The 63,767-nt window shown below is 26.5% G+C and overlaps 3 protein-coding genes across 3 annotated transcripts; 1 reads left to right on the top strand and 2 right to left on the bottom strand.

Moving 5' to 3' along the window:
- The first annotated feature begins 13,304 nt into the window (after window positions 1-13,304).
- LOC145836304 (sperm-specific sodium:proton exchanger-like) lies at window positions 13,305-31,861 on the top strand. The gene is made up of 29 exons (XM_082944121.1): window positions 13,305-13,309; window positions 13,979-14,175; window positions 14,371-14,505; window positions 14,717-14,886; window positions 14,947-15,038; window positions 15,938-16,084; window positions 16,150-16,228; window positions 17,060-17,141; window positions 17,400-17,582; window positions 17,772-17,881; window positions 18,542-18,613; window positions 18,901-18,998; window positions 19,258-19,383; window positions 19,572-19,740; window positions 20,968-21,086; window positions 21,196-21,309; window positions 21,368-21,519; window positions 21,652-21,759; window positions 21,969-22,106; window positions 23,543-23,670; window positions 24,885-24,949; window positions 25,147-25,303; window positions 25,511-25,639; window positions 25,871-25,910; window positions 26,177-26,331; window positions 26,838-27,009; window positions 29,541-29,636; window positions 29,762-29,864; window positions 31,651-31,861. The coding sequence occupies exons 1-29, from the start codon at window positions 13,305-13,307 to the stop codon at window positions 31,859-31,861; spliced, it is 3,552 nt and encodes a 1,183-aa protein (XP_082800247.1).
- Window positions 31,862-38,678: 6,817 nt separating this feature from the next.
- On the bottom strand, window positions 38,679-48,339 carry LOC145834115 (phosphorylated adapter RNA export protein-like). Its single transcript, XM_082941471.1, has 7 exons — window positions 48,050-48,339; window positions 46,579-46,654; window positions 44,374-44,497; window positions 42,779-42,923; window positions 41,379-41,502; window positions 40,796-40,876; window positions 38,679-40,052 (listed from the first exon to the last, which is right to left on the bottom strand). Exons 1-7 carry the CDS (start codon window positions 48,331-48,333, stop codon window positions 39,843-39,845), a joined length of 1,044 nt encoding a protein of 347 aa, XP_082797597.1. The 5' UTR covers window positions 48,334-48,339; the 3' UTR covers window positions 38,679-39,842.
- Window positions 48,340-48,619: 280 nt separating this feature from the next.
- Window positions 48,620-49,802, bottom strand: LOC145828625 (oxygen-dependent coproporphyrinogen-III oxidase, mitochondrial-like). The gene has a single exon (XM_082936383.1). It carries the CDS (start codon window positions 49,780-49,782, stop codon window positions 48,778-48,780), a length of 1,005 nt encoding a protein of 334 aa, XP_082792509.1. The 5' UTR covers window positions 49,783-49,802; the 3' UTR covers window positions 48,620-48,777.
- Between the last annotated feature and the right edge of the window lie 13,965 nt (window positions 49,803-63,767).

Genomic DNA, 63,767 nt, shown 5'->3' with positions numbered 1-63,767 from the left:
AATTTCTGTTAACATTTGAACAAGTACCCTACTTGAACAAGCAGATTTTGTAAGCTTTTTAGTATTGATGACAGGGTTCGTGCGCGTCAGGCTAAATCAGTTTTTTTGAAAAAAGTTGAAAAACGTCAGGCTAAATCAGTTTTTATGTTTAAAAATTTGAGAATCTCAGTTTTTGTCAGTTCAAATGCATGAAATTTTTTAAATTAAGATTAAATTGAGATGTGAATTTATTTCTAAATAAAGATTTAGTTATTAAAGACAAAATCAGTCAGTATTTGTAAAAATAAGTGCTTTAAACCTTTTGTTGAATCTCTAAAATTATTTTAAGAATCTTCATTATTTTGTTTTTAGTAGATTATATACGTCATAATTATAAAAATTCATAAAAAAGTACAGTTTAAACATTACAGTTTAGTTCAACAACTTAGCTGTTTGTCTGAATTTGTTTACATGAGCTTTGTTTTTCAGAGCTTAGTTGGTTAAACTGTTTTAATTTCTAATATAAAGGCTTTATACCAAATACTTTTTAGATTAATACTTTTAGCAGTTTGTTAATATATTATATTTTCTGTTAATTCAAAGTTATTAGAGATATACTCACAAGACTAAAACTTAGCTTAAAGATATAAGTTTCATAATTAGTAGAATCATATTTTGCAAGTTAATGAGTTGATAGTAAATTTTATTTTACTCTTTTTAAATGTTTCAGTTTATTATAACGCTTAGATAATTTTACGTTAATTTTTCGTTCGAAGACATTTATTTATTATAACAGTTTTAAATACGAAATTATTTTTAATATAAATGTTTTTTTATTCATTCGTTTATAAAGATTTTTTTGAATAGTTTATGTAGTAACATAAAAAGCTTAAACTGTTTTTTTAGTTTGAGTAGTTATTTTAAAATTTATGTTGTTAATGAAAAGATAAGTTTTAGAGTCCAGATCATGTGTTTAATACTTATCTTTATGTATTCGTTTTAAAGGATTCTTTGAAATAAATTATGTAATATCATGATTAGTTTAATTAGTTATTTTAAAAATTAAGATGCTTTAATGATAACATAAAGTTTTTGAGAGATGTGTTTAATTACATTTTGTTTTTCTTTTACAGACTTATTCACATTTCTGTTTTAATAAAAGCTTCTGGTCCAGTCATGTAACTTATATTTGACGAATTCAAGTACTAATTGACACTAACCCTGTATATGGGTGATAAGCGGTGGATGTAACTAAGCCCCAAAATTTAATAAAGGTATGAATTCATTGAAGCAGAAATTATAATGACCAGTTTAAAAATATTCAAGTTGCTGGGTAAGCGATTGATAGATGTTGAAAATAATTTATTTAAATTTTAATTTTCTTCAAAAATAGTGTTTGTGAATACTTTTATTGCGTTAATTTGCTAATTAAGACCCTCCGATACCCAAAATGCCTTCTGAAGGCTATTTTTTCTACTTTGAAAAAATGTCAGGCTAAATAGGTCTCTGTCAGGCTAAATGAAAAGGAATTTCGCGCACGAACCCTGTGATGATCTGTAGCAAGAACACTTCCATAGTGAAACTGATATATACACAAAAGTTTATCTAGCATAATTTTAGAATCAAATTATTTTTTGTTTAAGTAAATAATTGAGTTCTTTATAACTTAACAGTTAGTTTAGTATTTTATGTAAGAAGTTAATGTGTATACTTTACCTCTTTATAATTTTTTCAAAGTTGTTTAAATTTATAAAATAAGTTATAAGAGAGGTATATGCCAGATTAAGTTTACTTATTATTTGTATTTTTTGTAAAGTAACTTAAGTTTTTTAAACAAATAAGAGTATATTTATTTGTTTTCAAATTTTATACTAAGTGATAAGAGTAAATATTTTATACAACAGATATATAGTTTACTTTTTTATGTATTTTTTACAGTTACTTAAGTATATTCTTATTTAATTGATTTTTAATTTAAGGATTTTATATTAAATAGTTTGGGTAGTATTTTATTAAACTAAGTGAACAATTTATATAAGTAAAGCATGTTTTAAGTAAACACTTAACGTCGTTTCGTTTATTTAGATACATTTATGCTAGAAAATTCTAAAAAAATTGTGTTCTTTATTGTTTTAAGGTTTGAGTTGTTAAAGTTTCTTATTAATTTAAGGTTTTAATTGTATAAGTTCCTTATATGTCGTTTTGTTTATTTAGATACATTTATGCTAGAAAATTCTAAAAAAATGTGTTCTTTATTGTTTAAAGGTTTCAACTGTAAAAATTTGTTATTGTTTTAAAATTTTAGTTGTGAAAGTTCGTTAATAACTCAAGGTTTTAATTGTAAAAGTTTCTTATATGTCGTTTGTTTATCTAGATACATTTATGCTAGGAAATGCTAAAAGATTGTGTCTTTTTTCAGACAAGCTGTGTTTATAAAGTAATAATACAAGTATTTTGCTAATAGAGCTGTTTATTACAAATACATCAATCATAAACAAATGGTTCAGTTAATGTGCTGGAAGTTTGATGATAGAATTCAGCAAAAAACTGTTGTTTTTAAACTGTATAAAACTTAGATAGAAAACTTTATATAGTTTCAAAAGTTAGATTATGTATTTTAAAATAAGTTTAATTTTAGAGTTTGATTTAGAAAAATCAGGAAAATTTTAATAAAAAGTCCAGAAAAGTCAGGAAATTTTTCTCAGCTTGATCAGTGGCAACCATGCAGTAGGCTGGCAAGCGGACATAGAAAATTTTAGTGTTTAATTAATTAAACCAAGTGTTTTTTTAATTGCTTAAAGCTGGGTTTCTCCTTTTAAAAAACTGGGTTTAAGTCTATTCTGTTTTAATTATAATAGAAGTTACGCCAGGTTAAATGTAGCAAGTGTTTGCTGTTTCGAAGTTTATGTTTTTCAAGATTATGGTTTACCTAAAGGATTTGCATGTTGCTTCTCTTCAAGACATGGAGATATCCAGAAAATCGGTTTAATTTTTTTTGTACTAATTTTGAATCCGTGGGTGTTGAGTATTCTGATCTTTTTTATGTCAGATCTTAAAATAAACTCTCAACAAAAACATTTTTATATTGAAATTACTACAAGCGTTAGTTAGTTAAAATTATTTGTGTACATTCTTTCAATTTATAAGTACAGTAACCTCTCGCTTATTTACGCACTTTGTGTCCACAAAAAATGCAGAACGATACGAGAGGTACCAAATATACTTTTTATAACGGCTGTTTTTTGATATTGTTTCTAGTTACAGACTGGGGACTTTCCGACTTATAAGTTGTTTACTTTATTTATAAGTATGAAGACAAAATATATTAACAATTTTGTTACAATTGACAATGAAACAACTGATGAGTACACATAAATTATTTTAGAGGAAGTTGAAGCGGCAAACAGTGAAGTTGCAAACATGCCTGGAACTTCAAAGGATCATTTTGAAACTGATGAAGAACATTTTTCAAAGCAAAAAGAAGAATTAGAATTCGAGGGTTTTATACCAATGTTTACAAAGACCATCAGTTTTAACGCGCAGTTGTGTTCTTCCAAAGCTGAAACTGGTGCTGGTGAGCATTACGAAGAATTTAAGGCAACGTGCGAAAAATTTCATCGCTTCTGTGCAAAGCAAGTGCCACAGAAGAAAAACTTAAACTAAAAAAACATCAGATAAAATTGTGATATGTTTACTAAAAAAAATTGAGATATGTGTTAAGTGTAGCTTCTATGTTTATTAATTAACACTGCTACTTTTTGCTAGTAATTTTCATTAGATTTATTTTTTAGATGTTTATTCATATATAGGGCAAGAGTGCTGTATTATTTATTTGTGTTTTAAACTCTCATAATTTCGTTATTTAACACAGTCATATTTCTTTCAGAATTTTAATTTAATCTCTTATTGTTAACAAAATTTCTGATATAATGAGGTATAACTTAATGTGTATCAATTAGCCAAGGAACATAAGTTTACAAAGTTTAAAGATATAGAGAGGTGAGTTAGCATTTAAAAACATGTTTTAAATTAAAAATATACACTAAACCTAATTTGTGCAATATTAAAAAATAATTTTTTTGAATTCTTAAAGTTCTAAAATACGTAACTAAACGAGGGTGCGTAACGTCATGAGTGCGTAAAGGTGCGAGAGGTTACTGTAGTTTTGTATAAAAAATTTTAGCCAGTTAATGGATGTTTAAATAATTGATGAAAAATTTTTAACTTTTTTTTCTAAAAATTTTAAATGTATAGTAATTGCAGTGTTTTACATAAAAAAGCTTTAATAACTTTTGTTATTAATACTGTTTTAGAGTAGCTTTTTATACAAATGTTAAGAAAAAAAATCCAGCCTTTTTTTTAAAGTTAGAAAAAAAACCTTCATTATGGCCTGATATATCTTTGATCAGGTTTGTCAAAATTTCTAATAGTTGTTATATCAGTTGAGCTTTGAAGCGTGTATACTTTTTTAAAGTTGATAAATTCATGCTCGAATAAAAAAAGCAATGTTCAACTTACCCTTTATAACTACTTTATTACTAAACTGAATAGAAACTTGAACAAAAAAAAAACAAGTTTTTCTAAGCTGTGCGTTCTCAACTGCAAACGACTGAACTGCACGCCAGCAACCTTTTAAAAACTCCATGTGTTATGAATTTAAGAAATAAAAACGTCGATAGTAGAACAGCTGCCATTTAAAATCTTTTTTTGATTTGAAAATTTCTAAAGCATAAAGTTTTAGTTTAGAATAAAGTTTATTAAGTGTTCAATAATCTTAATTTCTCCCAATCCTGGTTGGCAGGGGCAACTCAAGACTAGCTTCTTGAATCCATGCTACCCACAAAATAAAGAGGTATGAAACAATAAAAAAATATAAATATATTTTAAGGGAACAAATTTACATATGCTAATATTTTTGCTTGTTCTTTTTTAAGAATTAATTGTTTGCTGAACTCACGAATTTTAACGTTGAATAAATACTAGCATAAACATTTTGGGAGACTTTGGAATCAGATTCAACTAGTTTTTAATCATAAACTGATTATAGTGTTATATTAAACTTTTAACTAATGAAATTTATTGAAAAAAGTAATCTTAATTAATTTACAAATAGAAAAATATTTTAAATTCTGGAAAATGTAAACAATAAGTTAAGTAAGACGATGACTATTTCTAAAAAATAAACTGCAACTTTATTTTAAAAATGTTAAATTATTGGTATAAAAAATAACACCACTAAACAATTTAAGAAAATAAGTTAACGTGCATCAAATTTCAATTGATTATAAAAGTAGCATTAGGATATTTATAAATATTTAAGCAGATATACGTAGATTAAACTATACTAATAGAAAAATTGTAAGTTTTAGTTTGATACGAATTCATTAAACTTTGAAAAATGGTAAATGTTCTTAAAATGTGTTTCGGGTTTTCTTTTTGTTAGAAAAACTTTATTTAATCTACTGATCTGCAAAAACTTGATTACTTTTATTGCCATAGTAAAGTGTTTTAAAATGAATTAATTGAAATTAGTTCATTTAAAATGCTAAAGTAATTTAAGATAACTATCATGGTAATAAAACATATTATGTTATATTTTATTTCTTAGAAGAACTTATGCATACAATATAAACTAAAAAATTAATGTTTTACTTTTTAATTCTGTTAGATCAAAAGTTATATTATACATGTATCACATTTAAACCTTCTGGTACATCTTAGATTGGTTATAATACGGCAACTCAAGCAAAACTAAATCACGTTTTCTACAACTTCTAATGATTTAAACTAAAGCTTGAATTCGAATTTAATTTATAAAATTTTCATTGATCATACGCACAAAACCTTATGTATACTCTATTAAATTTTTCAATTCTAGAACTGGTTTTATATCTTAACTTTTCAAATAGGTTTAATGTTTTAAATTTGTAAAATTTGTCAGTGTTTTATTAAATAAGTTTTTTCTCGTATCAATATTTAATATTTCATATTTTTTCAGTTTTGACAAAGTAAGCAGGAACTGAAAAGATGAGCAAAAGCGACAATATGAAGGAGGATGGAAGTATCTTGCTTGGGCTTAAAACACTTCAAGAAGTTTTGCCATCACTGGTGAATAAGATCGGCTTTGAAAACCTGTTAACAGAGATGCAATGTATTTTGAATGTGAGTGAGTTGACAGAGTTTTTCCTAGTGGAAAGAAAAGAAAGCTCGAAGAGCCTTCAATATTCGCGCAATTCTTCAGAGAAAAAGAAAAATTATCAAGAAAAAAAAAAACGAGGAGAAAAAGTCAAAAATTTTAGATGAGCAAAAATTTGAAAATTTAGGATGTAAATTTAAGTATAATGCTGAAAAACGTGAGAAATACTTGAAAAACAGAATGAACAGTATAACCAAGATGGTTGAGAAGCTTAAAGTTTTCGTTGAAGACGCCTCTGTTGATGGTGTCCTTTTAAGTAGGCTTGTAGACCTGTTAAAAGTTTTAAAAATTTTGACAAGATTCTGCGAACATGTCTTTGAAACTCTCAAGAACTTTGTTGAACTCCAAGCCGATACTGACGAGCTCCTTGAAATTGCTGCTTCAAACATCAAATTATTGATGTGTTTGAAATCAGGCCTGCCAACATATCTTGTTGATAGATACAAATGTTCCAAACTTTATATCGATTTTTGTGATGACTTCTATATGGAATATTTCTTAAATTTCTTCACGAAAGACGAGTCTGCTGAGGATTATGTTCTTCGTACGCACGCTGTTGGTCATCTTCAAGAACTTGCACGTTGGCTTGAACTGTATATTCCACTGCTGGTTAAACTCAGTCGATTGGTTTCCAAGTTAAATGGAATAATATCTCGCGATGAATGGGAAGAACTTAATTGTGGTTTTCTACACGAGCAAGGAAAAAAGTTTTCGGAGTTCAAGTCTTCTGACCCGCCTTGTGAAAATGTCGACTTTGCTCTTAATTTGATTTATATAGTCAAAACCCTTATTTAGGATGTAGAAAAGGAACTACCAGAATTCGATCGTTATAATCTGCCTACGAAGTTGGATGTCAAAAGCCAAAACTTGTTGTAAATTTGTTATTTTGCATAGCATTTGTTATTGAGCAAAAAATTTCAGTTGACTTTTTGTCTGTTCTCATTTTATAAACGAAATATGTTTCAATTTGTTTTGATTTAATAAATTCAGAAAATAATATGATTCTGTATTTTTACGTTATTAGGTTACATACAGCATTTAACTAAATATATATGTTCGTACACTTCTGATATTCAATAAACGTGAAAATATAGAGGTTTGAAACAAACTGGAAAATCAAGTAAAACTTTAAAAAAAGAGATAAAAGTTACGTAACATTTTCTCCATTAAACCATCTTTAAATCGTTTTAAATTGTGCATAATATGCTTTTGTGATAATTGCCATATGTAAAAACTTTTTTCAGCTAAAAAAGTAGTACTTTTTGGGTCCCATACAGTTTTCAATGGGGTGGCTTTTAAAAATCGTAAGGTGCCAAGGTGAAAGCTTCTTTGAAACATCTAAAATTTTGCACTGGGTGTTTGTGTGGTATTGGCCAAATGTGAAAAAACAGCTGTATTATCTGTTTTTAATTTCATATCTGTCAAAATATTGTTTATTAAACGAAGGTTTGGTCTAAGGACCTGGTGTACAGAACTATTTCTTTCTTTCGGGTTGGAAGCTCCGGTTATTGAGTCGTACACCACAATAAATGATTTGAACTAGTTTAAAAACAAGTTTTAAACGCATGTTTAAACGTTATTGATTTGTTTTCAGAGCTTCCAGTACTGACATTAGTATAGAAATTGAAATTATGTTTTAATAACATGGAACACTATAATAATTTACTATAGTTCTGATAAAGTTATTTCAGGCATAACGATGTTAATTTTGTGACATGTTAACTAATATTAATTACATAAACTGTGTAGTATAAGTTTTCGCACAATACTTTGTATTGATTTTGAGCACAATATTACATAATATTACTAACTTGACTACTTAAGCAATCAAATAAAAATTCGTTGTTTAGTATAGGTATTTATATAAAATGACAAATTGTATCTAGAATAGAAAATTAAAAAAAAAAACTTGTGCAAACATATAAAGTATACATTGTCCTGCAGTTTATTGAAGAATAACAAAGTAATAACGATAATAAAACTGTTATAGTCAGTAATTAACTGTATGGTATACTTTCATTGTCATTGAATTTTAAAAGTAACCATGACATAATCTCGTGGTTACATCTACATAAAAACAGAAAAAGTAAAACATTAAATATATATTTCATATAAGTTTCTATAAGAAGTATTAATGAATTTTTCTTTTCTTTTTTCCTTTTGAATCTACTTTGAAACAGACATCTGTAAATTAATTTAATTTGGTTAAATAGTATAATGATACAAAGATTACTTACACTTAGTTTTTGCTTTAAACTAAAAGTATAAAGCTTAAAGACATAAACTATAAGGGATATTGATAAAAAACAATGTAATAGAAACCTACTCATTCTTGGCAATTGTATGAGACTTCTTGCTAATTGAAGTTTCTAAAACATCACACCGATCCTTATTTTGTGTTACCTTTGAAAAATAAATGAAAGGTAAGATTAAACTTCTAAGCTTGAATGTAAGTTAAGAAGCAAAGTTTATTTTATTTTATAAACGGTAAATATGTAAACTCTTTTTTGATAAATTTGTCATAGATTAGAAAATGGAAAAAATTAAGCTGTGTACAACCTTATAATAAAACAAGATAGGTAAAAATCAAATGTAGGTTAATACTATATAAACAAGTAAATGAAATACAAATTTGTTTTCAAACACTTAAAGTAATTCTAAGATGCGATGTTTGAAACAAAATACTGCACAGAGTTTAAACTGACTTTGTAGTTAAAACTTGCTTTTCTCGTGGTAAAGTTCTTGGAAAAGTTGTCTTCTACCGACGTGAGCAAATCAATCCTGGATTTGGTCTTTTCGCCCAACGCCTCAAACATGGCGTCGTAGAAAGCGTCATTATCCGTTGTGACGTCATTGTCGTTCGGATCGACGAAACCGCTGTCGTTAGTTCTGTTTGTCTGGCAGTTTTCCTTGCGCAGTGCTTTAATACCAATCTCGCGACTTTTCACAATGAACTGGGAAGGAACTTCGTACAAACTTTCGTCGTCGGACACTTCGAAAGACGAGTATAAAGTGGTGCTACTGCAAGCTGTCAAAAGTGGGTCGACATGTTCTTGCACAAACGTAGCTTGGCTCTCAACGTAGTCTTGGGATGAGGCCGATTCTTCAGCTTGGATTCCTCGGCTGTTCGTCACGGAGCTTTCCGTTTCAACCGCCTTTGAAACGAGCTGAACGCTCATTGAGCTTTCAAGCGTTTGGACGGCTTCTTCTTTGAACTGCTTTTCTGGCAGGGGCTCTTCTTTCGCTTTTGACTCGTCACCTTTCGCCAGCTCATCTTGGGTTTTTAAATGTCTAGTTTTACTTTCAAAACTTATTTTCTGTGTAAGCATCGTTTTTTTAACTTTCCGTTCTTGCAATTTAGGGGATTTCTGCAGCCCGTCTATGCTGTCGCGAGCCGACAACGAGGGACGTCTGTACCTCGGATTCTTCAAGCTGCTAATCTTGCCTGCTGTGCTTGGTCTGGCTTCAAGGTACTTTTTCTGTGGAGTTTTGCAGCTGTTAATGTTGGAATAGCGGGACATCGGCGGCTTGATTTTAAACTGCTTTGGTTTTTTCGGCACTCCGATGTTCAGCCTGGGTTCACTTTTACTGCGCAGGCGATTGACATTGCTTCTTTGCACGGCTCGCTTGTTCCTTAAAATAAAGTCTATTTTCGGCTTTGGTATGACTGCTTTTTTAACTTCACCAAATTTTATGGATTTTTGAACCGTGGTCTTTTTCAGTGGAGACTTAAGAACTGGTTTCGAATTAGTTTTTTGTATTTTTATTTCGTTAAGTTCTGCATGGATGTCTCCGCTTTGGTTCACTCGGTAAGTAGAAGTATCGATTGAAGAATTTGACTCAGTAGCGGGCTTGTCTTAAAATAAAGTAAATTTATTTAAAAATAATTAAATTTTAAAGAATTTTGTAAATATATACATATATATAAACTAAAATTTCACAAATTGATAGACTGAAACAATTTTTAAATGTAAAACATTTTTATTTATAAAATAAAAACCAATAAAGTATTTCAAATAACACACAAATATTTTTTAGAATTTGCTAAGTGGGTATAATTTAGTTATAAATGAAAGTCTTGCATAAGATGTGAAAAATGAGATTTGAATTAGTGAGAGCTACTTAGGAATTCGTGTCTAATTGATTTTGTGCCGATGTTGCACATACTTAAGCATCTAAATTTATAGTGAGCTTTATAAAGCGTAAAAAGAAAAAAAATTCGAAATATATTAGTAAATAACCTTAAAACAACTTATCAAAAAATCCTTTATAGAGTATATCAAACGAAGTTTGAATTTTAAAGTTTGCAACATAAAAAAAAATGTAAGTGTAAAATAATTAAAGTCTGATACCTATAAATAAACTACAGTTTTAAAATTATAGTTTTAACTTTTGCAAAGCTATACTATATGTGTTGGTTGATTGATATTTTTATACTTTTCATAAACTATCTTGCGTAATAACTTAAATACTAAAGAGTAAAATAGATGTAAGATTAAATAAATCCTTCTTTTATGTGTGAACAGACTTTTTTTTTTTGATATTTTGTTAAAAACTTTTAATGAATAACCATCATAGGTAAAGCACTTAAAAAACTTGTACTAAATCAAATAATTATAAAAAAAGGTAAAACAAAGACAGTATATTTTTTACTTAATCCTTTAAACAAAGTAAACTTTTTAAAAACACAATAAATATATAAATTCACAATAGCTTACTTTTTTCAGTTGCTGACTTTTCGACATGGTTGGGTTTAAAATAAATATCACTTATTGGCTTCCTTTTTTTAATTGATGACCCAGTTTTCGTTTTGATAGCTTTATGCTTTAAATTCGAATTATTCTTTGTGTTTTTAGTTTTTTTAAATGGTGAAATAGTGCTTTCTTCTTCGTTTTCTAAGCCTGATAAATCTAACTTCAGAATTGCTTTCAAATCTATTGAATTATTTAAATCTATTTCAGTTGAGTCCTCGAGTCTAAAAAAAAGTAAAATTGAAAAGAGTGAAAAAATACTATAGAACTGATACAAAAAGTTAATAAAAATGTCTTCATTAAAAGTTTTTATTTATGAAAAATATACATTTTTCTTCAACTAAAAAAAAAATATATTAACAAAACAGTTTAAATCAACTTAAAGTACTAGAAAGTATAAAACGTCTAAAATAAATCAATATTTAAATAAACGAGTTTTTTTAAACTTATCACATGAACTCTATAGTTTAACTCTTTGCTTCTGAATATTACATTAATTGTATACAAGCTTTACTTTTCTACAAAAACAACGTTTTAAAAAGTTTTGAAAAACTGTTTATAGTATTTGTATCAAAAAGGTAAACAACTAACTTAAAAATTTCTGGTTTTAATTGTGTTCCTAAAATTTGAAGTTCGCTATAGTCTGGTTCAGCAAAATCTAGTTCTTCTTTCATAGAATCAATTTTAAAGTCTACTGAATCCAATAATTTATTCACGTTCTGTAAAAATGTTCCAACAGTTTATTGAAAATTTAATGTAAAAGAATATCTTAAGTATTTAGAGATGAATTTATGTGTCTTATCTTAAAATATATGCTCAAAAATGTTTTACTTACAACCGTTTTTTTCAAATTGTGCACAGAAGTGAGCATAGGTTTTGATTTATTGTGCAGTGCACAGAAAATTGAAGTAGTAATACAAACAATTTTAATAAAAACATATACGTTTTATCTATTTGTTAATCTGTCTTGATTGATGGTCATATAAGTTTTTTTTTTCTTGAACAATATTTACTACTTGACAATAGTAAATTATATTATAATAGTTTTATGTATTAAAAGGTATTGACTTAAAAGTATAGTGCGCACAAAAATGTTTCTTTGGTGATTTATTGTGCTCAGACTCTTAAAACTATGATAAGTATATGTGTCATAAAAAACTAAACAACTTTCCTTAGATTTATAATTATATTTTATTAAAGAAAAAAAAAAACTTAAAAAAGTTTACATACTAGGATTTAAAAATTTTGATAGAATTTAAACTAACTTTGATTCTTGACATTATGTCACGAACATTATTTCTGTTTTCTATACATTCAGGCAAATTGTTTTCGCAAAACTTAGGCATTGTGTTTGTATTTTCTTTAACATTCTGGTAAAAGTATCATATTTAAAACATGTGTTTGTGTTTTAAAATATTCTAACTGTGGTACAAATATAACTGATCGTACTACCTAACTTATATATGACATCACAATCTTGTGTTCGTTTACATATTTGCTAAATTAAAAGAATATTTTTCAGATCGAAAACTAAAAACTTGAGTGCTAAAGGATAAAACAAAACTATGAATGTCCACTTATAAATAAAATGAATGCTAGTAATTTAACAAACTTCTTAGATGGGAAGCCTACTGTTGAATCTATCAGTAATCCAAACTATAATGTGTTTTTTATCTCTGCCTCGATTTCATTTGCAAGTAAGTTTGATAACTCTATACTACAATAATTTTTCCTTTATCCATTTTCATGGTTAAAAAAGTGTTTACTTTTATTTTATTTTAATACTTTCTTTGTTTTTTGTTTTTTAAAGAATTAAAAGTGTAACTATCATCTAATAAAATATATACAAGTATGCCCTATTCTGTAATAATGCTTTGAGTTATTGTATTAATTTTTGAGTTCTATGCTGATAATAGTTTAATTTTTTGGTTTGAAACAGATACTAAAGTTTCAAAGGTTAAAACTAAAAAAGTTTTATTTGTTTATCTAAAATAATTGTACAAAAACTACAGTTTTATTTAGTCTAATAACAAACATATAAAGTGATAGTTTTTCCGTAGCTCTTTGAATTTTACAGCTTTACTTCAAATTTTGGAACCACTGTGGTCAGATTTTATAAAAAGTAAAAACTACCCATCTTGGTTAACTTTTCACAGCAGTTCAATACTTCACATAGTTTCAGTATTAATTGGATACATCGCAATACGTGCAACAGTAAGATACAGTAAATTCATAGTTGAAGAAGTTTTAAGACTGTTTTTTTTTAAGCAATACACTTGTTTATTTGGTATTAATGTTAAAGAAAAATGTTGGTTAATTGTATTTTTATTATTCGTTTTAAGAACTGTTGATATAAGTTATTATTATGTTATTTTAAAATGAGGTATACATTCTTAAAACCAAACAAAACAAGTGACTTTTAAACAATGTTTAATAAAACTTAGCTTGTTATTACTCTTTTTTTCACAGAACTTCAATGGCTTCTTTGTTAAAGCAGTAGATCCTAGAATATTTATAAACGTCTTACTTCCAATCTTATTGTTCAACTCATCCTTTTGCAAAAACGAGAGTGTTTATGGCAAGTAAGTGCCTTTTTAATAAAAATTCAAATATATATATTTTAATGAAATTGTTTTTGTTTTGAAAGCTGATTGAACGTTGTAACGTAATTATATTAGTTTTTTTATAGATAGCATTAGTTTTATAATCATCAGTTTTTAAATAATTTGTTGCGTCAAAGTTAAAGTTTTGATATAAAACTTACGTTGTACAGAAGTCTAAAAGTCAATCATCATGTGAAATTTAACTAGGACAAAAGCTACCAATGCTGTGCTTTTGATGAGCTAAAGACTGATTTAGTACTAATATATACAAAACCTTTTAGAATATTAAACAAACTCATAGTGTAAATACTCAAAAACTTAAATTATTTTCAGTGTTATTATCAACATTCAAACCGTAATGAATTTATTTTGTTATTAAGTTTTTAACTACTTAAACATAGAACCATTTTACGGAAACCAAACTTATAATTAAACCTTCTCCCTCATAGGACTATTTTTGAAGTTGGAAAGCTAGTGGTTGGTACGTTTATGTGCGGCATACTACTGCTGTCACTTGCAGCTTACCTCTTACCGGAAATAAACAGGCTGCAGACTACTTCGTCAGCAATACTGGTTTGCCTTATTTGCGCTGCTATACTGGCTACGACAGCGCCGGAAGCCACAATAGACGTAATGCAGCAAATCGGTAGGCTTTATGTTTAGCTTATTCTGTTTTGTGTGAAGGTACTTTTCTGTTTAATTTTTTACAAACAATAACAGAAGCAGAACTTAGCATTTTTATTTTGTATATTTTTCCTTTATCAACTTTTGTGGTTGTTTTTCGTTAGGTCAATAATTATAAGTACACCTTTCAAGCTTATTTATAGTATAATGATTTTAGGTGATACAAGCAACATAGGATCACTTTTAGGCTCGGAAACTATAATAACTAACCCCATATCTATTTTACTATTTGAGTTTCTGATGCAAGTGTTGGGTTATAACTTGGAAACAGAGGCTGGAAACGAATTTTCAAGTCAGTAAATTTGCAGCAGTGTAAAAAAATGTCTATAAAAATTATATCTCTTCTATATAACGGAAAAAAGTTTAAAAAATATGAAAAAACTGTTTTGTTTCGTATTTTGATACTTTTATTTACTAACTTGTAATAAAAAACGTAAAAAATACATCTTTTACTCAGTTAAAAAGGTTATTAATACAACAATATTTTAAGCAAACTATTTTAGGTTGGACTTTATTTCTACAAGCTCTTAGGGCTTTGGTGGTGTCTTACATTTTTGGATGGCTCTACGCCAGAATTATAGGCTTTTTGTTGAGCAACATATTCTACGACACTGCCACCGAAATCATGATAACAGCCTCTTCTGTTTTTCTCCTCAACGTAATTGCAGCGGCGGTAAGTTATATGGTTTCAGTTTAGAAGAAAAAAAAAAAATTTGATATAAAAATTGCACAGATAAAACTTTCTGGTCTGTTTGCAGTCGGGGCTTACGGAATATGTTTGAGACAGTACAAAACGAAGTTTGTTGACATCGACAAGTTTTACAAGTTTGTTACAAACGAATATTTCACTATGCTTTAACTAAATTTGTGAAATAATTTAACTAATTTTAAGAATACTTTTAAAGCCTTATTTTTGGAGTGTAGTGTGCATTATTAGTTTAATTCTTATTTTGATTCACTTTTATAGAGAAAAAATCTGTAAAATACTTATTTGTGAATGCGAAACCTTTTAGAATAGAACTATTTAACACCATACTAGATTTATCACAAAAAAATCTTGAGGATGTTGTTTTGATGTTATAGTAGAAAAATATTTTCAATTTTTTTTTTCTTTGTTTTTGCCGTGTCATGTAAAACACATTTTGTAAGCTTTAACAGTTTTTTAAGTCAACCTTATTGCTTTGAACTTTGTTTGGCTGAATCTAAAACACGTGTAACTTTTAAGGACTTCACAGATGCATTACGACTTTAATAAGAAAACGATGATGTTTTATTATTTAATATCAGTATATATGTCACATCTAAAAATAATAAGTTTATACTATGTTTTTAGTAATAATTAAATCTTTGTAGACTTTTATTTGAGTTTTATAACACAAAAAAAGGAAGAGTATTTAATGGTTGTGCAAAAACATAAATTAAATATTATCGCCATTAAAAAATAAAATAAATAATTAAAGTTATTTATCGAAACAAGTAAAATACCTTTATAAATTTATATGACAGATTTTGGAACAAGATAGCCTTTATAACAAAAATTTTCGTGTACATCTTAGCTGGAATAACTATAGCAAGTTTCGTTGCAGAATGCGATAATCTGTGTTTTAGACCAATAGACCTTTTGTACAGTTTTTGGCTGTTTTGTATCACTATACTCGTGAGGTTTGTTAAAGTATTTTTGTAATATTTTTAACGTATTTATAACTTGTAATAACGTTTTTCAGGTTTATCAGTTACTGGTCGGTTTCAGTGTTTGTTGACTTCAAGAAAGTTGTGCAACCCACTATGAAAAACTTGCTGATGATTTCTTGGGGCGGTTTGAAAGGAGAATCCGGTCTGATCATTGCCCTTTACCTCAACCAGCTTTCAAGGTTTCTAAAAAAAGTGAATTAAGTTCCGTTGTAGTCTTGTATTCAAACATTATCCTTTATTACAGAAAAACGAATGAGTTTGTCGGAGAAGATAAATTTTGCCAGGACAAGGAAAACACTGACAGCATTTTTTGCAGAGGTACTGTTTGATGGTCTGACGTTATTAGTAACTTAGTTTTAATAAATTTATGCGCTCTTTTGGCCTGAATAATGGAAGGCTTTACCTTTCATTATTAGTAAAACAAGTTGTAGTAGAAAAAAAATAAGCTCATTTTTTAACCTCTTTGAAAAGTTTTAATTCTTTTAAAAAAGATGCTTTTGGATTTTATAAAAGTAAAGTTTTTTTTAAATCTTAGCTGCTAAAATAGCTGATGTTTTAACTTGAAAAAAGTTAGCACTATAACTTATTTTTAATAGTTTTCCTTAAACAATAGACAATTTGAAAGTCTTTTTAAAAAACTATTGAACTATGGATCAAAATTAGAGTTTAATATACTACTTAAGCATTCGGATACACTACTGAATTTTACTAAAATAACTTGACTAACAACAACAACTGTAGTATCTCTAAGTTAATTTTTTTTAAGACTTAAGTAGTAAGTTTAAAACCTAACATAAAATAAATTAAACATTTTTGAAAAACAACATTAGTTTAAAGAAGAAAAAATTACATAAATAATAGTACTAGTTTATACTTTTAATGTCTTAACTTTTAAATACAATTGTAAGGAACTATAAACCACGTTTAAATATATATAATTTAGGTTATTATTCTTATTACATTGTTATAATATTTATAATTAAAGTAAAGTAGACAGTATTTATACTATTGAGAAAATAGTTACTTATCCCCGTTAGTTATAACAATAACTTTAATTGCAGATGTATACTTAAAAGAAACATTTTTCAAAGTGAGTAAATGTTTTTTATACAAACAAGCATTTTAAAAAGCAGAACTTTTAACAACTTTCGCAGATCATGCTGTATTCGACCCTGCATGTTTTCTTTGCTACCTTCGTCGGAACAAGCTCTCTGCATATTATAGCTAGGTATTGTGGTGAGTGCTATAAAATATGTCAGTAAAGCTCAAACCACTGTATATTTAGTAAAAGAGTGTCGACATATTCTAGAAGCCTTTAAGAGTAGTTTTGTACACAAGTAGCTTATTATTCACAAAATAACAAGTTGTTTTCAATCTTCGGAAATTTTCTTAACATTTTTAGTTAGTTTGCAAACTTGCAAGGTAGCTAAGTATAAAAATGTTTTTAAAGTTTTTTTTTTATTATAACTAAATACAAAACCTACACTTTAACAGGTTTGCTGACAATTACGGATGCCAGTAAAAATACCATGAAGTATTTAGTTGGTTTGCTTAAAAAGCACAGAAATGATTACTGTCTGATGCTGCAAAACGACAATTTTCATTGTGACGCACACTGGAACATTGTTCGAAAGATGACCAAAGTAACAAACCCGTACGACAAGTTCAATACTCTTGGTATGTTGAAAAGTTAAAATGTGTATAAGTGTATAAATTAAAATAAATTAAATATAAGTGTATAAATTTTACTGAATTAATGAATTTTTCTTTGAAGCTTTCAAACTTTGTTTTGTTTGAAAACTGTACAAAAATATAGTTAGTTGTATTTCTTAAAAACATTTTTTTAAATAATTTAACACGTTGCAGGATACGACAGAGACGAGACAGACGATGAGGTCTCAGACTCTTCAGATTCTTCGGCAGAAGAAGACATAGAAGAGAAAGAAAAGCAGCTGTTCAAACGAAAACATTCGCATGTAAGAAAGTTCAAACAAAATTTCGCCTAATGTTTCATTTTGTTGATGCCGTTTAAAACAAAACTTGATAGTTTTAAATAAGTTTTAGTAGTTTAAGAAAATTTAAAACATTATTTAACACTCTAATAATTAAAGTTATTTTGATTACTTTCAATGTTTTTTAAATACTTCAAAATAGAATGTTGTTATTTATTTCTTTTTTGAATAAACTTTTTTATTAAAAATGAAATTTTAGTTATTAGTTCTAATACTACGACCAGAAATGAGTTTAATGATTTTTTAACACATTTGAGTGCCTTTAAACAAATTAACATAATTTTAAGTTTAGTTAAAGTGTTAATGTAATTTAGTTCTCTAATACACGTTGTTATTTTTAGTCTTGCATTTAAACTTGGTATTTATTGTTAACAAAACAAAAATAACTTCTTTTTAAATTAATTTTTAGAAGTTTTTATTAAAAATATTTTTTTACAATCATTTTAAATTTTATTGAAATACTTGATAAACTTTACTTAAAAATTTTTTAAAGCAACAATATCAATTAGAAATATAAAACAAGATTTTTTAGTTTTTAATTTACTTAGACACATTAAAAGTAGGTTGAAAAATGCTGCAGTTCTTGAAAGTTGTTAATATTAAAAAAAAAAAAACTATTTTTAGGGCATGGTGTATAAATCAACACAAGATTACATTTACGATTTGTTAAGACATCGATTGTTGAAAATCCTTAGAGTAAGTTTGTACTGAATTGCTTCAGAATTTTACAAATTCGTTTATATTAAGGAGCATCATAATTCTAGTGTTAATCGTTTAATAATGTTTTTTTAGAAACTAAATACTTCACATATTTCTAGTTCATTTCTTAACTTATTTAAAGCTTACAGTTTATCATAGCTTAACTTTGTAATTAATTCAGCCCATTTAAAACACTTTCAAAAAAAAAACGCTAAAATGAAATTTTATGCTAAAAGATAAATCAATTTTTTAAATGTTCTAATGGTAGTAAAATGATATAATAGTTGAACTACGGTAAGAACGTGACCCTTGGTTTTCTGACCGACGAGGAAGCAAGAGTCCTGGTCCAAGCTTGCGACGATGCCCTGAAAAAAAGAGGAAGGTAAACTGTTTGTTACTTCAAGTTTTTGTGCTTTATTCAAATATAAAAGGTTTAAGTTTTCTGACATAAAGTGATTTTTTTTTATAAACTACTTTTATAGTTTTAAATTCCAGTATGTACTTTGAAATGTCTGCATAAAACTGTATTCTGTAACGCTTATTGTAAAGTTTTTTTTATAGTTGTGACATTTAACAGTTCATAGGTCTTAAACTTAATTATTAAAATTTGTGAAGATGCTATTATGTTGAATATTTTTTAGCTTTATAGAACCAGATATCGTGCGTAAACATTGGGAGATATCACCAAAATATTCAAACTTGCAGAAAAAATTAGATCATTTCGAAACAAAAGTTGAAAAGTCGAAGTTTTACTCTACTCCTATTACGTAAGCTTACTAAAATTATTTTAGAACATTTTATGTTTTGATTAAAATTTTGTTACTGTTTTATGCTAGTGTTCAGTGATTATCACTTTCCTATAACCTTTAAGTTGAAATAAGTCATTTGGTTTTTAATAAAAAAGTAAAACTTTTATTTAGGTACAGTATAAAATAAACGATACACTTTGAAATAGGTCGCAAATTTTGCTCTACCAAATATACCAAATTCGTTTTTGTTCAGTATTTAAGTACACTATGGAGCTGATTCTAGCAATAAACGTGTATTGGATAAGTCGGGATTTATACTATGACATAAATGCGTACGAAGCGATAGAACGGAAAGAAGTATCCGACTTTGTTTTTGTTAGTAACAGTTTTGTTTGATTCTTAACTCATTGCGGTTATAAATTATTGATAAATACTTTACTTGCAGTTCATTGATTGCGTTTTCATTGGACTCTATGGCATTGAGTTATTACTTGTGGTTAGTTAAGTTTGTAGCTTTTGTTTATACATTGTTTAATAATGAAACGTAGTTGATAGTTATGTTGTTTTAGCAAAAGAAACTTATTTATTATCTAAGCTCTAAAAACACTAATGCGGAACAAAAAAGTAATTTTTATAATAATATAAGTTAAATTAACGAACAGCGTAAAAAGAATAAATTGCTTGTGTATGTTTAATATAAATTTAGACAACATAGTTGGTTTACAAAAGATTTCCCCAAACTCATTATCATAATCGCTACTTGGGATAAATTTAAAAAAATTGTTTTCTTTCTTTATTAAATACCGCTCCTGTAACAATTATTTACCAATTTATTTTTTTGTTGTCTTACTAGTTATTTTCCCCTGACGGCTAAAACTTACTCAAAGGGATTTTATCGCCCACTATAAAAACCCTGTACTAAACTACTTTTTTACTTTATTTTTTTATGGAAAAATTCGACTTTTATGTTTTAACTTAACCGCATGGTCAAATATTAAGTAGCAAGGTAAAGTTAGTAAAAAAGCAAGCTAAAATTTAAAAATTATATGATTACCCTAAATTTAACAACTATGTCCTTTTCGCCCCTTAATAGTTATTTCCTCTGCTTATTAAAATCGCTCGATAAATGGCGATACTATCCCCTTTGGGAAACCCTGGGTCACAAGAATGTAAGTAGAATTACTAAAGTAAATTTTCATCTGTAGCAATGCCAAATGTTAAATAGACCATAATAATAGTTAACACACATAGGAAAAATTTTAAAATGAATAAGTTTTGTTATAACGATAAAGTCTTGAATATTTTACTTTTAAGTATAAATAGATTTTAAACCTAGAGAAGAAACTTTTTTTTACTATCAATGCTTGAAAAAATTCAAACTTCTAAGGTCTATTTAAAAAGTATTCTTAAAGCAACATATAAGTTTTAAAAAGGTGTAACAGTAACAAGTTAAAATTCAAAGGTTATATGTATTGAAAAGAAACTCTTTTAAATGTAAAACTATTCAGTAATTCTCGAATACTTTTAAATTCGACATGTAGTAACAAAGCAAGTCACTTAAAACCAACTATGTAATGTTACACAAACTAAATTCAAATAAAGGTTGTTTCAATTCACATCAAGAACTGGTCAAGGTGCTGGGAATTCTGGCTGTTCGCGCTGATCGAAGCATGCTCCATAGCCGATGTGGCTCTGTGGCAGAAAATCGACCGAACCTACCCGTAAGTTTGCATTTTTCAGTAAAACTTTTAGCATTTTGTTTCATTAAATTCATAACATTATTACTTAAAATTTTTTAATTGAGCTTAAATGAAAAAGTTGACTTTGTAGTTGGAACAATGTCAAGTACGGCTACTTGGCTTTGAGGTTTGCCAGAGTGCTAAGGTTTTCTTTCGATCTGTTGCAATACGGTCTCAGGCTGGCGTTGGAGTTTTTGAACTTCAAGTGAGTTTTATTTTTGTTGTCTCAAACTTACAGAAAACTGTAATCTGTGTAACTACAGAATAAGAAAAGCGTTCAACGTCGGCAAGGGCTTCGTTCAGGGGGAGGATGAAATGATCGTGACTTGCAAGTCGGTGGTGAAGGACGAGAAAGTGCAGAACTTTCTTTTGCAGAAGTTTAAAAAGAATCAGCTCACCGCTCAACGAGAAATAAGTTAGAAATAGATAACTTATTGACGCATATACAACTGAAATCTTTAAACTATATATGAATTTACCAATATTTTTGTGTAACTGCATCGAATAAAGTTTACCAACTGTTTTTAAACTGAACTTTTTGTTTTAGGTGTTATTTCTAAAGAGCACGAACGATTGATTTTAAGCATAAAAACAAGAAACGCTGTCAGAACCATTCTCAACAAGCTCACAGAACTGATACAGAATTTAAGATCAGGTAAGAGTTAGACCAAGACCAGCTTTAAAAAATAGTTATATAAGTAATAGAAATCGATATAAAACCAGCTTAACTTTCTGTTAATTGCTGTTGAACTAAATTTTTATAAAATACACTAATGATAAAACCTGAACTATTTTTACTTGGCTCCTTAAAAACCACTGAAACTGGTCAAATTACATTTTTTTAAACGTTCCTGTAAAACACAGACGGCATACTGGATCACAAGGAAGAGGAGCTGCTGATCAACACGCTGCAGGCTAAAGTCAAAGAGGAAGACAACATCACCGACTCTCTCGACACCGCCACTGTGGAGGACTTTTTGAAGTCCATTGTATGGGTCAAAGGTTTTAGTTTGTCGAAATTGAAGTTGTTTAAAGTTAAATTGTATTTTCAAACAGTCAATTTTTAAATCCATTTATTTTTCTTGTCTTTCATGATAAGTCAAAACATGTATACAATATGTAAAAAAATGGATTTTTTACTAAGAAAACTTTACGAGCGTGAACTTGGCTTGAATGGCTTATTTTGTAATTTCTTTTTAAACCAAACTTTAAAACCAACTATTTTCAATTTATAAAATGCTAACTTGGAACTTTTTTTTTATTCTAAAGAACGTTCTTTTGCTTAGCTTTTCACAATAATTTTCATCGAAATGGGGTTTTAGTTTTGTAGTGGGGCCCCTTTAAAAATGTAATGTTTTTTTTTGCATTTTTTCACTTTGCAACGTTTTTCTCCAAAAATTTTTTTTTTTTTTAATTTTTTTATTATTAACATACTTATTAAATTAAGTTTAAATACGTTATTAACTTTTTTTTTTAAATATACGCTTAAGTGGATTTTTAAGAAAAGTTCCAAATTTGCACGGTTTTGGTTCTTTTTTTACATGGTTTTATAGCAAAATTAAACTTTTTTTTTAAGTTTTTTTTTTAACAGACTTATATAATTAAGCTTTATAACGTTGTTATATTTTTTCCCAATTTGTTATTATTTTTCAAATCATGACCCATACAAGTTTTACCTAAATTTTTTGTTTACGTAATTTGAGGGATTTCTTGATCAAATACTAGGAATTTAGGTAAAACTTAAATGGGTCATATATTTGAAAAATAATAATAAATTTAAAAAAAATGTAATAACGTTTTAAAACTTAATCATATAAGTCTGTTAAAAATAAAACTTGTTAAAAAATTAATTTACTTTTGCCATAAAACTATGTAAAAAAAAGAACCAAAACCGTGCAAATTTGGAACTTTTCTTAAAAATTTATTCAAGCGTATATTTAAAATAAAATTAGAAAAAAAAAAGTTAATAAAGTATTTAAACTTAATTTTATAAGTATGTTAATAATAAAAAAATTTGAAAAAAAAAAATTTGGAGAAAAACGTTGCAAAGTGAAAAAATGCAAAAAAACATTAAATTTTTAAAGGGGCCCCACTACAAAACTAAAACCCCATTTCGATGAAAATTATTGTGAAAAGCTAAGCAAAAGAACGTTCTTTAGAATAAAAAAAAGTTCCAAGTTAGCATTTTATAAATTTAAAATAGTTGGTTTTAAAGTTTGGTTTAAAAAGAAATTACAAAAAAAGCCATTAAAGCCAAGTTCACGCTCGTAAAAACTTTGTGAAGAAAAAATGCTGTCAGCGAAAAAGCTGTTTGAAAAATAATATTGATAAAGTTAATTTTTGATTTTTAACATACCTTAGTTATAGTATAGTGAAAGTTATAAAGTACTCTTGTATTGTGTACTGAATTGTCACTTTTGTAATATCTTGTTTTTCAGGCGATGAAGAGCTTATAGAGTTTTTGAAGAAAGTTGTGCAAGTAAAGATTAAAGAAGCCGACGATTACGTCATAAGGGAGGGTGAAGAGCAAGACGGTATCATAATCATCATCAAAGGATTAGTCAAAGTTTGTATGTTGTAATAATTGCACTTGCTTAATTAAGAGTTTTTAATTACCAAAGCTGCTAAGTTTACTAACAGAAATTAAGTTTTCAGTTATGTTTTAAATTTTTGTCAGAAAAATGTTTTGGTATAAATTTTTCAAAGCAAGTTGAGACAATATTTTCCATAAATGAATCTGTTTAACCAAGAGGTTGTAAATGCAATTATTTTTTTAGGTTTAATGTAAACTTATTTAGATTAATTGAAGTTTTATTAATAAAGGCTAAATAAAAAGTCATATAGAGAAGCACAACTGTTATAGAATAGCAACTATATCTGAGACTTTAGTTAAAAATAAATACTTTGGATGTAATAACTTAATAAGCTTAATAACAACACTTTTTTAGCTAGGAGCTGCTTATTATATTATACGCAAAACTAAAAATAAAAGTTTCTAAACAAAAAAAAATGTAAATATTAGCAGTTTTGTTTTAAAGAAAATTTGTTCAGTTTTTATATAATTTTAGACACTAAGTTTTGTTTTATTCACTGTAGGTTAGAAATATATGTTTAGAAATAAACTATACGTTATTTTAATAGTTACGTTACACGTGTTACGAGTTAGAAATTGTAATCAAGAATAGCTCTAACAAACTTTAATGAGCTAGATAAGCTTAGTATGCTAGCAATTATAATCATTAGAGCTATTTTGATTTTCGTATATAAATTTATAGATAGCCTATTTTATTAAACTTTTTAACGCGTCAATCGCATAACGTCGTCAAATGCGTGGAAAAATGTTTTTTACGTCGTAAACAATTATACTAAACTTAAGTTAATTTAAAAACATTTCTTATTAAAGTTTAGTTCCAAATATTAGCTTTTAACATCTCACATTTAGTTTAAAGTTACTATGCAATTACACGTTTAAAACTTATAAACAAAGTATTGTTCAAAACTTTTTATTAATATTGCTGTTTCAAAATAAATTTCACTATACTGATTTTAAAAGTAGCTTAATTGTTGCTATAATAACAAAGAAGTACTTGATAAAATAATTTAAGCTTTTTGTTGATTATCGTTTTACGCTGCATGAAAGTTTAGTCATAGACATATTATTCTAGTAAATACTACTATTTGATTTTTTTAAAGATTAACAGTAGCTGTTGAAAGTCTAAATACATTGATTTTATTAGTCATCTCTCAAAATAAATAAACACATTAAAAACTTTTAATCAGGTGTTTACACCTTCGAAAACGAAAGAGTATTCCCGAGATGGCAGCCCAGTCTCAGAAAGAAATCAGTTAGTTTATAAAATTTGTACCGCTTACTACATAGTAAAAACAGCAAAACACATATTTGTATACTTTACATGACTGTAGCATTTTTAATTACACAAAACTTAAACACTTAGCTGCTATTAGATGGCACTAACAACACATTTCTTTTCTATCACCTTACTGTAGTACTAAGAACATTAAATTAAACTTAACTAACAAGATACGGTGAGGAGGACAAGGAAGACGACAGGAAGAGCGTGGACAACCAGCACAAGCACGGTCTGAGGGTCTTGGGAGCGGGAAAGGTGCTGGGAGAGGTCGGTTTCCTGACCAATAAGAGGAGGGCGGCCGACGTCGTTTGCCAAACAGCTATTGAGGTTTGTTTTGCTGCGTGAAAAAATTCAAAGTAGTTTTGCTGATGAGTTTTGTAAAGTTTTAAGATTTCAATATTTTTGAGTGTATTAAAATTTTTAAGGTTAAAAGTTTTTAATTTTTAGTAATAATGAAAAATTTTGTTTAGTAAATGTGTTACAGTATTAAAGTAAAAAAAACAAAGTTTTGATTACAATTTAAATATATTTTAGTACCTTCATGTACCAGCTAAAGACCTCACAGAGGCCATCAACAAATTTCCGAAACTTGAAAGGCACATGTGGGGAATATTAGCAGCAAGAAAGCTGGCACCTCTTTACGCTCAGATGAAGCAGTTCAGAGTTAGTTTTTGTATAATACAAGATGAAAATTTCTGGTTTTGGATATTGGTTTTCACTACCTCACCTGAGATGATAACAAAAATCAATTGTTTCTGCACAAAATATGTTAAAAGTATTTTTTTACATACCTTTTTTTTTAAAGACCTTGAAAGTAGTATGCTACATTAACAAACAGTTTGTTTTCCTTCAAAACGTATCTATTTAATAGTTAAACTAACTGTTTTTTAACAGTTTCTAAGGATCGAAGCTATAACAGAACACATTTACAAAGGTAATAACAGTTTTAACTTTTTTTATTTAGTTTTTAAATTTTTCTTTAAAGCTTAATAGTGAAAAAATATAGTGAGTTATGATTAAAATAATGGAGCTGTATATTTTTTAAACTGTTTGAGATATACAAGTATAAGAACAAAACTTAACGTGATTAAATAAGGGTATGATTTTTTCTAATTATCAACTCGGCTATACTGAAAGTTAATTAACTACAACACTTGGAGTAATAAATGAACAAATATATTTTACTAAATGACCAAACAGGCGAGATAGTCATTTTGAAAGAAAATTCAAAAGACGGCACAGTGTATTACATAGACCCGGAAGAAATTGAAAACATTTCGGTCGTTTATGGAGTTGTTACAAAAGAAGGCAAAGAGCTGAAAGGGCCAGCTATTGTCAGGCCTAAAGTCGGAATAGTATGTTTGCTTTAGTAGAACTACTTTTTCGATAAGTATCAAAAAAACTCTGTTAGACTTAATTTTATCAAAAAAACAAACAGAATAAGAAAACAAAGTTAAACAGTAAAAAAGCAATAAGTTTTTATACAATTTTGTTTTAATTATCAATAAGTAATCTTCAAATTATTTTCAAACAATAAAGGCATAGTAACGGAAAGTTTCTAAAAAACTAGTACCAAGTCACAACCTTTTACTACTACCTCGATATTAATTTTTCATATGTTGCTAAATATGTACCATATCTATAAATTCAAAATAAGTTCTAATTAAAAAGTTTTTTTTAATTTAAGTTAAAGTTACACTTAAGTAAACTAACTTATCTTTCTTTTCTGATATTATTAGTCTAAATTAATACTTTGAATCTGTTTTTTGCAAATAAAGTATTTTAAAACCATTTTTTACCGTTAAAACTAAACAAGCAAAACAGTACTTGCAAAAACTAGACATTTTAAAAACATTCCTAGCTGCGCCTGAGCACCCACAGAAGGGACTTTGCAATTTTGCACGTGGACCACAAGCACCGGCACACGGTGACCAAGCATGACGAGGACCACAGCCAGGAGAGGGTCAGGTTCGACACTGCCAAGAAATCGCACAAGAAATCGAGGAACGACAATGGAAAGAAATCGTCGAAATGTTAGAATGTTTTGTTTTGCATACTCGTTTTGCGTGTAGAATTTTTTAGTGAAAGTCTTATAAAAAAATTAGAAAGCCTAGAAACTCAATTATGTTAAACACATCTGGCTAGCATTTATGTAGTAATGATTAATAGATTTTACTGTAGCTATGTAAGTGTTTTACGTAAACTTAACGGAATAGGAAATTAAGAAAAAAAATATATATAATATACATACAACATACTGTTTTACGCACTTTGAAGATTTAATTTCTTACAATCAAAATATATACCAACATCTTTTTAAGAAATCAGATTATAACTTGTTTCGAAACAAAAGTCAAGTATTAAACTTGAAACGTAGGTAAAATATAACGTAAATTGTAGAAATAATAACTTGCTAAAAACAATAAACAAGCTAGATAGTTAATTTTTGTCTAAAGTTTAGTAAAGTAGTAAATTTAGTTATTATTTTAGTTGTTTTTTATAAAAATGTTAAAAAATAGGAAAAGTTTTTTACATATGTTTTCAAATTAATAAATTGTTAATTAATTATTTTGTTAATTTAATTAAATTTAGAGCTTCTCGTCATTCAGTAGAATTTTTTGAAAATAACTAAATGTTTTAACTCAAAATAACCTTAAACTTAAAGGGAATAAAGTTAAGCTTGAATTTTTGTTAGCTAATATAGCTAAACAATATTTAAAATAAATTAGCTAAGTTTTTAATGTAAGAAATATAACTAGGTTTATTATATAGTATTAATACGAACTAATAATAAGCTATAATTTATAATTTTATATAAGTTTTTAGTAGGTCTTAAGTATCTTATAATATAAATAGTTTTTTTAAATTTTATTTGCTATTAGTTAATTATAATATATATTCATTATCATCATATGTAACAGCAATTTGTTTTTGTTTTAATTTAGAGCGTGTCAACAAAACATACTTCGTAAAAAGCAGTATCCGTTAGTTTTTATTATGCTGGTAAATGTAACATATACATTTTTTTTATTTAAAAGTAAAACAAACAAAATTGTATTACGGTTCCAACAACAACTTAAAAAAAAGTGTTTACAATACATTTAACAAAATTCAATTCTTTAAAGATGTTTATATACAGTTTACTTATTTATAGTATTTACGGTTGCGGTCACCCATTATAGTTTTATTCTAGAGTTAAAACTATTGGGTTTTAGTTTTACCAGAGAGCATTACTGTTGTTAGATTAACCTTTAATAGTATTTGCGTGAAAAGAAACATCAAATCACTTTTAAGGCTGACTAGAAGGAGTGTATTACTAAAAGCTTTCAATCTTGTTATTGTTAAGTAGTTATTCTTGTTCAGTAATGAAACCATGAAGCATATCATTAACTTATTCTTGTTCAATTAAATTATCGGCTTGTACTAGCAATAACGAGTACTGTGTGTTTTTGTGTAACTTAGATTAGTTCTTTTTATGTTTTATACACGTTGTATGTATCAAATTATGTATATAAATATTTAAAGTAATTAGAATAAAACTTTAAACTACTATTAGTTTCAATTTGCAGTTGAACACCATTGTGAAAATTACTTTGTTTATAAACTTTAACATGCAGAAACTCGATAACATAATAATAACAACAAAAACATTAAATGCTTCGAATAATTTTAAGAATTTTTATAAAATTTCAAGAAAATTGCGGTCAAAAGCTGAACAAAACACTTTTACTAAATGATTTGCTTTGCTCGATAAACCATCAATAAGACCGACTCTTTTCGTTTAACTTTTCAACTTAACCGCTTACACATTTTGAATAATTGATTGATATTAAAGTTTCATAAAGCTAGTCACCTGGTTAGTTTAATCTACATTATTCTAACAGTTTGGGCTTTTTTTTAATAAATTACTTATGAACGAAATCTTATCAGTATGTATTCTCAATAGTTTCGTTGCAAGTTTCAACAAGTAAAACTAGCCTTTGTGTTTTAGTAAACACTTGAGGTTAAATATATTTGTCCGAAAAAAACGAACATTAACACTATTTGTATGAAACATCATTGATTTTATTTTTTTTTTTTCGCGGTTTAAAAAAAAAATTGAGTTAAATAAAATTTTTCTAAAAATATTTCTTTGCAATTTTTAAACAGCTTAAAATGCATGTTGTGATAAAATACGCCTCAAAAATTAGGACTCAATTAGGCCTATTAAAAAAAATTTTGTAAATTATTCTTGTTGTGTACTTAAAATTACTTTTAATTTTTTAGTAAAAGAAAGCTTGTAAGCTAACCAAGTTAATGCTTCAAAACTAATAACTATTGAAACAACTTCATAAACGTTTAGTGTCGATAAAAAAAATCGATCGAATCTAGACGTTTACTACTAGAACTAATGTTTTGTAAAAAAAAAATTAACAGTAACTGACTTATTTATTTAAGTGAAAATACTTTAATTTAAACGCTTATTTTTAACTTATGTTGCATTTATTGGAAAGTCAGCCTTTTTAAATACTTTATACAAAGTTTTAAAAACATATATTTTACAAAAAAAAAATTTAAATTTCAGATAAGACAACACCAGTGAGTTTTCTAAAAACTCCATATAGAAGTTCAAGTAGATTAAGCTCAATAACGTCAAGTGCAAGTAAAAACAATGTTGCTGGTAAGATAGTCGTTTGTTGATTTTTTAATTTTTTTAAAGTTTCATGCTGTTTTATCAAAAAAATTATAAGTTTTAATTTCAAATATAATTTTTGCGTGCACTTATAAACAATAAACTAATTGCAGAATCGAATAAGGCGCAAGTTGAAGAAAGCAAGCAAAAATTTTCGACGACTTCAATGAGTCGCTCCAAAACTCACTCGACGCTTTCTAAGATTCACGAAGACGGGTTTGATTGACTTTACCGAAACAATTTATTACAGCTTCAAAGTTCAAAAAATTGTTTGAGTTGTAGGCAATATTTGCCATTAAAAATTAAATCACACTGCTATATTAAAAGCTTTTTTTCAATAGTTTTCTGACGAACTTTCAAAGTATCTTTTAATGAATTTTTTATACTTTTACCCTTTTAATGAAAATTTTAATCCCTTGTTAATTAAAGAAATTTTACTAATTCAAAGCCAGCTGAAACTTAACTACCAGGATAATTAGTGGTTATGCAGCGAAATAAATATTTTATAACGCTGTGTTCTATCCGGGTGCAGCTGATAAATTTCGCTAACATTTATACTTTATATTCTTGTTATAAAATAATTTTTCTTTTTAATAAGTAGTTTTTCATTAGAAATATAAAGTATTTACTTTATTTAATTCTTACAAGAAAAAAAATTAATTTCAAAAATTTATTGTTTAAATATTTTTTTTTAAACAATGTAAATTATGAAACTAGAATACAAATGTAGTCAAATTATTTTTTTAATATTTTTTTGATATTTATCGAGCTGTGTATAAACTAAAATACAAACTTATTAGTTTTGTACTATAACAACATATGACGACTTTTATATGTAGATGTGAAGTAGAACACAACAGTTATTGTTACCTACAAAAAAAATCTTTAAGTAATCAATGTTATAAACTGATACTAGGTGATTGCTTAAATGAACTGTTTTTCTCTCAATTTTAAATATTTTTGATTGATAAATTTGAATTTAATCCCTCTATTTATATTAAGAATTTTCTTTATCACGTCTTTAGTTTAATAACTTAAGTATTTTTATAAAAATCAGAAATATTTAAAAACTAACTTATTTTTCCTGTTTTATGAAGCATCCGTGTTGTTTCTGCGTCAAAAATAGAGCATATGACAAGCAGTATTTTTTTCCAAAAGATCCAGTTTTCAATATTAAGTAGTACTAACACTCTACAATTATAATTAAAGCACAAATAATAAGGCAAATGTAAAAAATAGCCTATTTTATTTAGCTAGTTCTTAAAAAACGCATTTTTATACTAGTAAACATACAATTAGATTTTAAAGATTTTATGTATCTAAAGCTAATTGTAAACCTAGTTACTCTCAAATAAAACACTTAATAGTTTGAAAAAACAAAAAGTAGCCTTTTTGTAAACTTTTGAATTTATTACAATAATATTTTTTAAACTACTTTGTACGATAGTTGTAAAAAAGATATAAAATTTTACCAGTGGTAAAAAAAATAATCAAAAACCTCAAAAATATTCCAAAAATAAGTAACAATTTTTTTTTCTTTAACAAAATTTTTCTACTACTTCGGTTTTTTACACATAAAATATTTACAATTTGTATATTTTTTAAAGCACATCTATTGTCATTTTTAGTTTCTGAGTTTTCGCACATCAAAACTAGTGCAAACGGCAATTTCCAATCTTTAAACTCTACATCCGTTTGACGAATCGATTTTCCAGCTTCTTTTAACTCATCATCGTGACTCTCACGCGCAAATCAACACTAATTCACTCTCCACAGTTGATTTGCTCTATGAAAAACCTACAGAATGCAATAATATCTGTATTTTTATTACATCATAAAATTTAACTCCATAGGCTTGTTTTTAAAATGCAGCTACATTATATTTTGACTCATTTGAGCAGCCTAGCCAATTTTTCGGCTTGAAACTTTTCTTCACAAGAGCAGTGAAATAATGATGATAATATTGACTATTATCACTATGATGAGAATTATTATGAAAAAGTACTGGTATTCCATCACAACTGTTTCTGACCAACTTCCAAAAATGCAGTGAGTGTTGCGAACAATCCCTGTGTATTTTCCCTTTTTTGTTGAAGCCCGTTCAATGGCGGCCGCCGTTGCTCTTTGTCGCCTTCAGCGGCCAATCGATTGATAGCTGTCGCAGACGTCGCAAGGAGACGCGTGTAGTGTCACCTGAGACTTGTCACTTTTAACCGCTTTTGTTCAATTTTTGTCGCCATTTCAACTTCATTTTTCGTTGTTTTTATAAAGATTGAGTACTTATTTGCCAAAATATATTTAGTAAATGTATCATAATTTATAAATCAATTAAAATTTGTTTTACTCAATTTTTATAAAGCTCTTAAAACTACAAAACTGTTTCATTTTTTCTTAAAAAAAAACACAATTCTACCTCTAAAAGTAAAGTATATAATTAAAAAAACTAAAATATATCTTGTAAGAAAAAAGTATGCTTAAAAATATGTTCACTTAAAAGTGAGAAGTAATTAAACAAAATAGTAAACTTAGATATTGCACAACAACATTTCATGATTTGAATATTGGTGATCAGAAAGCCAAAACTTTAATTAACTTAAATTTTCATTCCAAATTTAAAAAATCCATCTACAATTTAAGTTATGCCAGTTGGCGCGAGGTTACTTAAAGCTTTCCTTGCTAAAACAAAACTTGGATAACATTGGTTAAGAAAATCAACTCTTTAAAAAATATCTAATAAACAAACTATTTGAAAAAAATAAAGTTACGTGTACCTTTTACTTTTTTGCATAACCTTGAAAACTTTTAAATTTTCTGATAAAATTGCTAATATTAAGCGTGAGTCTGTGATTGTATATTAAAATAAAATCTTTTATTAAGGAGATTCTAATAATACTAACAGGAGATTCTCTAAACATGTTGGATATTTTTATTTAATACACATATTTAGCCGATGAACACACTCAAAGAAATATTAAGAAAGGTTAAACCTGTTATTTGTAACAAGATTCTGTTGATGGAAAATAATGAAACTCGAAGTATCTGGAAGAATTGTTAACTCTATTAAGGTCTACAATTTAAGATAGATAAGCAGCTGAAGATAAAATTAGTCAGAGCGTTAACTTTTAAAAAAATTAGAAAGCTACAACTTTAAATCTGATAAATTTTGGTATAAAACTAATTTTTACTTTTAGTTGAAAAAAACGTTTGATAAAAAAGTAATCTAGTTTTAAACTTTTATTCGAAAGTATTTACAAAAATTGCGTTTTTTTTATCTTGAGCATATTACATTTCTTTTTCCAATTCAGAAAATTTTGTGTACTTGTTTAACGTACGTATGTCCAATTCGACCTTTTTACAAAACTTTTTAACATTACTATAACTTTTCTAATTCTTACCTTTTCACTAGTTATTCAAAGTAATAAAGTAGAAGTTAAATTGTTAATGTGTTGTAAAACTTAACTTAAAAATATATTGACAATAAACAAGTGAAATAAACTCTAAGCGCATTTATATTACTTTTTTAAAAATTTTTAAAGGAAAATATACATAAAGGTGAGTCTGATTTACATATTTTCCGAATCAGAAAATTTATTTTTAAGTTTTGTTTTACTTTTTTTACTTGTTTTTTTTGACCAACAAAAAAAAATTTACATAAAAAAAAAGCTTTTTTTTATGCAAATTGGACTGACCTTAAAGTTTACTGGCCCTTATTTAAACACTTCCCTAGTATTGAGAACATAATCCTTCATGATCAGATCACATTAAAAAAAATCTAAACTTTAGTAAGTACTTTTAACTTAAAATACAAAGTCTTCTTATATTTGCTAAAACTTTTAAATTACTTTTTACAAAGTTTATAACTTTTCATAAACTTAATTTTAAATAGCACGAAGAACAATTGAAAAAGGCATGCTATAATTTTATTTTACTTTACTGATATCTAGTGTAGTCACAAACAAGAACTTGTATTTTTATAAAGTTTTAAGTTTCTTTTCAGTTTAAGCTGCTTAAGTAGCAATTAAAGTAGTGTATAAGTATTAATTCAGCTATAAATTGTTTAGTTTAAAAGCTTTTAATGTAAACTTGTAAAAAATAAGTTTGAAAATAAAAACAAGTTTCTAACACTATCAATATGTATGTAGACCAGGGTTTCCCAAAGTGGGCCAAGTGGCCCCCTAGGGGGCGATGACAGGTACTCAGGGGGCCATGAGCAGCAAAGGGGGAAGAGGGGGGGGCCATGAGCAGTAAAGGAGCCACAGGGGGGGCCATGAGGCCATAACTTGAAACTTACACTAGATATTCTTGAGCTGCAGATGAAGAGCAAAAAAATAAAAAGGTCTCATGTGTATTTTATGGTAGTTTAGAAACTTACACTAGATATTCTTGAGTTGCAGATGAAGAGCAAAAAAAAAGGTCTTATGTGTATTTTATGGTAGTATAGAAACTTACACTAGATATTCTTGAGTTGCAAATGAAGAGCATAAAAAAAAAAAGGTCTCATGTGTATAGTTTATGAGTAACCTATATGTTGAAGGGGGCCATTGATTTTTCAAACTCTTTAAAGGGGGCCATTTGCAAAAAAGTTTGAAACCCTGATGTAAACTATAACAGTTAATTTTTTTTCTCTACAAATATTTTGTAAAAGAGGTATAAAAAATCTCTAAAGCAGCAATTATTGTCGGTTTTTAATAATAGTTACGTTTTAATAAGGATCATATAATTGCCATCGAAAGTGTAAAATTGTTTAAAATAATAAGAACTGCTTACGTTTCAATTTTATTTAAATTGACTCATATTTGTATAAGCAATATTCTAAGTAAATCCATGATAATCAATAAACATTTTTATCGAGTAGCTGGGTAGTACAACTGAAGTATCTACTGTTGAAAAAATGTTACATTTTTGTAAGATATTCTCTAAGCTAAGTGAACCTGAGCAACTGTATCAGACTAGTCAAATATTTTCTCGATCTTTAATCTAAAAATATATTGAAAACTTTAGAGAATACATATGTTAATATATTGTTTATTTAACGATAAAAAAGCGCTCAAAAAGTCTGGTCTAAGGACCTGGTGTACAAAGGAACCTTACGGTTATCGAGTCGTACACCACATGCTTATAAAATGTCTTAAGGTTTATTAGATTTAAATTTTTATCATTTAAATATTTGAATCTTTAGTAGTAAAACAATAAGTTAAACGAAATGAAAGACAAAAAAATTAAACGAAAATTCACTGAATTTTGTGTATAAATATGTACTTAAAAACTTGTTTAGTAATATAAGAACTAAATATTAGATGTAACTTTAAATCAACTTATAGAAGGAGATAAACAATACTTAAAGCAAACATTTGAATACTTGAATGATAGGTTATAACCTATTTAAAGAAAGTAAAAATGTAATACGCTAAAATATATTTACGTTCAATTTTATCAGTATTTTATGCTAATTATTTTTTATTTTATTTAATAGTTTTAATTGAACAGTAAAATAATTTCACATTCGAATAGATAAATAAACTATTGCATAATTTTTTAATAACTTTAAAAAAGTGAATTCTACCATAACTGAACTTAACTTTTATAAATAAAAAGACAAGTAATATTAAACTTATGCTTCTAACAAGAAAACAAAAAAAAAAAACAACAACAATAATAATATTAACAACAACAAATTTCCTTCTGTTTTAAAATATACTTTTTTATATTTTTTAATATTTGTCTAAGTCTAAAATTGTGATATTATAAGGCAAAAAATATTTCTAAACATAAAAAAGAAGTTTTTTTCCTTTTTCTGATTTTCTCAGAAAAAAAAATTCAACATAATTTTGCTTGAAACAGTTATCTCAGCGTACTTTTGAAATACCCAATTTTCTGTTAAAGTATATACATCTATGACTTTTTTATTACGTTGGCATGCTAAAAAAACAAAGTTTGTAAGTATTCTGAACTTAATTCAAAATAGTAATCTTAAAAAATAATCTAAAGAATAACGAGTTAGAAAATGCTGCAATCTAGACTAAACCACTATTATTGTAACCAGCAATTCAACTTTTGAACAAAGAAAAACAAAAAAAAATATATATAAAAGTTGTTTATTAAATGACAAATACTATTTACTCCTTAAACAAAATTAAATAGACGAAGAACAATGATCATTAATGACCTTGTTAATCACTTTTTAATGGATAACTTTTAAGTTCATCCTGGAATTTTTCAAAATGACTTATACTTCAAAATATTATGGTAGCTCAGTCCATAACTAACTTCCTTGGTAGGATAGCAATTTATGATCTATTTTGCTGTTGAATCTAGGTAGAAAAAAAATTGTTTCTGAAGACGTGGTATGTGATTATAGATATTTTTTACATTTTTATAGTAATTTTTAAAGTTATCTTGTAACAGATTATTGTTATACTTAAACATAAACAGACCCAATTCATATAGATACAGACTTTCAACTTACAAAAATATTTTCTGAGTTGTAAATTCTCTTACACTATCTTCAATTTTCTTATAATGTATGCCTCTAAGTTCTCTGTTTATGAGAACATTGGTATCATTTATACATTATTTATTTGCTCTTCCCCAGCACAACAAGCCATATTTAACATTGCTCATAAGCAAAGAATTAAAGATCAAATGTAATGCTTTTTCATTTAAGAAGTGTATGGTTTTATATATTATACCCAATGTATTTTTAATTTGTTTTTATAGTTTCTATGTGTTCTGACCATTTTAAATTACTGTCTATAATTGTTTCCAATTGTTTATAGCTGTTTGTGTTTCTTATAACTGTTTTACCTATTTTTACATTAAAATATACTTTTTTTTTCAATAACTATTTTTTGATTGATATAGAATCATGCTTCTGGTTTTATTAAGATTTAGTTTAAGTTTGTTTCCTATAAGCCAATCTGGTACTTTTTTTTATTCTGTGTTAAAATTTTTACTGTCATTTAGGTATGTGTCTTTTGTGAACGTTTTGTATAACATTGTATTATCTGCAAAGTTAAGGACGTTAAAACTAGTATTATGCTGTAAGTCATTTATATGTATTAGGAATAACAACAGTCCTAACACTGAGCCTTGTGTATAATACTTTAGTTATAACCTAGATAGTTAAAAATTTGTGAAAAGAAACCTTAATTTACTTGATATAACAATTTTAAAAGCACCATTGTAAAATAAAAAGTTTTAAGAATTTACGTACTTTTCATAAAACTTCACTACATTTATTAATCCCAAAAAAGTATATTTTAACTTTGACTTTTAAAAACAATTGATACGTTTGTGTTTTTCATTTTTTAAAATATAATTTTCTAGTACTTTTTATATTTTCAAAGTTTTATAAATAAAATATATTTCATATAAAAATGTTAGTAGTTTGTTTATTAGAAAAAAAATGTTAATATGGATATGTGCGATGCTGTAGTTGAATACTTAGCTTTATATAATTGATGGTTTGATTTTGTCAAACAAAACAAGTTTATTTCCTAAAATATTTAATTTCTATTTCCTTAGTTTGCGAAGATATACATAAGACTACACAGACATTTTAAGTTTTCAACCATTCGATTATATGTTTCTTTAGACGCAATCGCTTGGATCACATTCACATTTTCTTAGATAAGTTTCTCAAAATAATAAAATTGAAGAAAGCGAATTTAAAACCTCTTACTTTAAGGAGCTGGTTTTTTCTTCAAATTAATGATTCCAAGAGTAGTTTTTTAGAAAATACAAGCATCAAATAGTATTCTATTTTTCATAGTTATCTCTCACTGTTCATAAAACGTACCAATTTAGAGACCCTCAAAACTAGTAAAAAAATTCACACCAGGGTTTCCAAACTCATTTTCACAATTGCTTCTTTCAAGAAAATTAGGCACCTCTTTCATTACATACCCCAAAATTTAAAGTGTAAGTTTTAAATCTCCTGTCAGTTATCTGCAGACTTTTTTAATAATCTCCATTACAAATCCAAGAATATCTTGTGTAAGTTTGCTGGTGGCGCCTCACTAGTAATTGCCTTCCGACTTACTAAAACTAACAAAAGAGGGAAAATATTTTTTATTTAGTAAACCTTGGTTTATACAAAAGTAGTGGTAAAATAAACGGTTCTTTCAACTGTTTTTTATATTTCTTTGCTAGATAGTTTTAGGAATACTTGTCAAGCAATGTTATGTATAATACTAGTTCAATAAAAAAAAAAGACTTTTAAAAGTTAAAACTTTTAAGATATCATTATTAGTTTATCAAACGACAAAACAAGACTCACAAAATATTTGGTCCTAGAAATTGGTGCGGGAAGAACCTTTCGGTTATCAAGTCGCACACCACGGATACCTTTTAACGTTTTGTGCAGGAAAAGTTTAACTCTAATGAAGACATTGTAGAATATTTTCAAGTAGACAACTTACTAACATAGATAATTTAAAATAAATATTATACAAATTAAAGAAAATAAGATTAAAGGTATATTTAAATAAAAGATATCTTGAGTGTTTTTCAAATTATAGTAAAGAGGAATTAAATACAATTTATTACCAGCAAACACGTTAAACTGTTTTATTGATAACAGCCAATTCGTAAAATTATATGCTTTATATTTGTTGCAGTTTGTAATACTAATGTAAACATTTTACCGGCGAGTTTGGTAAGTGTTGTGTAATTTTAAAATGAAAATAATTTTAAATTTCACATTTAAGTAGAAATTAAATAATAAAAACTTTTGTTTTCTACCAAGCTATTAAAATTTAAATTTTACAGGATAACCTTAAATTAGATTTGGGTTTATTCTTTATTAAAATATAGTCTCATGAAGGAAACGGAACATTAAAAAATTTAATTTGTATTTAACACTTTCTTTTAAATTGTAATATATTAAACCCATGTTGAAAACTTTAGTTGTTTCAATTATTCCGAAATTGTATTAAGTTAAATTTAAGTAGGCTAAACTCCTTGAAATTACATTATTTTATTATTCCAATTTGTAGTGCATCATTTATTAAAAAGTGTGAAGTGAAATAAAACAAAAAACAATTAATTAGAGCTAATTAGACAATTTAAATTATTTAGCAAATTACAAGGTTGCCACTTTTTGAATAAAAAAGAAAACTTGAACATCCAAAAATTAGTCTGGGTAAATACAAATTTAGGGGTAAATCTAATAGCAGTTTTTATCTTAATTTAGCAACTACTTTCAAAGTTCAACAAATTTGGCAAACTAAAAACCAATGTTTAAAAAAACTTACTAGTCATTTGCTTATATACAACTGCATACTTTTTTTAAAACTTTGGATAAATTACTCAAAATTCAACATCAGGCTAGATTCACATCTTTTATAACGAGATTTTTTCTTGATACCAGAACCTATTTGCAAGACGTTATCTTAAATGCGCTGCTAGCCTTAAATGAAAGTTTTACTCTAATGATTGATAAAAAAAATTTACTTAATACTGGGACTGTAAAAGCTGATAATGTTTACTTTGTTTAATATTTGTCTAAATTTTAAAGTAGTTGGTAAGTCTTAAGGAGTGGCAACCAAACTTGAATTAAAAGCTAACTTTCAGAAAAAAATTAACACAAGTTTCTCATTTGTTATTTAAGTTTTCAAGCTGAGCAACACAGGTAACTTAAAAAACTTATCAATTTTCATACCTAAAAAATACTTGCTAAAGCTAGTTAAAAAAATTACTTAAAACGTAAGTCTTATAGACTGCATAAACGCAACAATTAACACAAATTTAGCTTCTAGCTGAATATCTAAACTGTTTGTACAACAAATTAATTAGAACAATTGTAGAGGAATCATAACACAATGGGAAAAATTGGATGGATTCAAAACCAAACCTATCATGATTCAGAGCATATAAACAAAGCATTATCGGCAAAAAAAAGTTTACCCGAAAAAAGTCCAAGTTTAAGATGTTGGCATTGTACTTAAGAAATCGTTTTTTAGAGATTATTTTTACATAGGAATTTCATAAAAAACCCTACCTAATTTTTAAGGTAAACTAAACATAGCAGCATAATGCAAAACAATTTGGTAGAAACCGTTGCGTTTAAAAATAAAAACATATAAATAACTAAAACATTTAAAAGTTTCGCTTTAAAATAATTATAACAACTGAAAAATAAAAAAATATTGCGCTTTACTGCATATACAAACGGTGTTCATGACACCACAACCATCAGGTTTCCATAGCAGCAACAAACTGGATCTTCTGCACCTCATCACCTTTCTGCTTGACTTCAGCATTCAGTGCGCTCTCCCCTTTGTTGTGCTGGTTCTTCTGGTGATTTTTCTTCTGCTGCTTCATTTCGTAGTCCCTCTTTCTAGCCAGCTTCCTTCTCTCCTTGTTTCTTTTCCTTTCCTCGATCTTGTCGTCCTCTAAAAGTTTCTGCAAGAATGAGATGTACAACTTTTTTGAGAGAATTATGCAAGATTCTTACCATGTAGTTACGATTTAAATACTTTTGCTAATAAATTGATTTGTTTTTATTCTCATAAATTTAAACTATCAAGAGCAAATGTTTCAATCAACTTTGTGTTGTGCTAGTTATAATATGAAGTGAAATTACACTAAATGAAGAATAATTGTGATAAAATGCTTTTAATTTCATTTGTATAATTGTTTTTTTTATTAAACAAATAAACTGTAAAAAGTTATAGAGTTTTTAAAACATCAAACTATTTAAAACAGTTTTTAACTTTAAACAATCAACTTAAAAAAACTACACTTGAACATTTTCTTTAAAAAAAGTTAATTAGTTAAAATGTTTTCCTTAATTTTAAAATACACTTAAAACACTTTTAATAATAAAAATATTTCAAAAATTATATTTAAAACCAAATCAATACATCACCTGGAAAACAAACACAGCACCGAATACCATATTAGCTTAATTTGACAAAGCAAACATAGGCTATAAAAAAGGAGTGTTTGCACAACAAATTAGCCGACAGATAGTTAAAACAGTTTTTCTTTTAACAAGCTATTGTTTTACATCACACTGTCGCAAAAAATCTTTTAACATTTCTGTAAAACTTAAACAGTAAGTTTTAAAATATTCAAAAACTTTCCTTTGAAATGTTTAAAAACCTTTTAAAAGTTCATGAGTAAAATTCATTTAAAACTCTAACTTGAAATGCTTTTTGGTCAACATCACTGTCCAATTCAATCATTCTGATAAAAAGTCCACCGGGTGTCCTCCTTCTGTCGCCCTGGCAACATAGAAACATTAAAAAAGTTAAAAAATAAACAAATGGGTACATGTTCAACGGGGATCGTTGCAGTAATGTACATTATGTTTGTAGCATGTAGTACCACTGGGTACATTAAAATACAATACATACAATTGAAATTATTATTTTAAAATCTCAAAAAATTACTCGAAATTTCAGTTAGTAAAGATTATCATAGTATTAAAAATATAATTGTTAGAACTTAGATTGTGAAAATTTTAACTTTAATTTTAACTAGCCCCATAAACACAGTTTAAAACACGTAATCTTACAAGTATTAAAAAACTTAAACTAACTATTTTAAATCAGAGACTTTGTTGAGAAACAAAAAACTCTAATAATTTTTTAAACATCATATATAAATTAAAAGTAATTAAGTTCATGTTGATATGTTTACTTCATCAATATATAATAAAGTCAATAGGTATATTTAAACTTATTAGAACACAAACTTTTTTATAAAAAAAGTTGAACAAAATACCTGATTAATTTTCATGCCACCGTGTTTCTCAATTTGTTCAACTTTAGAATACAAAAACAATGCTTTTTTAACACCTAGAAAAACCACCATCTTCAGCATTAATTCTCGTTTTCTTTCCCATAACCTAGAATGTTGTTGTTTTTCAATTCAGCATGCCCATGCATACAAAGTATATAGCAAAAACAAAGTAACTATTTTATTGAACTTTTAACCTTACATTACAATTTACTAAGCTGTAAATTCATCAAAACCTTTTCGAAGTTGTATTTTCGGTTACATGACAATTCAAATTCGGACAATTAAAATTCCGACAATTCAAATTCTAAAAATAAAATTTAAAAAACTACAATTTAAAAAGTATTAAACATTTGAAAAAAAAATAAAATATGTATGCTGGTATTATTGATATCTACAAGCCATTTTTTCTTTTTGTAACATATTAAATACTTCTTAAGATATCAAAAAAATAATTAAAATAATTATACTTAAAAACTTATTTTAGTCATATCGAAAAAAATATATAATATTTTACAAAAAGAATAAAATGGCTTGTAGATATTAATAAAACCTACATTTATATATATTTTTTTTTTAATATATACTAATTTTTAATTTGTGGCCCTTTTAATTTTATTTTAGAATTTGAATTGTCGTGCACCCGTATTTTTAGTTTTATATAGTACGATTGTAAAAGCGCTAATGACTTGGTAATTATCAAAAAAAAAATTAACTAAAAAACTACAAACTACAATTTAAAAGCTAAAAATTTTGTATCATAAAAAACTACAGCTTGCATTAAAATCGCTAACTTTTTATTGTATTTTGTAATTGTTATCAACATAACCAATCTCTTATCATATATGATTAGCAAATAGTTCCTATTTTAATAAATACTGGTATTTGAAATTGATTTCAATAAAGCTCTAAATATTTTGTTATTATACATATTTAAATTTCTAATTATTTAATTAGGAAAAATAGACTATACTTTAAAACATTTTTATGTAATCAGCAGTACTTATGGAATTTTCACAAATGTATATTTAAATGTAAATGTTTACAAATAAATTAAGTTATTAAAATTTTTGAAGTAAGTCACTAAAGATTTCTCCTTAAAAAATTTAACCATAACATCTAAAATTTTGATAACAAAGTATGCAATATTATAAATTCCTAACGGAATTATTTACGTGAGCAATTATTCACCTGAAATAAATATAGCATGGTAAGCATTAAGAATTACTTTCTCCTTAGCAAGTTATGCAAACACATACTGTAGAGAAAATTTCAAATCACTTTTTATAGATTTTAGCTAAAGTTTCAAGTTACTGTAATTTTAGTAGTGACCTATGATTTAAGATGAATTTATCAATATAAAAAGCAGCAAAACTAAATTTAACCTGAAAGCAATTTCTTGAGCCACATCGGCGCAAGTTGAGTTTTCATCGACTTCATTTTTCTTGTTGAGGTACCTCGGCACGCCGTAGTCCAACTGAATCACATTGTTCTTTCCGTTTTGAAATCTCGCAACAGGTTTTTTGTGTCCTAAAAAAAGTTTTTGTTTTAAGTAACTTGTTACTTGGAGTATTAAACTTGGAACATTTTTTTTATATTTATTGAAGCTAAAAATATTTTTAGTGTTTTGAAATGAGTTGTTAATAATTTTTCTTTGAAAAATAAGCTACAGATCATTGTCAATAAAAAACATACAAACAAAATAGATAAAACAAATTTAAGTATAGATTTTTTTCTGAAAAAACATACTACTTTTAAGTAATAAATTAATTGAAAAATTAGTTTATAATAGCCAATAATGATAAAAGTTGTAACAATGGCTAATAATTAAAACCATCACTTCTTTTAATTTAAGTTTCATTGTTTAAATTGATAACTAAGATATTAGTTGCAATTTACAGTTTTTTATTTTTTAATTCAAGTTATCTTTTGATATTAGATAATTATTATTATTAGATATTAGCAAATAAATTTTGAAAGTTTCATAGTTTCCTAATAGAAAGCACAAGCTAAAACAACTGATTCAATAAAATATATCTCCTCCAATTTTTTAACAATTTCTTTTAAATTTTTCAAGTCTAATCTTTAATAAATTTATAAAAAGTATGTCAAAAAGATATTTTTAATTTTATAACCTTTTTAGAACTTACAGTATGTTTAATTTTATAAAAAGCAAATAAAAACATTTGTTTGATGGTTTTGTTAATAAAACATTTATTATTCAAAATGCTAAAAAAAAATGTTTTGAAATTTTCAAAAAACACTTTTTGAAATTTTGAGGTAAATTGTTTAAAAAACGTAAGAGACAGAATGAAAATTGGTCATAAGAACTTTAATCGATTCAGTTGCATTAGAAACGTAATTTAGTACTGACTAAATCTCAAAAATTAAATGAAGCTTTTAAATTCAAAAACAGTATCTTATATCAAAACTTTTTTGAAGTTGTATTTTTAGTTTTATATAGTACGATTTATACTACTTATGACTTTCAACTACGGGAAAATAATATGTCTTGTAAAAAAGTAGGTCAGGAAGGTCAACTTAATTTTTTTAAATTAAAAATGGTTAAAAAACAGTAAGTAAATCTGTTATTAGGCTATTATAACATACCTGCAATATAACGTTTTATTGTTTACTAACACTTTATCAAAAAAAAAAAAAACAACTTGTTAAAGTACATTGAACCATTAGAACCATTGTTCTTTTCAAACTAAATAGACCGACTAAAATATTTATTTAAATTTAAATGAAAACTTATATTTAATCAAAATTAGTTTCACTTAAAAGTTATTTCTGGAGCAACTTCCGGATTAGTTTAGGTACAAGATTTATTAATCTACTAATATAGTTTGTATTTGTAAAAACTTATTAAATTAATATATAAAACAAACTTTTAAAAGGCAAATGTTCTGCATCGAGTTTGTTGGACACAAACTTGAATCTAAAGATGCACAGCTCAAAAAAAAAAATGTACACAAACCACTTCTCCTGTGAGCTTTTTTGAACTTCCTGTCGTGGAACTGCTGCTGCTTCACATCGTCTGCAGACGAAGTTTCAATGTCGATGCCTTCCATCGTCTTTTGTATTGAGTTGTCAATGGAACTCTGCAAAACGAAACGAGAGGCTTTACCGAAACTAAATGCGTTTTCAAACAAGAAACTTCTAATCAAAAATGACAAACAATGTCAAGTTTAGTAGTTAAATCATAAACTATCATAAAAAACCTGAATCAATAAACTTTTTCTGACTCTGCTAAAACTTAATATTGTAATTACTATACATTAAAAGAGGCTGTCATCATTTTTTATAAAAGATTAAAATCAGTTACTACATCTATATACTCAATAATATTAGACCTCAATATTTTTGTTGAGTACTAATTATTGTTTCATATTCTAAATTACTTATAAAAATTAGCAGTTTTTTAGTTGTCTTTTTATTGTCAATTTTGTGTTTTGGTTTATCATAATAGAGTAATTATTTAGCAATTGTTTGTAAGTAATACAAATAAAATTAAAAATATCTATACTTATAAAAAAAAAATGCAAAAGACAAAACTGTACAATACTTTCTTTTACTTTATGTGTTCTCAACAATTTTTATGATTAAATAGTTTAGTAATAACAGAATTATACACTTGTAGTTTATAGTATTACTAACTTTCTAAGTAATAGTTTAATGTATTAGTATGTAAGTATTTGTACTCGATGCAGTACCATAGTTTTAGAAGATTATTATTGCAGGTGAAATGTAATAGGTCTTTTCGGTTTTCTTAATATATATTTAAAATAAAGTAGTACTATCAGCTTCAAAGTAAAAACTAATGACTGTCGACAGAATTAAAAGTAGAACAACAACGAAAACTTTTGACTATAATTCTTGACTTATTGTAAAAACATTTTTTATAAACTAAACATAATTGATACTTGAAGTAATAATAGTTTACTGAATGTGCTTATCTTTGTTTCCTAATGGTTATCAGGGTAAATTTACTTGTTAATTTTTCATTTATAAAGTAAAATTTTCTAAATTAATTGAAATTTTTGAAACATTAAACAACAACAATGCTATTTATCTTAAAATATTTAAATAGACATTTTGATTGAGTATTAACTTTTAAATAAATAAGTTTATGCTACATTACGCAACCATTAACTTATTTTTCAAATCACTTATTGGAAATATTTTCTTAAAGTTTTAAAACAATTCCATTAATTTTAAGATTTTTCAACATCCTCTCCCTATCTTTTTCTCATGTAGCTGACATTAGTAGCTGTTTTTATGAAGCACCAGTTTGCAACTTTTCATACTGGTATACAGCTTGAAAGTAAAACTTGTATTTTTTATCTAACGCATCGATTCTAGGAGTTAAACATTTTTTTCTTGATCATGAGACTTGTTTATTAAATAAATTTTGAACCTAAAACAACAAGAATCGACTGTGACAACCATTTGTTAATATTGTTAAGCATGCATGTGATTTTTTCTTAAATACTTTCATAATATGAAATATACAAAATACTAATCACCATAACATCAGCATAGTGACCTAAACGTCGGCTTTGAAATTGGAAATTTACAAAAGTATGTTTGTCACATTCTAAACTCTTTTAAAGTGTTAATTAGAAGATTTAAAAAAAAATCATTTTTTACATTTAAAGAAAACTAAAATTCTAATTATGTTGCAGTAAATATTAATTTTTATTACAAAGTGAAAACAATAAAAAAAGTGCTATATATTAAGTAAAATATATCAAACTTTCTTAAAGTGGGCCATGACAGATGTTCAGGGGGCCACGAGCAGCAAAGGGGCCAAAGGAAAGCATGAGCAGTAAAGGAGCAACAGGGGAGCCATAAGGTCATAATTGAAACTTACACTATATATTCTGGAGTTGATGATGAAGAGCAAAAAAAGTCTTAAGTGTTTTTAATAATAGTTTGAGTAATATTGTTAAAGGGGCCAAAGGTTTTAAATTTCTTTAAAGGAAGCTATTTGAAGGAAATTTGGGAAACCCTGATGTATATACTTTTTATTTAACAAAACTAATCTTTTTAGTAGTATGAACATTTTTTTTGAATATATTAAGTGAATATGTGTTAAAATACAATAAACTTATACCCTATCAAATTGCTAAAAACAAAAAATGTTTACAGTTGCACAAAAACGAACTCAAATTAAACTTACAGCTGAAAGTTTTCCGTCTTCCTCTGATACTTTGTTTTCTTTCGTAAACCTTGGTCTGGTGAAGCTCTCAGGACCTCTACAAAGAATAACAAAAATTTAATTAAAAGTTTTTCACCAAGTGTTAAATAGCAAACTCAAGTCAAGTTTTTAGTCAGAAACATGGTTAAAAACTTAGATACATATTTTCTGTATATATGTTTAAACTTTATAAAAAAGCTTATATTAGTGTAAGTTTAGGATAACAAAAAAAAAATTTGGTAAAAAAGTAATTGACTGACTAATGTAAACATAATGTTAACGCGAATTACTTCAATTAAATATTTTAGCGAACTATATAAGTTAAAAATAACTAAAAAACTTTAATTAGGCAATTCCCTAAGGAAAAAATAGAATACCATAAACTAAGTGTTTTTATTGAGGTTAAAAAAACTTTTATTAATTGTTACAATATAAGGTACAATCTGTTTTATAGAAACCTGAGCTTTTAATAAGCTTTTTAAATTGCTTTGTATCTTAATGGACTTTAGTATTTTTTCTTCAATAAACAATAATTAAATTTTTGAGTTACACCTTTTAAACTCAATCAAACTAAATAGTTGACATCATTTGCTGGTAATTAAAAAAAATTGATTTAACTTCTTTCAATAAAGTAGCATTACTTCAATTAAATATTTTAGCAAACTATATAAGTTAAAAATAACTAAAAAACTTTAACTAGGCAATTCCCTAAGGAAAAAATAGAATACCATAATTTAAGTGTTTTTATTGAGGTTAAAAAACTTTTTATTAATTGTTACAATATAAGGTACAATCTGTTTTTTAGAAACCTGAGCTTTTAATAAGCTTTTTAAATTGCTTTGTATCTTAATGAACTTTAGTATTTTTTCTTCAATAAACAATAATTAAATTTTTGAGTTACACCTTTTAAACTCAATCAAACTAAATAGTTGACATCATTTGCAGGTAATTAAAAAAAAATTGATTTAACTTCTTTCAATAAAGTAGCGATGTTGTTTATTATTTAGGTTGACTAAACCTAATTTTAAGAAAAACTATTCAGTAGCCATAATTTTCATTAAACAATACAGACTACCCTGAGTTGGCCTAACTTTCTTAAACAATAAGTAGTATAGGAAAATATTAACTTCGCTCATAAAAGTTAAAAAAAAGTTAAAAATACTTACCAAATGTTTTCAGCTTAGATTATATTATCTACTAAGATACATATATTTATTGTAAAAGGTTGAGTAAGGTTTTTTGATTTCTAAAACTTTAAACAAACATATTCCTTCGGGTTTATTTAGAAGAAGTTACACTACACATATGAATTAAAATTTTAAAATTTTTCCTTAAAAATATTAAACATACTTTCGATATCCTGTGGTGTTTTTACAAAAGTTATTATTATAAATACTTAAAAAATACTCTACGACCAAGGCATACTGATTTAAGAGCTAAAAAAATAAAACACCTTTCTTTTGTTCTACAACCCTCAACAGCAGTATTTACAAGATCTTTTATTGTTTCATCCTGCAACTGACTAGTCATCACTTTAGACCAAATGTCTTTTTTTCTACGAACTTTACTTACAAATTTGGAACCTTGACAAACTTCAACAACCATCCCATTATTTTGCTTAGACCTTTTGGCACTGGGTTGAAAGACTTCATCATCAGTATCTGAAAGTTGACCGTCTGACTTTTCAGACGCAGATGACTCATTATCACTTGCAGCTTTATCGTTATTTCTATACATTATCAGCTTTACTTGTTATGGTCTGTAAGAAAACTAATTTACTTAGTACCATAAAAATTTATTAAGCATTTACAATCATTTAAAGAGCTAAATCAATGCAGTAAAAAAAAATTAGTTAAAAATAAATTCTCAAGTATCATTACCAGAAAGAAATTAAATATTTGATGTTAAAATGTATCTTAATTTAAAAAGTAAAAAATGTTTAAAACAGATAAAGTCATTCTTCTAAGCAAAAATAAATTAAATAAATTAAAACTACAATCAATTGTAAAACAATTACTGGTAAAACTTGAAGTAAAGATGCAAATTTACTATTGTCATTAGAGCTGTTATATAACTCAAAAAATTAGCTAGATGTTAAAATGTTATGTAAAATTGTTTAAAAATTATTAAAACCGATTAAAACCAAATTACTCTAATTTATGATTTTTTTAACTGAAACCACTAGACCCAATCTCTTGGACTTTTCAAAACTTGCCACAGTTCATACTCTTTGCTTCCCTCTTCAGGTTCGTGCATGTACTCCCAACGCGAGGTCAACGGCAGTGACATCATAATGCTTTCAATTCGGGCTCCGGGGGTATTGAAGCCGAACTTTGTGCCGCGATCATATATCAAGTTGAACTCCACATACCTGCCCCTTCTCACCTGCTGCCACCTCTTTTCCTCAGCTGAAAAGTTCTTGCTCTTGTTCTTTTCAATGATGGGAACGTAGCAGGGTATGATGGCCTTTGTGCAAGACTTTATAAACTCAAAGGCGGTTGCCGGATCTTCAGTTTCCAAATCATCAAAAAATATGCCTCCAACCCCGCGGCACTCGCCCCTGATGGGAATGTGAAAGTACTTGTCACACCACTTTTTGTAATCCGGGTAGTAAGAGTCTTTGTGCTTGTCACATGCAGACTTCAGTTCACTGTGGAACAGTTTCACGTCGGCCTCATCCAGGTACATCGGGGTCAAATCAGTGCCGCCTCCAAACCACCACGTCTTGCTCTGGTCCAAGTTTGTGACTTCAAAGTACCTGTAGTTGAAGTGGATAGTAGGGCAGTGGGGGTTGGTGGGGTGGATGACCGAGCTCACTCCCATGGCAACGTAGGGAAGTGTGCCGTCTTCGTGGCGCTCAAACTTCTTTCCCCTGGCGCTTTTCATTTGTTTTTCAGCGCCTTCACTCAAAGACCCACAGACAAGACTGACATTGACTCCAGCTTTTTCAAAGACATCTCCATCCTGCAAGACACAAGTCACACCTCCTCCAGTATTGTTTTCTTTGCTCCATTTGTCAACTTTAAACTTCTTTGAAGTTTCCAACTTTTCAATTGCCTGACAAACTTTAAACTGTGTTTCCATAATCAGCATTTCCATTTTGTTTCTCATGAGATGGCTGTTTTCTTGCAACTGCTTAAGAGGAGTTACTGGTAAAGCCATCAAGTCATCAGCATTGAACTCCATATTACTGGATTTTTATTTCAAAATCTGAAAATATAGCAGGGTATACTAACAATGATTACAAAAATAAGGTTGACTACAAAGTTAATAGTTAGTAATACACAAAATAACAAAATAAAAAACTAATAACTCAATTATCTAGAAAACAAACAAATTATCTTAAATTCAAATAATATGTTAACAAAAGATAACTAAAATTCATTTATTTCTAATTATAATTACTTAGTTATACAAAAATTAAGTAACCTTCAAGCCAAATAACATCATAAAATAGAATAAATGATTTGTTTTTTTTTACTAAATATTCATATTTAGCTTCAAAACATGTAAAAAATATAAATAAGCAATACCACAAAAAAACAATAAGTTTTAGAGTTTTTTTATTATCAATCTTTTACATACTTAAAAGTATACAGAATATTATTCATAAGATAAATAAATTTAGTGATAATTTTTAAAACTTACCAAGAGGTACTTGTAAAAATGTTTTAGATAAAATTTTGAACATTAGTCTGCTATTTTACTTGATTTAAAACAAACAAGGTGTTTTACTAAACACAAACATATTTTAACAAATTTTCATCAAAGTGAAACAACTTTTCAAAATAGAGAGAATGTTAAACTTATACAGCCTTATAAGATATAAACTTAATTCTAATATATTAAAATAAAATAATGTTAGAGCGCAAGTCACTTAATAACATATCAGTCTTTCAATAGAAATTTGAAGTTGGGCTTTTTTATTTTTTATGTAACCTATAAGTTTACTTGGTGATAAAAAATACCAGGAACCATTGGGAAATTTCAATCTACCAAGTTGATTTAAATTGCTTTTAGGATAAATTACATGCAAATGCAGATGCTCAACTGTAATGAAAGGTGGCCAATGGAAGCCAATAAGCAACTCTTTATCGTCAAAGTGTTCTCCTATGGTTGACTTAATAAAATCAAGAGCAAAACTCTCCAAATCATGTATTAAGGGTATATGCTTGCTTTCTAGAGTTTTAGGATTTGTCACAAATTTAGTTGGTACAACTAAGTAATGATGATCTGAAGCTGGGCTTCTATCTTTAAATGTTGCTACATCTCCATTAGATTGTATTACTTTACTCCCATCCTTTAATAAATCACAGAAAACACATGGTTTTGATTTTGATAATCCCATTTTTAGCATAATATCTAAAAATAATTGTATTGAAATGTTCATTGAATATTCAAGTTGTAAAAAGTTTTATAATTACTAACTTTAATAAAAAAGTACAGTGATTCTTTGCTAATCCGGCCATGATGGGCAAGCTTTTTTTTAGATTATGGCCGAATTAGTCTGTGACCCAATAATGCACATACAATAACAAAACAATGTTTTTTCTTTTAATAATCTACCTTTTTATATTGTGCAATGCATTAAATTTTTTGTTAATTTATTTTAGTTCATTTTTTTATTGAAACAGAAGTTAAAACAGACAAAATTAAACAAAATAAAACTTTGATACTGAAAAAAAATTTGAACTATGACGTAATTGTAAACTGTTTGCTTAGTTAGAGAAATGATGTTAGACATATGTTTATAGTAAAACATTGATTCTAACTCGATATAAACCTACTTTTCAACTGAAACCTGCCAAATAAGCAAAGAAAAACTGTACAAATACTAAACATAGTTTATGCAAGTTAAAAATAATAAAATTCATATATTAATTTCAACGTGACATTTAAAAACATTTTATTCAAAAGTATACAATAGAGTAGTGATATATTATAAAATAATTTTTCTTTATTTACAAATACTAAAATTCTATTTTATTTACAAAACTTAAAACTATGGTAAGATTATTAATTTCTTTTTTAAGTAAGACTTAGAAGCATTTGCTATTAAATATATAGTGAAAGTAGTATAGAAACAATAAAAAGATAAAAGTTTAAAACATTTTCAACTATGAACTTGATATTTAAAAAAAAATATGTTTCCTTGTTTATTTGAATGTTGTTTTTGAATTAAAAATGAAGTACATAACTTTACAGTAAGTTTTATAAAAAAGTTCACTTTTTCACTAATATTTTATAGAAAATTAATGATTAAAGGATTTGGGATTAGGGGGTGGGGTAAATCACCTTTTTCAATTTTGTTTTATTTTATTGAGTTTTAACTAAGCTACAAGTTGCTTTTTACAGATTTTCAAAACTCAAAATATTTTTTGAGATATAGCCAGTCAAAGTCGAAGACTACAATAGGTTCCTTATGTAGGCGCAAACTAAAATGGCAAATAACTAGAAATAGTCTTTATTTGCCATTTTAGTTTGCGCCTTTCATAAGGAACCTATTGTTGCCTCCGAATTTGACCTTCTTTATCTCAAAAATTGTTTAAACTTTTAATACCTGTAAAAAGCAACTTTAAGTTTTAGTTAAAACTCTATAAAATATGATCAAATTGTGAAAAAAGTGATTTACTCCCCCACCCTATGCCCTTAACCTCTAGGTTATCAGGGCACTAAGCTATGGACTAAAACACTTAATTACTTTAAAATCCGCAGCCATCTTTAAATGTTTTAGATCAAACCGAGGGACACCTACTAAAAAAGAACTGACTAAATAAATTATTGACAAGTTGCATAGGAATGTTATAATTATATATCTTAGGGGAATAATGCATACAAATAAACTATATCAGAGGTCAATATTGATCATAATAACTTAACACAGATGCCATTGGTGCAGTCTAGATTTTAGCATTTTTTATTCATGGTTGCCACTGATCAAGCTGAGAAAAGTTTCCTGACTTTTTCCTGACTTTTTACCAAAATTTTCCTGACTTTTCTAAATCAAACTCTTAAACCAAACTTATTCTAAAATACTTAATCTAACACTTTAAACTATATAAAGCTTTCAATCTAATTTTAATACAGGTTAAAAACAACAGTTTATTGCTGAATTCTAACATCAAACTTCCAGTACATCACTTAAACCATTTGTGTATGATTGATGTTTGTAATAAACAGCTCGATCAGCAAAATACTTGTAATATTACCTTATAAACACAGCTTGTCTGATAAAAGACACAATTTTTTAGCATATCCTAGCATGAATGTATCTAGATAAACAAACGACATACAAGAAACTTTTACAATTAAAACCTTGAACTAATAACCAACTTTCACAACTAAAATCTTAAAACGATAACAAATTTTTACAGTTGAACCTTAAAACAACAAAGAACACAATTTTTTAGAATATTTAAACTTTGACATAATTAAAATATAAAAAAAAATAATTAAATACTGATCTGAAAAAGATAACAATGGTTAGTCTGAGTTTGAAAACCCAATACCTAAAGTAATAGTTTCCTGTAAAATATTTCTAATCTAACACCTTAATACGAAAAATAAATTTACTCTCTACCAGTAATAAGCTATTTATCTAACTAAAAAGTAAACCTTAGTCAGACTTAGCATATAAGTTGTAGAACAACCTAGAAGTTAAAAATATATAATAATAAAAAGTATTTACTTAAAACATCTTTTACTTATATAAATTGTTCACTTAGTTCAATAAAATAATACCCAAACTATTTAATATAAAATCCTTAAATTAAAATCAATTAAAAAAGAATAAACTTAAGTAACTGTAAAAAAAGACATAAAAAAGTAAACTATATATCTATTGTATAAAATATTTCCTCTTATCATTAAGTATAAAATTTGTAACAAATAAATATACTCTTATTTACTTTAAAAACTTAAGTTACTCTACAAAAAATACAAGTATTAAGTAAACTTAATCTTGGCATAAACCTCTCTTATAACTTATTTTATAAACTTAAATAACTTTTAAATAAATTATAAAGAAATATACACATCAACTTGTTACATAAAATACTAAACTAAATGCTTAGTTATAAAGAACTCAATTATTTACTTAAACAAAAAACAATTTGATTCTAAAATTATGCTAGATAAACTTCTGTGTATATATCACAGTTTCACTATGGAATCGTCCTTGCTACAGATCATCAATACTAAAAATCTTACAAAATCTGCTTGTTCAAGTAGGGTACTTGTTCAATATGTTAATAGAAAATTTTTGCAGTTTTATAAAGGATATTTTATTAATTTATACCAGATGAAGGCATTGGAAATGAATTTAAATATTTTTGTAAATTTCTAGGAAAATTTTGGAACTTTTTCTGACTTTAAAGTACTTTTAATTAATTTTTACCATTTGAAGGCTTTTAAGAACAAGGAATTTTGTAAATTTAAACTGACAAAATCTGTTTTTTTTTTAATTTTATCAAATTTCCTGACTTTTCCTGACTTTTGTCATTTTTTTTTTATTTTTCCTGACTTTTCCTGACCGAGTGGCAACCCTGATTAGTGCAATTTAATATCTTGTTAACTTCTTAATTTTTGTTCAATGAGAGTCAATCTACTACCTTGGCTCTGACAGGGTATATTTTAAGTACACTTTCTTTGTTAAATTAGGGTAATGCAGTTGTCTGTTCAGTTGTTTTGTTAGATCTAAGTTAAGACTTTGAAATGTGTGAAAACTGTTTATTAAGTAGAATATAATGATGTATAATAAAAACAAACTTGAACTATTAGAATCATATTTAACTGAAATAAAATAGTAGAAGAAGAAGTACCACAGGATTCAATCTCAGAAATTTATTATTTTATAAATAAATACAATTGATTGACAAAACAATAATAGTTAAAAAGACTTAACTTTCTAAAACTGCAAATTAATCTATACTTTTATTAAACTTAAAAACATATATTATAAATAAGATAATGCCTACCTAAATTATAACTATTAAGTAAATCAAAAATTAAGTATATCTGGTCAACAGGCTAAAACTAAGTAATAAAAAAAGTAAATTTCTCTTCATTCCCTAAAAAAATATTTAGAAAAAAAAAACTACATAATCTAAGTTAATTTTTAAAAGTAGTTATAGGTACTTTTGTATTACAATTCTTAGAAATCATAACATTGACAAACTTAAAAAATAAATATATTATAACTGATTGGTATGTTATATAAAACAGTATACCATTTCAATAAAAATCTAAATACTACTTATTAAACCATAACAGAAAAACTTGGGAGAGTGTTTTATATATCTGTTATGGATTTAAATAAATTAGCTAATAATGTTTGAAGTTTTAAATACTATGTCTTTATTTTAAATTATATTTTATCTTCTCACAAATTAAATTAGGTATGGTTGTTGTATGGTAGAGGCAAATGGATCAAGGTGGACACATGTTTTTTCTTTTAATTTATTTTAGGTCTTCTTCAAAGTTTTATTGAATGCAAGTTCATAGTTGCTATTCTTTCAATCACAAAAATTGAGTTTTTCAAATCTTTAAAAATGTTTTTTTTTTAATTAATAAAAAGAAAGTTGTTCAAGAAAGTTGGTTACAAAATAACAAAACTAAATCAACGAAATCTTATTTAAAATCTAAAAAAAAATCCTCCCTGAGATTGCTAAAAAACCTAAATTAAGGGCATAGAGGGGTAAATCACCTTTTTCACAATTTAGTCTTATTTTACTGAGTTTTAATTAAGCTACAAGTTGCTTTTTACAGATTTTTTAAACTCAAAATAATTATTGAAATATAGCCGGAGACTATAATAGGTTCCCTCATAAAAGGCGCAAACTAAAACGGCAAACAACTAGAAATCACTAAAAACTATATTATCCTACGCTTTTTGAGATAGCTACCTCAAACTTTCAGGAAATGCTTCTTGCAATATTTAGAAAATTTATTGGAATAAATTTAAAAATTAAAATCTTATGACAAAAAAAGCTGTTTTTTTTTGTTTTTTTTTTTGTATAAAATTTTTGTTTTTTAGTTATTAAAAAATTAACTATGCCCTTAATCCTAAGTTTATCATTAAAAAAAAACTACACGGAGTCATATTGAGTTTATAAAAGAAATTCAAAATATCCCAATTTATCCTGAGCTGTACTGAGTCATCCTGATATTTTTTAAAACTTTAAAAAATCCTGAGTGTCCCGAGTGTGTGGCAAGTCTGCAAGTTTTCTTTTCTTTTGGTAGAAAATTAAATTTAAGGTAAAAAAAAAAGATTTAATAGTAAAAACTTACTAAAAAATACTGTAATACTATTTTAAATATGTTTTATTAAAAACAAACTCTGGACAACTAATCACTTTAATATAGTTTTTTATAGCAAATAATTATTATCTAATCTAAATTTACTATTAAACAAGCAAAATGGCCACTCATGTAGAGGAAAAAGATAAAGTTTTTAAGATTTATAGACCTAACTTGTGCATTTATTTTAAAAGTTGGGATGAAAATTAATAAACTATCATAAAATATTACAAATTAAGGGGTAATTTAAGTAAGGAAAATATTATAAGTTAAAATTATGTTTATTTATAACTTAAGTGTTCTTATCTAAAAATTCAAAATAAGAGATATATTACTAACTTCTTGATTACAAGTCATATTCTGATAACATGTTGTAAAATAGACTAAACTTTCAATGATAAACTACTTTTGCCAAGTATATAGTATTTATCAGAGTTGCCTGCCACTCTTTGAGCAAAAAAAAACAGCCTGAGTGACCTAAGTTACATCAACCTAGTATGAGATGATAAAAATATCAAAAAATTTGTTTTATTAAGTCATAAATTAAAATTGTACTGTTAACCAAGATTAATTACTTAAAATGATCTAAATAATAACAAAGGAATTTTCAAGAATAAACAGATTTAAAGGTTAAAAAGACAAATCTGAGACTCAAAAAATATCCTAACAAGCATGAGTTTTTAAAAATTTCAAACTAGCCTAAGTTATCAGGATCAGATGAGCAACCTGAGAGCGTGGTTTATGGTCTTAAGTTTTATCTTAGGTTTGACAATTTATCTTAGGTTTATGTATAGAAGAAAATTCTATTATGTTTAACTTTAGATGAGCCTGCTTTGGTTCAATATAGTGGAATTTATCATGGAATTTATTAGCTTTATTTGCAATGATTTTCAATTTTATTTTAAAAATAATTACATAAGCAGGGCTTTGCCCTGCTAATGTTATTATATTACTTCATGTAATTTTAGCTGGCACCTTAGGTGACTCTTCAACTGTATATAATAGTGTCATTTCAACAATACAACTTTTAAACTTTTTTGTATTCTTTTAGTATTATGGCTTATGTGTGTTACATATTGTTGTGAACTTTGTATTAAATTTAACTTGTTTTGTTAGGCTTTATTAAACTCTAAAAATAGTGTTATTAGTAGTCTTAGTGTCTTGTTTCATAGTTGAAATGACACTGTCCTTCATAAGTATTGTCTTTAGCTTTCCGATATTAATATTATTGAAAAAAACAAAAACCATTAATAATGTAAAATATAATTTGAAATGACAGTGAGTTGAAACGACACTATTGTTAGAGTTAAATTAAGCCTAACAAAACAAGTTAATTTTTCTACTAAATTCACAGCAATATGTAACATACATAAACCAAGATACTAAAAGAATACAAAAAAGTTTAAAAGTTGCATTGTTGAAATGACACTGTTATATACAATTGAAAATCACCTAAGGTGCCAGCTAAAATTATATTCAGTAATATAAGTATATAAGCAGGGCAAATAAACATACATAAATCATAATACTAAAAGAATAGAAAAAAGTCTAAAAATTGTATTGTTGAAATGACACTGTTATATACAGTTGAAGAGTCACCTAAGGTGCCAGCTAAAATTACATTCACAGGGTTGCCACCCGTTTTTTCAAAAAATTTTCCAGGTTTTCCAAATTTCTTCCAGGTTTTTAAAAGTACACATTTTTGGGTCTATTTTTAGTTTTAAGTTAATTTCTATTAAAAAATTGTGTTAAATAGTATTTAAACATTAAAAAGATACTGTAAAGTTACTTTAAACATGTTTAAAAAAAAAAAATTATGATGACAAAAAAATCTTATTTATATGATAGATTTTTTATGTCTAATCAAATTTTACAACTGAAAATGTTAAAATTATTAAAAATTCCAATTTTTTTGATCAAAATTCCAGGTTTTTCCAAATTTTTTTTCAAAATTTCTCAAATTCCAGGTATTTCCAGGTTATTTTTGCCTAAGCTGTCAAATTCCAGGTTTTTCCAGGTAAAGTGGCAACCCTGCATTCAGTAATATAAGTATATAAGCAGGGCAAATAAAATTGAAAATCATTGAAAATAAAGCTGAAAAATTCCTGTATATTGAACCAAAGAATGCTCACCTAAAGTTAAGCAACACCAAAAATTCTAAGAAACTTAAATAACCCTAACTATATTTCTGCATTTCTATCTTAACTCAGACATGTTTAATCTAAAAATCAAACAGATAAAGAGTTTAAGAGGTTTTTTTATTTTTCATTTGAATGTTTAGAGCATAAAGGTAGGGAAAGTAGGATGAATCTAAAAGTATTTATCCTAGTTTTTTTCATATAATTACCTCACATTTTCAGGAAAAATTTCTTGCAAAATTTAGAAATTCTTTCTGACAGATTAAAAAACAAATAAATGAAAGTTTTATAACAAAAAAAAACAAAAAAAAGTTTTTTTTTTGTTTTTATAACATATAATTTTTATTTTTTATGATTGTGAGTCTCTATATATTCTCTATATGTTACTACTGTGAGATTTTATTTATGATGACTGAATTATTTAAGAAATAGATAAAAAGCTTGGCATATTGTGAGTAATTATATTTTTATCAAATTACAAACACATATATATGTCTGGGACAAGACTTTAAAATGTATCCCTGGTGTAGGACTCCATAATCTTAAGGTTTTTCATGCACCAGGTCCTGGGACCAAATATTTTCAGTGCTTTTTTATGTTGTTCAATAAACAATACATATATAAAAATAAATTAAAGATTTAGACTCTTTTTTAAATTACTATGTGTTTTCAAAGTTTCAATTTTATACTACTATCTTACTTCTAGTTTACTAATAAGCTGTATGTTGCATTTTTTGTAGTTTTTCTAGTAGAAATGACAAAAAAAAAATGTCAATGATTGTAAAACCAAAATCGAAGAGTTAAAATGGTGCATTACACCTGGTAGGCTATATTTTTTGTGTCAATATTGACAGTATGAGGTTTAAAAAAAAGAGCTTACCACTATTTAAGTAAAAGTAGTTTAATTTTTTTTCATGATTATTGTTTTTTTTTTCCTTTCTTATGTTTGTTGTAGATTGTTATTTTCAGTAGTACTTACTTTATTCTTCTAAACTTATAAAAGTTTAAAAAGGTGAAAATTAATCATTTCTATTTTTTCAAACTATTAACAAGCAAAGACTGCAAATTCAGATTTTGGATTTTGTATTTGCTGAAGCAGTTGCTTTGAAAATTATATTTACTGCATTTCAAAAACATCCAAGATATTAAAAAAACTCAACATTCTTAATGTAAACAAGTTATAACATTTCCTGATACAAAAACGATCTAAGCTCTACGCTACGACTACAGTGTGCTTTATTAGGTATATTTATTTTCTTATTAATTAAAATTTATAAGTTGTTAATGACGAGAAGTTTTAATTAATTCAAATGAATTACATACATATACAAATATTTTGGTTTTGATTAACTTTGACAAATTGTATCTATTATACATGATTTACCACTTTTAATTTTATTTGTATTGTTAAACTTTAATTACTGATTAATTTGAAACCAAGTTAAACAAGCTTATTAAAATTTAAAAAACTTAATTTTTTTTATTAGACAAACTGATAGTTTCAATTGTTAAAACAATACATCAAAAGACTTAACAAAACTTACTAAAACAGACTTTAAGCCAATAATAAACCATAGTATACTTCATTCGTAGAATATTTTAAAGATAGTTCATTTGAGATAAATATAACTTTGCTTTTGTTTATAAATCCATACAGCACATGTTATATGGCCTGCATTGAAATTTATGATTAACATTGTTTCAATTCAACATATAAAAAGAATAGATTTTTATTTCAAAGTTAAGAAACAAATATTTTACTGACCAACAAAACCGATGACAAACTTGTTAAAAACGTTACGTTTTGAACTACAGAATACTGTTTTGCTAGAAACAAAATATAAACAAATCTAAAAAGTGTTTAAAGGTTATAATGTATATAAAAAAGCATGTACAGAGCATGTTAACGGATATAATGTTATTAATTATAATAATTCAAAGCTGAATACAATTCGTAATATTTTACAGTCGAACTTTTTTTAGTATAGTTTTCTATTTAAACTCAAAATATGTTGTAGCAGTGCGTACCATTGCTAAGATCTTATTGTAAAAATAAAAAAGTGAAGGTATAAATAGATTAAATTCAATAGGTTATTTATTTTGAAATTGAAATACTTTTGAAGTCTTAAGTGATTTAAAGGAAAGATTAGTTTCTATACAAGCACAAACTAAATTTGTAGACAATCTTTATTTTTCTATAAAATATCTCAAACAGAAATAAAATAACAGTGTTTTAAAATTGTTTAAACCTTAAGTATGGAGAAAGATAGCTAATTTAAAATAATTTATGTATTTTTCTTTTATGTACTTTAATTTTAAACAACACTAAAAGTCAGCAGGTAAAAGACTATCTTAAATTTTTACACACGTAAATCTATTTTCGAATTATACAAGCTTTCAACAACTATTACTCTCGTTGCTAGTCTTTGGGAATTTAAAACTTTCATAATAAAATAATAACATCTAAAATAAGTGACTTATTAGTAAGTGCATTGACTTCAATTATTATTTTTTTTGTTCTGCCACACCAATTTGCTAGATTACCTATAAATAATTCGTCAAACGTTACTCAAGTACAACAAAATTTAATTTAAACAAACATTTATTAATTTTTATCAAATCTCTACTTCTTAACCCAACTGTCCAATCACAACAAGCTATCTCTACTTTAACCCATAAAGAGTGAATAAAAGGCTAAATACAGAAACCTTTCATTGAAACAGTATTTTGTTTTATAATTAAAAATATAACAAAATAAATAAAAATAAATTTAGTTTTCTCTTTGTTCAAAAAATCATATTCGAGAAATTGAAAATATTTGTACAATCTGCATTTTATTTATTTCCACAGTACCTAAAAACGGTAAAAAACAACATACAAGGTATTTAGTTTTTTTTCATTGTTCAGTACAAATATCAGAGTGTCCAGTGAAAGTTTAAGAAATTTTTTTGGTTTGGCGGTCCAGATTTATATGCTCGCACTTTTACCTTTCGCGGGCCGCAACTTGCCGACTTCTTTGTTTACTCAAATATTAATGCTTAGGCAAAAGATATTTTTAGTGTTTGAAAACGAAAGCTGTTGTATTTTCAGTTTATATATCTTTAAAATGTAAAAAATTAATAAAATTGTATTTTATACAAAAACTTACCCAAACATCGATCAAAAAATAAAGTATATAATAAACAAGTTATATTTTCAATTAAACTTCTAATAAAAAAAGTTCGATACAGAAATAAATTTTTTTAAATAATTAAAAACTTTCATTCTTAATCAAATTTTTAGCTCATTTAATGCTGGTTGCAAAAGCATTTTAGTTCAAGCATTATTCACACCAAATGCAGTAAAACTTAAGTTAAATGTTAATAAGTATTGTTAACTTTAATTTAAAATAAAATTAATACACCTTTTTTCATTAATTACTATAACAAAAACTTAGGAGTGTTGTTCCACAAATTTTATCTTAACCTTTAAGTCATTATTAACGAGCTCTGGCATCTAAGATAAACACCAAGTTTTATGGCTATATTTCTGTTACCTTTATCCACCTTTTTATATTTGTTTAATTACTTTTATGACACAAAAGTTTGTGTTTCTCAAAAAGTTTGTGGTTGCCTGATATAAGAGCATGTATTTAGTTTTAGTTTGTCTACTATAAGCTGGTCTTAAAACTCAGCATTGTACCTAACCTAATATAAAGTCTCTATGGCCAAAAAATTCAAAGTTTTACTTAAGTATACTTATATTTCACATGCTTTTTCACCCTTATCATGCAGAACGCAAAAATTAAGATAGGAAAATGAACCTCTCTTTACGCAAATCTGAAACTATTTAAAAATTAAAAATAAATAAGCTATTAAACTTTTGTAGTTTAGTTTTAATAGGTTTTTATAAAAAAAAAATTAATGCTAAACATTTAAAACCAATAAAATCTGAAGAACGTCTTATTTTGTTCTTGTTCTTCAAGTAAATTAGTGATGCGATGTTTTATTTAAAAAAAAATTGTTTGATATTTTTAATCAAAGTTTCAGTTTATTGTTTAGAATTAGTGCATCCTCTTAAATTATTATTTACATATACCGGTATAAAAAATAATAATAATAATTTTTATTGAACAATAAAAAAGCGCTCAAAAAGTTCGGTCTAAGGACCTGGTGTACAAAGGAATCTTTCGGTTATCGAGTCGTACACCACATGCTTATAAAGTTTCTTACGAGCTATATTGCACATAGTTTTTTTATCATTTGAGTATTTGGATCTTTAGTAATGAAGAATCAATTAAACGAAAAGAAAAATGAAAGAAAATAAAACTAAACGAAAATTAAGTGAAATTTGTGTTTAATAATGTACTATGAATCTTGTTTAGTAACATATGAACTAAAAATATATATGCAACTTTAAATTAATTTTTAAAAGTAGATAAAAAACACTAATAACAAACGTGTGAATACTTGAATTATAGGTTACAACTTCTTTAAAGAAAGTAAAACGTAATACGCTGAAATTTTTACAAAAAAGATTTTTTAAAAAGGTAATTTTTATTTTATATAATAATCTAACTTGATCAGTAAAAATAATTTTACAATTAAATAGTTAAATAAACTATTGTATTTTTTTTAAAGAATTATAGAGAAGTGATTTTTACAATAACTGATCATAAATTTTATAAAATATGAAGATAAGTACTGTGAAATTTATGCTTTTAATAAGAAAAAAGAAAAAATTCTATAATAATTTTAACCATAATGATATTGACAACAACAAATTTCCTTCTACTTTAAAATATTAATTTTATTCTCTTTATTTTTGAAAACTTGTCCAAGTCAAAAACTGTTATAATAGAAAGCAAGCAAAATTTCCAAACATAAAAAGAAGATTTTTTTTTAATATCCTCAAAAAAAAAGAAAAACTTAAGTTTGCTTGGAACAGTTATCTTAGGTTACTATTTAGATACTTTATTTTCTGCTAAAGTAAAAACATCTATAACTAGTAACTTTTGTATACTAAGAAAGAAAAAAATTGTAAGCATAACAAAAAAAAGAAAGTATTTAAGTGTTCTGAACTTTATTCAAAATAGTAATCTTAAAGAATAATCTTAAAATATAAGCAGATATAAAATGCTAAAACCTAGACTAAACCAATGTTAATGTAACCAAACAAACCAACTTTCGAACAAAAAAAAAAAAGTATAAAAAATAAATAAAATTTTGGATATTAAATGACAAATACTTTTAACTCCTCAAACAAAGTAAACAGGCGAGTAGGAATGATCACTAATGACCTTTAGAATCACTATTTAAAGATAACTTTTAAGTTCATCCTGGAACTTTCCAAAATGACTTATATTTTTTAGATATAATGGTTACTTAATCCATAACCTATTTCCTTGGTAGGATAGCGATTTATGACCATTTTAGCTGTTGAATATAGGTAAGAAAAAGTTTGTTTCTGAAGACCTTGTATGATAGTTATGGACACTCTTATAGTAATTTGTAAAGTTATCTGGTAACAAGTTATTGTTAAACTTAAACATAAACAGACCTATTTCATATAGATACAGACTTTCAACATCTAATATTTTTAATTAATACGGGTTACTTTTTTCAAATAAATTTTCATGAGTTATAAATTTACTATATCACATTTATTTATGGTTTAAAACTAGTTAAATCTGATTACAAAGTGTCCCAACATTGTTGTGCTACTTTTTATTTTGTTTTTACATTTGTAAGTTTGACA

This window comes from Thalia democratica, chromosome 1 (genome assembly GCF_965202585.1).
Source record: "Thalia democratica chromosome 1, ktThaDemo2.hap1.1, whole genome shotgun sequence".
Lineage (NCBI taxonomy): Eukaryota > Metazoa > Chordata > Thaliacea > Salpida > Salpidae > Thalia > Thalia democratica.
Note: the sequence above shows the minus strand (reverse complement) of the source record. Positions and strands in the feature narration are given on the sequence as shown.

Excerpts from the sequence above, each read along its gene's own strand:
- LOC145834115 (XM_082941471.1), bottom strand. The coding sequence starts at position 48,333 with ATGTATAGAAATAACGATAAAGCTGCAAGTGATAATGAGTCATCTGCG. Across the intron at positions 46,655-48,049 it reads GGTTGTAGAACAAAAGAAAG|AGGTCCTGAGAGCTTCACCA; the intron begins GTGTTTTATTTT and ends TATTCTTTGTAG. Across the intron at positions 44,498-46,578 it reads AAGACGGAAAACTTTCAGCT|AGTTCCATTGACAACTCAAT; the intron begins GTAAGTTTAATT and ends TTCGTTTTGCAG.
- LOC145836304 (XM_082944121.1), top strand. Across the intron at positions 19,384-19,571 it reads TTTTACTCTACTCCTATTAC|GTCGCAAATTTTGCTCTACC; the intron begins GTAAGCTTACTA and ends ACTTTGAAATAG. Across the intron at positions 27,010-29,540 it reads TGGAAAGAAATCGTCGAAAT|ATAAGACAACACCAGTGAGT; the intron begins GTTAGAATGTTT and ends TTTAAATTTCAG.
- LOC145828625 (XM_082936383.1), bottom strand. The coding sequence starts at position 49,782 with ATGGAGTTCAATGCTGATGACTTGATGGCTTTACCAGTAACTCCTCTT.